The 72,089-nt window shown below is 35.4% G+C and overlaps 1 protein-coding gene across 1 annotated transcript; it reads right to left on the bottom strand.

The window, feature by feature from the left end:
- Nucleotides 1-13,701: 13,701 nt before the first annotated feature.
- LOC145126778 (protein FAR1-RELATED SEQUENCE 5-like) lies at nt 13,702-69,204 on the bottom strand. The gene is made up of 7 exons (XM_079062078.1): nt 68,727-69,204; nt 17,254-17,288; nt 16,728-16,830; nt 15,604-16,408; nt 15,232-15,490; nt 14,546-15,115; nt 13,702-14,322 (listed from the first exon to the last, which is right to left on the bottom strand). Exons 1-7 carry the CDS (start codon nt 69,202-69,204, stop codon nt 13,702-13,704), a joined length of 2,871 nt encoding a protein of 956 aa, XP_078918204.1.
- Between the last annotated feature and the right edge of the window lie 2,885 nt (nt 69,205-72,089).

Here is a 72,089-nt window from a genome sequence, read left to right as displayed (position 1 = left end):
TCCCATCCTTGATAGCTTGCAGATATTCAGGGCAGTTTCTTTCCAATGTCCTATCTTGTGGCAGTGGTGGCACTCTGCCTCCTTAAGGTTAGAGTTGGGTTTAGCAGAACCAACTTTGCTTCCACTAGAATAGGTACCATCTTGGGACTTTCCCTTGTGGTGGCTCTTTGAGGGAGCCTTCCTCTTCTTACCTTTCCCTTGCCCTATTGCCAAGACAGGGACAGCAGTAGGAGTTGGAGTTGATGCAACAGTTTTATCTTTGAGGTTGCTCTCAGCAGTCCTTAACAGTCCTTGAAGCTTGCTCTAGGTGACCTCCTCCTTATTCATGTGGTAGGTCATGCGGAACTGGCTATAGCAGGGAGGCAAGGAATGAAGGATGATGTCAATTGCCATCTCTTCATCAAAGTTCACATTCAACTTGAGCAGGCGATCGACATATCTCTGCATCTTTTGCAGATGAGCAGTAAGGGACTCTCCATTACCCATTTTGGTAGTGATCATCGAAGTGATGATCTCGTACCTTTCTTGCCTAGCGCTTTGGTGGTACCGGTCCAACAGATCCTGATGCATTTCATAGGGGTACATGTCCTCATAGGACTTCTGGAGTTCTGCAGTCATAGTCGCTAACATGATGCAATGGACTTTCATGGCATCACGCTCATGGGTCTCAAAGGCCGCGATCTCTTCAGCAGTAGCAGTGTTGAGGTTGATTTCCTTCAGCTTCTCATCAAGGACATACTCTTTGTCCTCGTAACGAGTGACCATGCGAATGTTGCGGATCCAATCATTGAAATTTGACCCGTCAAAGATCACTCTCCCACACAAGTTCATGAGTGAGAACGAGCCAGAGGAAGTTGAACCAGAAGTGTTGTTGTTGACGTTCTACATCTGAAAAGGAAAAAGAACAAAGTTTGATTAGAAATGAATCCCCAATTAAACACCCAAATGAGAAATTAGGGCTAGGAACCAACAACATTATTCACAAATTAGAAAAGGGATGTCGTAATCTAACAAGCAAATAATTTGAAGGTAAGTGAATGACGATTCACTAATTCTCCACCATGAAAAATGAAAAAGAGATTAAGTTTTAAATGTATTGAAAACTCCTAAATCTTTTGAGATTCATTGAACCTTTCAATGGCATGTTTAAATCTCGATATGCCCCTCTAGTTTGTGACTGGGATGCCGAGGATCACAAAGCGGGTGTGAATAACCATGCAAATATACATGGTTCCCTCATTGTTACAGTCACCTATTCGATGTGTCGGTTAACCACACACGCTCCATCGAACTATGACAAACAATGAGTCACCCTTTGCCACCTTTGCTTAGAACCCAATTAGTGTGCCAGTTAACCACACACGCTCCACTAACATCTTAGCAAGGGTACAAAGTGTAACTTCATGGAATTGCATCAATTCACTTTTGCCTAAAGTAACTAAGATTGGGAATTTTGTAAAAACATTTAGTTACTTTTATAATTCATTGTACTTATTAATGAGGAAAGGGTTGCCCTATCCTACCCGTTTGGCTAACGACCCTCCACCAATCAAGGAAACGGTGGGTGAGAGTGGACACCCATTAAACGGCCATTTTATAGGCCATAACCTTATACCCCCCTTATAGATCGGCTTCGTGAATGAGACCTACTAACGGTAAGACTAGCATTTAAGTTATACATATATATTAATCTTATAATATTATAAAGTATATGGTTGAATTTTAAACTTGTAAAATTCTAAGGTTTGAAATTTAAATAGTTCAAATTAACCTTTTAATCATAAAATTTAAATTTCAAAACTTGAGGACAAGTTTTTGACTTTTCAAAACACAAAGGATCAAATAGCAAATAATTTAAATTAAACAATTAATTTAATGATTATCTAAATTTGACCTAGTCAATTTTACTTGCAAGATAATTCAACAATTAATTCAAATAATCAAATATTATCAAATAAGGAATTTATTATTTAAACAATTGGTAATTATCTTTTGATATGGTAAGGATAATCATAAAACAGTAATAAAATTCGGATTTTATTAGTAAAAAACGATTTAGGTAATTATCCTTAAGCAAAACAGCAAGAAATCCCGAAAATCCCTCTGACAGACGCTCCGACTCGCCGAGTCCCCTTATGGACTCGTCGAGTTCATCCTACTCGTCGAGCCCACTATGGGACTCGCCGAGTCTGTCGGTCAAGGGGCAAAAATTTTGATTTTAAAGAATGGATGAAGACACAAATCATTAATACAATAGAAACCAATCATGGCTCTGATACCACTGATGTGTTTAAGCCAAAAGAACATCCTATGTGCTCATGCAAACCCTAATGCTTGGATCTAGGTTTCTCTAGTGTACGTGCATTCATCCAAGTCTTGCAAACCCTAGATCTAGTAGGTATAATTCCAAATTAACATTACAAAAAAGATCTAGATGATTACCTCTTCTTCAAAGCTTGAATCTTCTTGTCCTTGGAGCTTAGAGTCACAAATGTCACTCCTCTAATGGCTTACAAACACCACAAGCAAGAGGATGATATTGGAGAGAGGTTGGAGGCTCTAGAATTCGGCTCTTGCACTCTTAGGAATAGGGTTAGCCGATTTCTGAAGCCTAAGGGGTCTATTTATACTTGTGTTGCTAGGGTTTTTGGTAAAACCCTAATTGGATAGCTTAGGCCTTAAGCAGTCCAAAGAATCTTCCAGAATAAGGCCATGAACGAAATTAGATGGGCTCCCACTCTATTTTCGTCCACCCCTTAATCCCAAAGTATTCTCAGCCCAAATCAACTAATGATATGATTTCTCTTTTAATATATTATTCATATAACATATTAATAAATCATAATAACCTATTTATTCATAAATCATCCTATCATGTTGCTTTAGTGAAGGCAACCCAAAAGGACCATGCACAACCGGGTCAAGTACTTACCAAATATAGTTACGGGCTTAGACACTAATCTAACAATATATAGTCTTCAGTAGCCGACTTAAATCACGGCGAGATTTCAAATTTTAGCATTTATCTTTAGAATCTTCAACTTCTTTATAATATTCTTTATGTAAATTTCTCGTTGTCTTCCTTAGCTCTTAATCCATGAAAATATTGCTCTTTTGTTTCCCTTTTTATATTCTATTTAATCACATGGTCACTTTTAGCTGCAAACCATAAATATATAACATTTAGATACCTTTTGTCTTATTTTACCCTTAAAAAAATTCAAAAAAATATATGAAATGTCCCTTAAAATATATACAATTTTGGACATCTCAATGGTATTTAAAAATTGTCATAAGTGCATTGCTTATTTCAATACATGATTAAAAATCCTAATACACAGGTGTATTTTTATTAACCAAACCATGATCAATGTATCTAAAATACATTTTTTTTAACAAATCAAGTATATTAAAAAGAAAAAGAACATGTATAAAGAAGGGAACAACGATACAAAATCAAAGTTTAGAACTAGGAACACCAAACTATTATACACTTGACAAACCTAAGTACATATACAAATCTATATACAAATATGTAGGAGCGACCATCAGATAGAAACTTATAATAATGTAATATTAGCATTGAAATTTTTTGTTGTTGTAGAACATGACACCATCCACCTAGTGCAAAGCCTCAAGAAAAGAAAGTAAGATGATATAACCATCACATCCCCTAAAAGGGAACCAACCAAAAAAATACATATTACATGAAGTTTAAGAAAAAAAATATATTTATTTGCTAAGTCTAATTTATAACAATGAATTACATATGATCACTAAGTATAAAATGTATTACCCTCATTAGTTATTTGAACAAATTGTTCATGCTAGATTTTCTACTATAAACAACAAAATGAGAAGTTCCACAACACACAAAGCTCTTACAACTAATCACGAAACATAAGTATAATTATATGCACAAAAAATAACAACACAATTTTTTTTTGTCTAATATAGCATCTTACTTTCATTTCTTGCTCTTATTATCTTTTTAAATTCAATTTAAAATATTTATAATTAAAATCTTATACTTTGAAATTACAATGCTATAATTTGATGACCTTTAAAAGTATAATACATATGTAAGACAAAATAAAAAACACTTTGTTATTTATGTATTTTTCCACGGACATACACATAGAGACACACATGCATACATTACATTTTGAAAAGACTACCCAATTATAGCTTTGTATTGTCAAAGTATAATGCTTTATTATATTAAAAAATTAAATAAAATGTAAGAACAAGAAATGAAAATAAGATGATATGGAAAACATCCTAACCGTTACACCCATGCACACAATATTACTTTAATATGATTGTCTAGGTATGAAATAACAACATATTTTCTTTTCTTTGTTTAATATAGCATCTTACTCTCATTTCTTATGTTTATTATTATTCTTTTTATCTTTTTCTTATTATAGCAGTGTGTGTATATATATATATATATATATATATATATATATATATATATATATATATATATATATATATATATATATAAAAGTTGGCTAATTGAGTGGTGCAGTTGTGGTGAATAGTTTTCATACGTTTGAATGGATTGTGGAATGTGATTAGGTCCATTTCAGTTAAAAGAAAAGTGTGTTGTTGGTTTGGTTATAAATAAAAGTAAATTGTTGTTTTAGGTTAAAACAAAAGATTGTTCTAATTTTTTATTTTAATACGATGTTAAGGAATAAATAAATACAAAATAAAAATACAATTTTAAAATGTTTATGTATGGAAACATCTTCCTTTTCTTTCACCACACCATAGGCGGATCAAGTAATCCCGATTGATATTGTCATAAGTCTATTTCCTATTTTAGGTTTTGCGATTTCATAAGTACTAAACTGATTTTTAAAATTGTATTTAAAATTATACTTAAAAATGTTAATTATTGCATATTTGAGTAAATAATTTTAAAAGTTTTTATAATTACATTGTAAATTTCTAAGTTTTAAAATTTTTAGGAATCATTGGCTTGTGTAAAGCATATCAACCATATATGTTGGCCAATTGTTCATAAAAAATTTTAAAACATAGAAATTTGCAATGTAGTTATAACAAGTTTAAAGATTATTTATTCAAATATGCAATATAATTATGACATTTTTAAATATAATTTCAAATACAGCTTTAAAAATCACTTGAATCTATTAAAATAAACACTTTTAAACTAATAATATAGTTTTAAATTTAGGGAAATCTCAAGAAAAGTCCTAAAATTTTACCCTAATTTACGAAAAAGTCCCAAACTAAATTTTGTTTACGGAAAAGCATGAATTACCGGTAAAAATGACGATTTGACCATTTTTTTTCCGGTTTACCGGTTTTATTACTTACATGATTCACTAAAGTCCTCTTATTTTACCCTAATTTGCGAACCCAACTAATAATAGAATGACTCCTATATTTGTATGTGTTCATGTGTATCTGTATGTGTGATTTTATGTATAGATGTATTTTTATGTGTGTGTCAAAAAATAAAGTGTGTTATGAATTCTATTTTTTTCCACACATAGATAAAGATATATAGCCGAAGTAATTTATTTGTTATAAATTGCTTTTTTTTTAATAAAATAAAGTAAGTGCATTGCTACTATTAGTTAAATATTGCTACTAAAATTATCACTTCTCTCGATATCCTTTCATTTCTATTGGGTGCTAACTCAAATACATTTTTTCCATATCCAAATAATGCAATCCATAAAATAGATGGTCATTAAAAAATTTGACTTTTTATAAAGTTAACCTATAAATGAAGGGAATGAATCAGACACATATAATTTGTATCATTCATTGTAGTCTTTCACAACAAGGTCAATTTGCATGGAACTCCAACGCTTCCCTCCAAGTTCTTTCTTAATGGTAAAAACCAACTCACAAAGCCGCATTCCTTCATCTCCGAGTTAACTAACTACCAGATCAAGACCACCCTATTTTTTTATTAGGGTTTTCATATATATATATATATATATATATATATATATATATATATATATATATATATATATATATATGAGGGTTCAATTGAGAAAAAAAAAAGGTTGAGAATGGGGGAGCCATTCTCAGCCAATCATTTAATGAGCTTAAAAAACGCACGGTGACAAACTTGTAAATAATCCAAATATATTAATGAGCGGTGGCAAATTTGTAAATAATCCAAAAACATTAAACCGTCAGGGCACTTGAGTAATTTGATAACACGTCAAATCTCGACAGAAAAGCACCATTTCCCTCTTCGATACACCATAACACGAAAACCATTTGCAGAAGAATCGATAAGAAGAAAACCATTTGCAGAAGCATCAAATAACATAAACGAAGAAAAATTTCTTCCGATGAAAACATGAACGAGACCATTTCCTTACTCTTGACAATGAAAGGTAACCATCGGCGGTTTTTCTCGAGTTTTTAACGACTTCGAATCATTTCTAAAATTATCACTTGATTACTTGAAATTTCTCGTAATCTTCGATAATTATTAGTTGATTTAGAACTAAAAACATTGTTTTCACATTGTTCATTCTTCAAAAAAGGTTGTTTACTTCAATTTTTTATGATACTCGTTCATTCTCGTAACCCTCCTTCGTTATTACTTTATTTACTTGAAATTTTTGTAAGAATCATCCATTATTAGTTGATATATAAATGATTTTACATCATCTCTTCATTTTTCATCTTTATTCAAAACTATTCTGTCAAAATACAAACGTTACTTCACATTTCGCTTATGTTTTCCTAATATTAACTACTTACCCTTACAGAAACAACACCAACATTGAAGAAAACATATAAACGAAAAACAAGAACAAATCAAAAAGGTAAATAAAATATGTTTTTTTTTACTTCTGAACACAAGCAAAACTAATATTCATTCGTGAATATGTATGTTATATTTACATATGAATAGAACATAACTTGTTGTCATACATACATTATTCAAATATGAATACAACAAGAATGACTTATATATGTTCTATTCACATATGAATATAACAAAACATATTCATATGAGAATAAAAAAATATGAATACATATGTTTTATTCAAATATTCATTCGTGAATAGGTATGTTATATTCACATATGAATATAACATAACTTGCTGCCATACATACATTATTCAAATGTGAATACAACAAGAATGACTTATATATGTTCTATTCATATATGAATATAACAAAACATATTCATATGAGAATAAAAAAATATGAATACATGTTTTATTCAAATATTCATTCGTGAATATGTATGTTATATTCACATATGAATAAAACATAACTTGCTGCCATACATACATTATTCAAATGTGAATATAACAAAACATATTCATATGAGAATAAAAAAATATGAATACATATGTTTTATTCAAATATTCATTCGTGAATATGTATGTTATATTCACATATGAATAGAACATAACTTGCTGCCATACATACATTATTCAAATGTGAATACAACAAGAATGACTTATATATGTTCTATTCACATATGAATATAACAAAACATATTCATATGATAATAAAAAAATATGAATACATATGTTTTATTCAAATATTCATTCGTGAATATGTATGTTATATTCATATATGAATAGAACATAACTTGCTGCCATACATACATTATTCAAATGTGAATACTACAAGAATGACTGATATATGTTTTATTCACATATGAATATAACAAAACATATTCATATGAGAATAAAAAAATATGAATACATATGTTTTATTCAAATATTCATTCGTCAATATGTATGTTATATTCACATATGAATAGAACATAACTTGCTGCCATACATACATTATTCAAATGTCAATATAACAAAACATATTCATATGAGAATAAAAAAATATGAATACATATGTTTTATTCAAATATTCATTCGTGAATATGTATGTTATATTCACATATGAATAGAACATAACTTGCTGCCATACATACATTATTCAAATGTGAATACAACAAGAATGACTTATATATGTTCTATTCACATATTAATATAACAAAACATATTCATATGGGAATAAAAAGATATGAATACATATGTTTTATTCAAGTATTCATTCGTGAATATCAAATTCATTTATCTTCTACTTACTATTGAATGAAGGTAAGAACACTAACATTTCCGATAAAGATTCACCAACAATGAGAGAAACAAGATCAATGCAGAAAAATCAAAAAGGTATAAAATACATATCATATCTTATAAATGAATATTCTATATTCATTTATGAATATAATATATTTTCTTTGTAAAATGTATTTCAAATTTATTTATCTTCTACTCACTCTTTCATGAAGGTAAGAAGATTTGTATTTCTGATAAAGACCCCACAACTATGATAGAAACAGATTTGAAGAGGAAAAATGTGAAAGGTACAAAATTCCTATCATATCTAATATATTCATATATGAATAAAATTGTATATATTAGTTATATTTTTGTAATAAATAAATATTAATAAATCAACGAGCATATATCATATTCATATATCAGTAACTTATTCAAATATTATATGTTTTCATTTCCCAGATAAAAAAGAAACAAAAGTACCAAAGAAAATAAAGCATCAAAGCAGAAAAAGTCCATCAAAAAGGAAAACTCCTGAAAAACAACAACTACAAGATTCAGACTCTGATTTTGAAAGTAGTCATCCATCGAAGAAGGCAAAAAAAAGGAGTCACCAATCAAAAAAGACAAAAAAATACCAATGGTAAAAGAATTTTACTCAATGAAAAACAGATGTTCACCAGAGGCATTACTATCTATAATCCTTGGGATGAGCAAAGAACAAAAAGAATTTGTAAGATCTATAGGCTTTGGAGCTTTGTTAAAAATGAAAATCACAGATATACCACTGAAGCTGGGATTTTATGTTCTTCAAAAATTTGATTATGAGAGAATGGTGATAGATATTGAAGGAAAGGAACTGAAAGTAACAACAGAGTCTGTTCATGACATGTTGGGCATACCAATTGGTGGAACCAAACTTACACAACTGGATCAATGGCCTAAGGATGATACAAGTTATGATGAATGGAAGCAACAATTTAAAAAAGATTCAATCATCCGAGTGAGTGCAATAAAAAATGTTATTGTTTCTACCACACAAGCTGATTTCAATTTCAAATTGAACTTCTTAGTTCTTTTTGTCAACACGTTTTGCGAGTTAACATCAATGGGAAGATACAACCTGTTTCCCTTGAGTTATATTTCAAGAAAAACAGATATCAGCAACATAGATTGGTGCAGCTATGTTTTGGACTGTCTTGTCAGAACAAAAAACTCATACATACCATACTCAGATACCAGCTTCTTTGTTGGACCTTCAGCTTTCTTGGTGGTAAGTTATTATAATGTTTATACTCAATTTTTAATAATATTGATTATTCATAAACTAATAGCAAATATTCATATATGAATAAGAAAAATATATTTGTTTACACGTAATGCTTTACATTACTTATTCATATATGAATAAGTAAAAAATAATATTACTTGTTCATATATGAATATCAATTAGTTATCATTTATGTGCAGTTGTTCTATGCTGATAACATCCACTCAGAAGCTTTAACAGTAACACGTAAACGTCCAACAATTTGTTATTGGAGTTCAGAGAAGATTAGATATCCAGAGACATTTGAACAATAAAAAGGTAGATTTGGACTTGGAGAATTAAACGAAGAATTTGTTAATGAACAAGATGAAGGAGATACAGATCTCGAAGACAGTGATTCTGATAAAGATGAAGATCATTCTGTTGAGGTAATTAGTTTGAACATGTTAATAATATATGATTACATTAAATTCTACTCATACTTCTTTTTATTACATAGGCATATGAATCAAAAATATCTAAAATGCTTAATAGTTTCGAGAGGATGAAGGAAAAGTTGAATTCAAAGCTCAATGATGCGATAACAAAGTTCCCTGAAAAGGAAAGTTTTAGGATTTTCGAAGAAAAGATGACAAATATAATTGGTGAAGAAAAAACAGAAGGCACAACTATTTTTGAATTTCCAAGTAATCAAACTGGATTTGAAGGAATCAATTTGACACCAATAATCTGTCAAAAAACAAATGATCAAAAAGAAAATGAAGATAAATAGGGAAATGGTGAAGAAGACAATGATAATGATAGAAGTCAACCAGAAGAAGATTATTTGCTTGATTCAAATGAAGCAGAGAATGAAAGAATAAAGAATTATGGAGATAATAATCAAAAAGAAGGTGAAACTGAAGTAAAAGAGAAAGATGGAAAGAACAATCAAAATGACAATGATGAAGAGAAAAAAACTGATGATAATGAAGAAACAAATAATCATGAAGAGACTATTCAACAAACTGAAAATGAAAATTTGTTGGATAAAGTTGTTGACAACATTGTGGACAATGTCCTTGGAATTGGAATTTCAAGTTTAAATAGTCAAGAAGATGAAATCTGGAATCACTCTGAAATGAAAACTATTTTCGATAATATTGATATAGGTAAATTTTGTCTTACTTTTATTTTAAAAAAATATATAAAAATATTAATACACAATAACAATTTTGTTTATTAAATTTTGACCAGGGTCACCAATAAGTACAGGTAAAACTAATAGTCTTGCAGAAAAGGAAAAATCAGAAGGTGTACATGAACAAGGAACAAAAGTTGAAAAAACAAAGGGAGATGATACAGGTAAATGAATGATTTAAAATATATTACAATATTTATATTGATTTTTTTAATAACATTGTTTATTCATAAGTGAATAATACACTATATAAATGAATAAAAAATAAAAAATATTTATATATGATGTATATGTTTCAGGCAAGAAAAACTCTGAAGATAGAAATAAAGGAGGAACAAAAGCTAAGAACACGAAAGATGGAGGTGAAGATAAACATACAGAAACTGAGAAAGGAAATGCAGAAGATAAAGGTAAATAGTTGAATCACTAATAAATGAATATAATAAGTTTTATTATTCACAAATAAATAACGCAATATAAAAAAATAAAATTTTAATAATTCTTATTCATAAATAATGATATGCATTACTTATTCATAAATGAATACATTACTTATTCACATATGAATTACTTAATCAAAGTTCTTTATCTTTTGAGGAAAGAAAAAGTCAGAAAATGAAAACAAGAAAGGAGAAAAAGCTGACAAGACAAAAGGAAATAAAGGAGGTAACAATTTGGATAAACATTTCAAAATATAAACTCAAATATTATAATTAACTTACAACTATTTATATGATAAATCTCCTGGCATGCAGATACTCATCCAAGCTTTAGTCTAGGTCTCAGTCAAGATTCAGATCAAACTTCAAGTAAAAAATCTAATGAATCTTCACCAAAAAACCACTTACAAAGAAACAAATCAAAGACGACCATCAGAAGGTTGTTATCAGATTAGCAAAGAAAAATGTTCTTAATCCAAATCCAATCTCTGTATCAATTCCTACTAAAGTAGGACCATCAAAGCATGATCTGGATCAACCAAGAGAGAAGAAGCTTGCTGATGCTTTCAAATCATCTTTCAAATGCAGAATAACAGACACAAAACCCAAACTGACACATCAGGAGAGTATTGTCTGTAAATGGTTGTTCAACTTACAAGGCAATACATCGTAAGTAACTTTATTTTATATACATTCATATATGATTATTATATAGATAATAATCTATGACATTTTGATTATATATTTGCAGAGATGTGGTTGTCCAGACAAAATATGGTCAGATAACAGAAAGAGCAGTTATGGAAAGTCTATATGCAAACACAGAGATTTTTGGAGAAGTTTTAGACACTTGGTCTAATTTACTTAACCACCAAGAACTGGATAGGGATTTTGGAAAATTACCATACAGACTCTTCTTGAAAGTTGGAGTTTTTGTAAGTTTATGTTCTAACCTTAATTCCTTCCTTATTGATAAATGAATACACCAATATGATGTATTCATTTATGAATATTATATTTTTTACAACTGAAATTCAAATATGATTATACAAATATGATGTATTCTTTAACATAATTATATATATTCAACTGAAATTCACATATGATTATATTGGTTACAGACTGCTTATCTAACTTCAACATTGTCTGATGAAAGAAAGTATGAAAAATTCAGGGAGAACTTTCATGACAGTACCAATGGGTACAAAAAAATCTTGAACATAAAAGATATTGACATGGTATGTTAATTAAAGTTGTTTTTTATATATATTTTATCAACAAAATACTTACCATTATATACATAAAAACAGGTATTCTTTCCAGTTGTTAGAAGTGCTCACATTTTTGTGATTGTCTTCAACTTAAAGAAACCATCAATTGAAATTCTAGACAATAGTGCAGTTGAGGGGGATTATGAAGGGAAATACGGAGTAATATTGAAACCTTTGGTATGTACTCAATTCACAACAACATAAAAGAACCAAATTATTACATATCTAACTTTTATTTTATTTAATGATCAGAAAAATTTGTTTGTGAGATACTTTAAAGAAATAAACCATCCAAGAGCAAATGCAATCTCAAAAGAAAGTATCAAACCCCAACGACTTGAAATGTCATGGAGAACAGTTAAAAACAAAGTTGATTGTGGGGTCTTTGCAATGAGACATATGGAGACCTTTATGGGACAACCACTCTCAAAGTGGAAACCAGGTCTTCATAAAGAAAGTGCAATTCAGCAAACTACTTTAGAGAAGCTCAGGCAAAGATATGCACACATAATGCTAACTTCTGAAATTAACATGTTGAAGGCTAAGGTGTTGGATCTTGCTAAAAAATATCAAAAAGTTGAATTCAAAGTGCGTACTGATCATGCATACAAGGCTATGCAAACAATTCAAAAAAGGTTAAAGGAATATTGATGATTGCTTGTGAAGATGAAAGAATGTTGAAGTGTGATGCTATAGAACAGTTTGTGTTGAAGATGAATGGATTTGAAGTACATGTAAGATGATTCTGCGAAACAAGTTTTAAATGGTTTGTTAAATGTTATTGAACATCGTTTTAATATTTTGTGAAATGCTTATGAACAGCTTTTATTATCTTGTGTTGAATGATTATGTAATAGAAACAACTTCTCTTATTTCTGTCAGTTTTTTATATTTAAATATTTTCAAAGTATATTTATGTTTATTCATAAATGAATACGAATATGATATATTCATTTATGATTAAATTATGAGTAATATGTCAGTATAACAAAGTTCATATATGAATATAACAAATTTCAGATATGAAAATAACTAACTTATTAGTAGAAACAAGTTTGCTTATTTATGTCATTTTTTTATATTCAAATATTTTCAAACTTTATTTTTATTTATTCATAAATGAATACGAATATGATATATTCATTTATGAATAAGTTCAAAGTAATATGTTAGTATAACAAAGTTCAGATATTAACATAAAAAAGTTCAGATATGAATATTACTTATTTATTAGTATAACAAATTTCACATATTTGTATTCATTTATGAATAATTTACAATATCAATATAACTTATTTTATAGTAATTTAAAAAACAAATATCGACATATCAATTTACCATATCAATATAAATGTGTATTATTCATAAATGAATATTATTGTTTATTGTTTTTATCTGCATATATTCATAAATGAATAAAACCAAAAAACATAAAAAAAAAACTAAAAAATCCCTAACTGTCTTTTGCTGATTTAGCAGCTCCAACTCTTTCTGGACAAGTACGTAAATTGTGTGGAACTCGTTTTCCACATCCTGAACACATTCTATGTTCTTTTTTAGAATTTTTATATGCTACTTCACCTGCAGTTGGAATTCTTTTCTTGATTCTAGAACCTTTATTGCTTTGAACTTCAGGAACATGAATATTATTCTCTTCTGGAATAGGAATAGTAACACCCAAAAGCTTGCATACGACTTCACCATCTGTCTTGATTTTCAATCCAGGAGAAATATAATCACTCTCAAATTCCTTCAACAACATTTGTTGTTTCTCGGCAAACAAAGCCAATCTCTTTTTGTCATCTCTTACAATATCCAAACATGATTCAAAACTATAATATGAATCATTGACTAGCTTTACATTCTCACAATCACCTGAATCAGATTGAACAGAACTAAAACGATAATTTCTTGATATCACATCCTTTCTCCATCTCTTCAAAATGTACCTTTCAGGAATTTCTTTAACACCACATCTCATCATTATTGTAAAAGCATGTCTGCATAAAACACCCATACGCTTAAAATGATCACAACTGCAATTTATTTCTTTCTCTTCAGCTTTTATTTCAACCTGATACAAAAATAAAATTTACACATTTACATTCATATAAGAATACTCATATCAACACTCATATATTCATATATTCATATAATATTCATATATTAATATATTGATATTGACATTCATATATGAATATTGATATTCATATATGAATATTGATATTCATATATGAATATTCTCATATTCATATATAAATATTATTACATTTTTCATAAAAAACTAGTAAAATTACCTTAAATTCATTTTTAAAATCACTTTTACTATTGTTGTGCTGCACAATGTAAACTTCCCAACCATCTTCAATACCAACATATGAGTATGTACAGAAAAAACATGCTTTATATATTTCTTTTTGCACCTCAAAAACTAATGTACTTGTATAAACCTTTGATGCTTGCAGTTCTATTTCTCGAGGTGTTTGCATTTTATATGATGCTTTCTTTGATGTCTTATCAAGCTCTCGTTGAGTATTCCTTTGCTTTTGAATGGCAGTGTCGTAATTCATCATGAAATTCAAAAGTAAGTTCCCACTTTCTGAGTATGTATTAAAGAATGAATTCATACTCTCTGACCTCGATGTAGTCTTCATCAAACCACACATTGGAATATCACTAAAATATCCAGGTATCCATGAATCACGTATTGTAAACATGTCTTTAAACCATCTTGTGTCTTCAAGATTGAATTCCTTCATAAGCAAACCCCACTTCACCTCAAAAACATCAGGTTTCATATTAATGTCCCAAACAAGCTTCGAAAATCTTTTTCTAAAGTCTGTGTTCGTAAATAAATCATCTGATATCTGTATTAAAATAAAAATATTCATAAATGAATCAATAATAATAAGTAAAATAACAATCAATATTCATAAATGAATATACTAATAAGTAATATATTTGAAATATATTAAAATAATACCTTTTTCTTCAACTTTTTCATTATATGCCACATACATAATCGGTGCTTTGAATTACGAAACACATTCTCAACAGCTTGTTTTATTGCAGCATCTTGATCGGTTAAAACAAGTGTTGGTTCTTTCCAATGAGTTTTAAGAAATGCTTTAAGCAACCAAGAGTAAGACTCAATGCTTTCATTGCTTAGCAACCCAGATCCAATAGTAACCGATTTTTTATGATGGTCAATAGCAGTAAACGGAACAAAAACCATTTGATACCTAACACACACAAAAAAATGTTCATTAAAGTCAATTTTTGATGTATTAATAAGTGAATATAAAAATATTCATATATCAATAAGCTATAAACAAAACTAGATAAAATAACTTACTTGTTTGTTCGGAAAGTCGCATCAAACGAGATAACATCACCAAATTCAGCATAATATGTCTTCTCCATTTCATCAGCCCAAAACATACAGTCCAAAACATCATCTTGACAATTAAACTCAAATGAGTAATTTGGATAGTGAGCTCGACGGTCATTCATTGTGTTTACTATCATTTGGGCATGTTTATAACCAATAACCCTGTTGATATCTCTCCTTAAATTTTTATAGTCAACTACTTTGGGCTTTACAAACTCATACCCACCTCTCAAACTTGCCCTCAACTTATGAGCCATAGTTGGAACTATTTTTGATGTGGAAGCACGCACAATAAACTCTTTTTCTGAATATGACATTTGTCTCGCTTTTTTTAAATCGCTTCTCTTCTCAAGTGGATGGTTGTGAAGTTCATCAAACTGAAAAACTTTATAATCTGGAGTTCCATACACAAATTCAAATATAATCTTTGCTTGACAACCAATAGCTCTTGAATTTGAATTTCGTTTCCTCCTAACACCACTTGTACCTAATGTGTCACAAGATTTCTTTTTCTGTTTACCACCACGATTACATATAACATGTTTCTTCTTTATAATCTTGTTATCAAACCTTGACTGTGTGCTCAGTCTAACATCAAAACCACCAATTTCAGCATACTCAGAATACATTTTGATAGCCAACTTTAATGATTTGAAGATTAAACCCTTAAATGGAATAAGTTGAACAGGTACATCTGGCTTATAGACATGTTCTCCAATTATATCATCACAATATTGCGCATCATGTACTGAACTTGAAGATTCACCACCTAAAATAATAATGCATGAATAAAACAATAATATATATGAATACATGAAACTCATATAAATAAAACAAAAAACATTCATATATGAATAAAACATTCATATACGAATACATAAAATTCATGAGGATTCAAAATATATAAAATAAAACATAACTTATTCATATATGAATAAAACGAAAAAAATAATAAATTCGAAATTACAATTATCACACGTTTATTCATATATGAATAAGACAACAATTTATTCATATTAACATATTCATATGTAAATAAATGATAATCAACAAAATTAAAAACAACAAAATAATTCAATAACTGATACCTTCAAAAAATGAGTTCTCAACATCTTCTTCTTCACTCTCACTCATAAAAGAATACAAATCACCATCAATAACACTAGAATTCGACATAATATACCAACTGATCTATATAAATAAACAAAAACAATCTTAATATCGAATATATCTCACAAAAAAAGTCGTAAAGATGAAAACCTGGTTAATTTCGAATATATCTCACCTCAACGTACAAAATATTTGAAAGAAACTTAAATCATATATGATCAGATGATGTAATTAAGCAATCTCTCTCAGTATAGAGCGTAAAAACTACAACGATATATCCGATTAAAAATTAAATCAGCTCCGATTTGAAATAAATATCTCAAACTACTTAACAAAAATCCGATGAAATAACTCCAATACATATTCGAAACTTGATAATCTTGATAATGAACTCCGATGAAACAACTCCAAAACGAAGATAATAAGCGTAATTCCAAACAAATTATAAAAAGCAATAATCTTGATAATGAACTCCGATCTATCCGATTCAAACGATATACATACCTGATCAAATCGGAAACTGAATACGAAGTAGAAAACTGAAACACAGATGCGAAACTTCACGATTAATGGAATGAATACGTATAATTGCTAACGAGTTATATAAAGAAAATAATCTTGATAATGAATTCCTCATATCCGATTCAAACGAGCTAAAGATATCATCAAATTGGAAACTGATAACAACGAACAGGTAAGTTCTATGTAAAAAAGTTGCTAATTTACAAAGATACCCTTAATGAAAATGGACACGCGCATTTTTTTTAATTTGAACATGTTAGATAAATGATTGGCTGAGAATGATTCCCCCATTCTCAACCTTTTTTATTTTCTCAATTGAACTTACCTCTCTCTATATATATATATATATATATATATATATATATATATATATATATATATATATATATATATATATATATATATATATATATATATATAATGCCTTTATAAGACTATATGTAGTCTTCTCATTGATAATGTTGTAAGATACATCCTTAGCCAATGATAATCTTACCACACGTACTGATACAATAGATTCCAATCCTTCTACTTCATCTCTTCAAGTTTCTTTTATGCCAAGGATTTGTGTAACCTATTCTGAAAAGGGTAATATTTGATCTGTATTCTTCAAAATTCGAAATCATGACCTTCAAATGGGTTGATCTTAACATCCTCATCTTCAACCTTAACTCTGTTACCAATTTTGATGGTTTAAGCATATCAAAAAAGGAAATAATTTCAAACAAAAAGTAAAATATTCAAACAAAAAAGAAGAACACAACCAAATTATGTGGTAAAAGCGATCAGAGTGATCGGTTACAGCCATCAGCGACGACGAGAAAAAGATGTTATTGATTCTATTGAATGGATTTTTTAATACATACGGTCAAAGGGGATCATCCACACACACACACACTCACACTCACACTCACACACACACACACACACAGACACACACACATATGTATATATATATATACACACACACACACACACACTTAATAACCGATTTAAATATTTATATTTTGACTCTTTTTGTTAGAAAAAGATATCAAATGGTTAAATGAGTAGTTTCTGGGAGGATATTGGAATGGGAGACTTGTTGTTTTAATTATGGTTCCGAATATTTGTTAATTGGAATAAAAAAATTAATCAAGTAAACTCATTTCTTCTTATTCATGCATGACATGATTTCTTGCATAGACGCCTAAGAGGGGAAGGGATAAATATGGATAACAATGATGCTGACTGTACCGAGGATCACTTTATCCATCCCCAATCATATCCACATCTCCCCCATACGTATCGATGAATAAAAATTTATCACCATCTACATCTGCATCGGAGAATGGAGATCCAATCAAGGAACCAAATATTTTCCTAGTTATAGAGTTACAACTTTTACGTTGATAGAAAATAAAACTCGTCTAATTACTTCAACATAAGTTTATTAATTTTACAACCATGATTTAAAATAACGTAGATATCCTGATACCAGAATTCAAAATCAAGACTCTATTTTTTACCAACTACAATGAGAAATATGGAAAGATCCATAATGCCAGAAAAAAATCATAACATATGGTTACAAAGATATGGAACTCTATTTTCCAACGCAAGAAATAGTTATTCATTTGGAGATTTCTAGATGACGTTATGCTTGTTTTTCTTACAAATTATTGGGTTGACAGATTTATCTGAATGTTAAACCAAATTTAGTGAGAAATCTAGGACTAACCAGAAAATCAAAACTTATGTATAGTATATGGTTTAAAAGATGTGGAAGTATTCGATGCAAGAAATGGTGAATCATTTGGATATTTCTTGAAGACGGTATACTTGTTTTTCTACATGTAACAACCTGAATTTTCCTTCCATCATCGGGTGCAGGGTTCCATTAAGTTTTACTCTTAACTAACCTTTTCTTGATTTAAAGTTAGATTTTAGGAGTATAAGGGCCTAGGAGTCATTTTATGATACTTTGAGGGCCAAATGAGGAATTTGTGGAGTATTTAAATGTACCTAACCGTAGTATCTGGGTTTGCAACCCTATTCGCAGCTAACAATTCCTAGAAAGAGCGCATGCGAGTGTGTGCATCATTCTAGGGTTTTGGTGATTGGTCAAGTGAAGGTGGTGGATTCTTGAAGTTTTGAAGCATCATTGGTGTAGTGTCAGGGTCATTTCTTCTTCTCATCTTGTTCTCGGAGTTTCTCATGAATTTCTAGAAGGTATGTTGATGTTCCTTCGAGTTATTTTTTTGTTCATGTGATGTATACTTAAGAGATAACCATGAATTGTGCAAAATACATGTTGTAGAGTGCAAAATCCATCATGTTTATATAGTGATGTATTATATAATAATTAAATGAGTAAAATTATACATAATAATATGGAATGGGAAATGGCCATTTGTATATAACTATAATTAATTAATAATACGGGGGAATATTTATAGAGGGGCAAGGGTAGTGTTGGCTGTACGAGGAAAGCGAAGTAGTGTTGGCTCTAAGAGGAAAGCCAGATAGTGTTGTCTTAATGAGGAAATCTGATTAGTATTGACTCAACAAGGAAAGTCAAATAATGTTGGGTCTATGAGGAAAGCCATTCAAATGGTTTTTCTAGACGACCAATTTGACACATGGTTCACCAAGGATGGGTGAAATAGAGTGATTTTGGCTCTACGAGTAATGTCACGTGCAAACATCATGTTTGAGTGGGATGTATAATGATGGAAATACCACTATTACCACTCTCGAACGACAGTGCATTGTGCTTGTACATGCATTATCTGAGTAGCAGACATTACAAATCACAGACAATGTTACAGGTGAGAGTTGCACCCTACATAGTGCATTGGACTGAGTCGGTCACGTTTGTAGTAAAAGGGGTTGTTCCTTTTGGGGTTAATGATGTAGGGATCCATATATGATGAAATATTGTTACTATTAATTACAACAACGAATGAGGATAACTAATTACAATGATAAAATATTAATAATAGTAAACATGACGAGGAGCGAGGATAAGTAATTATAAAGATGAAATATTAATAATAGTAATTACACGAGGAATGAGGCCAAGTAATTACAATGATGAAATATTAATAATAGTAATTAAGACGAGGGGTGCTGATTACAAATATGAAATATTATTAATAGTGATTACAATAAGGAATGATGACAAGTAATTAAAACAATAATAATAATGATAATAAAAAATATTATTAAAAATACTAAAACGATGTTAAGTGACGCTGATGATAATTAATATTTAATAATTATTATAAGGATGATATTATTATGAATGTTATGATATTATGATTGGCTCACTAAATAGTTATTAATACATGTTTCTTGTTGTTTTCCATGTTTGTCTTGTATTGGTTTAGGTTGCTTGATAGTGTGGCTTAGTGAGGTTAGGATCCTTTTGGGTAGTTTATTATTTTATTTAGCTGATACCACTTGGGCTTGTCATGGTGGTCACTTTGGTATTTTGAATTGTTAAACTTTAACGGTTTCCAATTGGGGTTGTTTTTGAAAGTGAGGTAACATTGGCGATTGTTTTTGAAATTTTTGATTAAAGACTTCTGTTGCATGTTTTCTATGAAATGGTACTTTAGAAAAAGAAAACTTTTATGGTGAAAATCACAACGTTACATTACAAGTTGTCACGTGGACTGATTCATATGAATTTTAAACTTATGTCAATGAAAAATATGGAATAATCCATGTAGATAAATTTTAATTATGTATCATATATGGTTGGAGAGATATGGAAATCTAGTTTCCAGCACAAAAAAACATTGAGTCATTTGATGTCACACCTCCGACCAACGGAGGAAACACCAGGGTAACGACGTAATTAATGGATTACAGACAAAGCATACATTGAATAGTATTCAAATAATAATATATTACACTACCAAATAATTTTGTCTTACATCATTACAACCGTAGTTAACATTAAAAGTATAAAATAAGGAATCCATAATATTCGGGGATGAAATGTCAGCTCTTTAGTTACCTGAGAATACATGTATTAGAGATACGTCAACAAAAAATGTTAGTGAGTTCTACATGTTTTGACATTGTGTACTTTTATGACCAAAAATGTATTTTATATAAATATATTTAAATATCAATTATATAAAATAAAGATACTTTATCAACTAAAAAGTATAAAATAAATTGTTCATACCCTTGTCATCTCATGCAAGTAAAAATCGTCTTGAAGGATTTACTAAGTATTATTCAAATTAATCCATTAACCGACACTTATCCATTTGAGAAAAAACATTCCCACTACATAAAATCTTATTTCAACTCATATGAGTATACAAACCATGTATAAGTACTATTTCAATTCTATATGTGCATTGAAACAAATTTTGGGGTCTATAATGATCCTATAACCGAACTATGGTGTAAAACTCGGTTTCGAAACGCTTCATTATTCGGGGTCGTGGCCCGATTATTAGTTATCATAAGGCTTCGGGCCTTAGGGGAAGAGACAATTAGACCCTTTTTGGATAAGGGTTTTATAGATTAGGTGATCCGAGAGTTCGATTATGTTTCGGGGCCCAAGGGTATAACTGTCACTTGGCAGGTCGGGCCTTTATGAATTTTGGGGTTTAATTTTGGGAAGTTTTTAGGAAAAGAAGATTTAATAGAATGGTAGAGCTTCTTATTACCTTTCCATGGATATAAAGAATGTCGGAAATGGAGTTGGATCGAAGGAGTTACGGCCATTTGAAGTTAAGAGGGTTTGGGACTTAGGCTAGTACGCAAGGCGTAGTGGAAGGATTGATCACGGGTAACCTTTGAGTACATCGGGCGTACTTTGGAGGACGCACGGCGTACTCCCTACAGTTAGAAACCCTAATTTTTAGGGTCTTACCCCTAGTTAAGCTTCTTTTGTCCCTTGAGCCTTTCCTCTTAACAGCCTTCATACCTTCTAAACCCTAATCTTGACTCTTTAGCCACCTTTTTGGTGTTTTTGAGCTCTTGGAAGGAATCTTGGTGTCTTCTTGTGCATTTTGAAGAGATTAAAGGTTATTGAAGAATCATCACTTGGAGTGGAGCTTGGAGATCCATAATTGACACCTCTTTTGCAATCCATTGAAGGTAAAAAGCTCTTGTCTTGACATCTCTTTGAGTAAGATCTAGTTTGGGGTGATTTATGTCATATTTTGGTCTCTTTGGTTTTTCCTTATGAGAAAGAGTTGTTCCAGGAGTTTGGTCACTAGATCTGGACGTTTTAGGGGTCCCAAATGTATAAAAATATAATCTTGATGGTTGATAGTTACCATGCATGTGTATTTGCCTCTTTTGTTGAAGTGGTGAAGCTAGGGATTGTATTTCGGACCCATTGAGACATGCAAAAGCTCAAAGTTAATGACTTTATGGATTAAGTCACGTATTGGGGCAAGTTCTAAGCGTTAGATGTTTTGGCTTAAAGGTTTAAGACTTTTCTAGATGGATTAAGAGTTGGCAGCATACACGGGGTGTACCTCCTGGCACACAGTACGTACTGGGTCAAAACCCTCATGAGTTGGTCAAAATCCGCAATACGCTGGGCGTGCCAACTGATTACGCAGGGCGTACTCAGTCTTTTTGGACTTCCTTGACTTGTTGACTTTTTGACCTTTGACCAGAAGTTTGACCAGAGTTGTCCGATGGATATTTTGGTGCCTTTTAGGAAATTGAGCTTTCTTGGATTAGGCCCATGATGGGTTTTATGCCCAATTTGTAAATTGGGCAATATTGGGCTTTTGTTGCGATTGGTTTGGGTTTCGGATTTTGGGCCAGAGAGGAAAGGGTAAAATGGACTTTTACCCTGAGTATTGGGCAAACGGGCTAGGTTTCCAGTTATGGGTTGAGAACCAATTATTTATTTGGTGTCATTTGATGTTGTTAGCATGGGGATTTTCCGGATTGGCAGTCTGAGCTTTTATCTGTGATATTCAACAGCTTGAGGTGAGTTTTCTCACTATATCCATGGGTCGAAGGCACCAATGACAACCCATTTCTTGTTATGTGGAATGATTGTCGTCTTTGTGATAATTGAATGAAAGACCATGGGGTGGATCATGACACTTGTGTGTAAGACCGGGATTTGGCCCTCGGTATCGCAAGGAAAGACCATGGGGGTAGCCCATGGCACTCGTATGTAAGACCAGGATGTGGCCCTCGGCATTGCAAGAAACGACCATGGGGGTAGCCCATGACACTTGTATGTTTTCGTATGTGGTATTTTGGGGAACTCACTAAGCTTTGTGCTTACAGTTTATTGTTTATGGTTTCAAGTACTTCTGGTACGAAAGGGAAGGGCCCGACATGACTACACTGCATCCATTCATGTTTCCGCAATGTGATGATTTTTGGGATTTTACTCTAATGATTTTTTATTATAAATTACTTTTGAATGTTTTAATGAAAGATAATTGGTGTTTTGGTTTAAATTAAAAATGAAATTTTTACCGTTGATTTTCGGGATGTTACAAGTTGGTATCGGAGCCTTGGGTTGAGGGATTCGGGCACACTCTCGGGTGTGTCTGAACTCAAACTGAAGGTTTGGTAAATTTTTCATAAAATAATTCTTTTAAGAAGTTTCTAATAAAAGAAAGGGGTGTGATGCGTGCAATCGGCCGAGCTCAAGTAAGTGATTCCCAGAATACCCATACATGTTTGTTATGATTATATGTTATGAGAATTGCATGCTAGGATAAGGCTAGGGATACTTTCAGGAATTCCATGATAGATTGGCCTGATATGTGATACCTTGTAGCCTAGGATGAATTGGATGCTAAGCTAGATTGGGAATATTTATTGGTAATAGTAATTGCTAAGTCTATGTTTTAAATATTGTATACGGTTAGGATCATATAGCCCTAGAATGATTGATTTGGCCTTATTTCATGTTCCTCGTTTGGTTGTAGTCCTAGGGTAGAGTCTTTTATTCGACAGACTATTTGATCCTGTATTGTGTATAATTTGCATGCATAAGGCAAACGAAAGTGAGAGTGGAAGTTCCTAGCATGAGTTGTAGTATGTGAGTTTGAATGTTCTTTGGTTATTCTATGGATTGGAGTGCTATTGCACAAATGTTGTTTGCTTTGTGCTTTGTGGAACTCTTAAGTGATGTGAGTTAGCTATTAAGTGAATATGTTAAGTCACATGTAACAAAGGTTGAATAATCTCAGAGTGATGGATTTGACCCCATTGCGCAACTCTCATTTGAGTCTAACCGTTGTAGGGATGAGTTTTTTACTCGAAGGATTATCTAAGCTTTGTTACATGTGATTGTATTCATAAGGTGGTTAACTAACATTATGGGGAGTTCTTCAACAACAGATGGTGGGGTGAGGTTGGAAACCTAGGAAGCCTAGGAAGTGCTTTGGTGGGTTTAGTTGCGTTGTTTAGTGAGCACTTGGTGTATCAGTTTGACAAGGTGACTTGGAGGATTCGAGATGACTCTTGAGGAAAGTATGGATAGTGTGGAAGGTAGTATCAAGCCCGTACTACTGAAAGCAAAGGATCTATACTCGAATCGAGGGGAATCAGGGAGAGTCTAAGAATCTTGTTGGATGAGGATTCTTGGGTACGTTCTAATCATTTGTGTGATTGTTGTCAGAATGGTGACGAGCACGCATGGAGAAGGTTCAGGTTTTGGTTCAGGCTCGGGTGATGAGCCAATTGGTGGGAGGACTACCAGGGTTCCGAGTTCGCGCTGGATTGAGGAGATGGAAGGTGTCTTCCATACTAGTCCCTATCCCAAAGAAGCCAAGGTTCGGTTTGCCTTGGATCTTTTGCATCATGCAACAAGGAGTTGTTGGGAATTGATTGCATAATCTATTATGCTTACTGAGTTGGAGACTATTTCATAGGACGACTTCGTGACCTGGTTTAGGATAGAGGTTGAGCCAGCTATCGTGATGCATCCATTGGCGAGGGAGTTTGGGGGTGTCAGGCTGCAAGACCCTGAATGAGGTGATTGCTGGAGCCCGTGAATAGGAAATTGATCTAGAAGACCTCGGGAAGTGTAAGACAGAGCAGGTTCAGACCGCAGTGGGCGATGCGAAGAGGCCCACGACTTAGGATTCACTTTTGGGAGGCCATCAGGGTCGGGGCCGTTGTGCCAAGTGTGTGAGTACCTATAAGAGAGGATGTCGGGAGACAGGTCGAGGATGTTTTAATTGTGGGCATATGGGTCATTTTAGTTGGGATTTCCCTCGAGAATCGGTTTCGATATGTTTTCACTGCAACCAAGTGGGCCACAAGAAAGTAGATTGTCCGGAGTTGATGAGAGGAGCAGTGAGGACACCTGCTCCAGCCACTCTGAGGATTATTGATGGTCGCGAGCACATGATGGAGGCTTCTCTGGTGAGAAGCCAAGCATTGCAGCCCCAGGCCGAGGGGATCCGAGTTCCATTAGTTGACATCGCAGGTACGTGTTGTATTCACTTCCTTCATGCTCTTATCAATAGTGCTTATGATTATATGTTTGTGTGTGAGATGCTATATGGATGTATCTAAGTTTCCGTGTGGGATTATATTTTCTTCATGATGGTCTAGACATCTTATCTTGAGAATCTTCATATGCCGTTTTTCATACTGAGATTCGTGTTTAGGGGAATGTCGGGGTGAGCCAGATTTGGATTGCAATGTGGGAGGCATTGGTTATCGTTGGGACTAGTATGAAGTGAGAAAAGATCAGTAGTTGATTCGGTCTTTAGTCGTTTTGGCAAGGATTCAAGAAATTCGCCAGGTGGACGCGTCGGGTTCGGATGCAGGGTATGTAGGGGTTCCTCATGTGTTCGAAGAAATAAGGAATGGGTTGAACGTGGGCGTAAGGACAGAAGTTTCCAAGACTCATACTTTTGTATCGTGGTCAGTTGCAAGTCCGCATGGGAAATACCCTGAGTACAAGTAGGTCGTGGAATCAGTTGGCTACCCTGAGTTGACATTTGTAGTGTTATTCTTCATTATCCGATAAGACGTCGAGGGCTTGTAGGGAGTCAGTGGGAAGTGTTTGGGATTATGGAGCTCGTTGAGATTTCGTGAAGTATTCGTCTAGTTTTGGGAAGATGTGTGATCTCTAGGATTGGCTAGTAATGGAATGTTAGTTCTTGTAAGCTCAGGTTGGCGACAGTTTGAATTGTATGGTTGCGAGATGGATTGGAAACCCATCAAATCTTGAGGATTGGAAGGGTGCGGTCGAATCCAAGTGGGGGAGAATTGTTGGACCAAGGTGCCGCACGAGGAAGGATATTCATATTTCATCACACATCAGTGGTGGCGCATGGTGACAAAGTGGACGGATACATGTTGAGGGTTGGAGCCTCTCTGCTTGTTTTTGGTTAGGCTAAGGTTTTGAAGTTCGAAGCATGACTCGAACACCCGATTGAGGTATAGTCAAGTGCGAATTCGACTCAGGTTGATTATGGTCGGTATCGTAGATGAGCATTATGACCATAGGCGGTGGCCATGGCAGGATTGGAGTGTTGTAAGTCTGTGGGGTGGACCGTAGCATTCACTTGGTTCTCGAGCATCCGTGAGGGCATGGTAAATCTATGATCGGACCGTAGGTCCTCTAAGTGGGATTAGACCATGGTGAGGCAGGCCGTGAAACTTTGGAAATGCCACAAAATTCATGAAATTAAGGAAGGTTGTGGGTCGCATGAGGCTGGTTGTGATATAAGGGTACAGCTGGGCATGTAGCCTTAATGTATAACAAGTGAATTTAGTTGCGTCAGGTTGGATGGGTGGTTAGGTACGGTTGGATCAAATGAGCTGTGGAGCCATGATGGTAAGCGAGCTTGGATAGCTCTTGTCAGATAAGACCCTTGTTTAGAAGTCATGTGGTGCGATGATGTGAGGTTGTTAGCCTCAGCAACCGGTTGGAAATCTGGTATCTGGTCAATTGGTAGATAAGTTAAGACTAGGGAGGTATTGTCTGCATCTGGGAAAGTAACTGGGGGGCACTAAGATGAGCCTGAGGTGGTGTTAGTGATATGGGACTCGTGTATGGAGTCGCTTCTTATTCAATGAACATGTTAAGTCACTTGCAGTTTGGATTAAATAATCTCAGAGTAACTGATTTGACCCTACTGCACAGCTCTCGTTGGAGTCTAACCGTTGCAGGGATGAGTCTTCTACTCGAAGGATTATCTAATACTTATGTCAGGTAAAAGTGTTCTGCAGCAATGAATGGTCAGTGACTCGGTTCCCAATGGAAGCAAATATATAATCAAGGGTTGGAAATGTTATGATTACTTTGGAATACAAAATGTAGTTGACTTGACAATGACTCGTAGTGGGCTGTATGTCAGGGAGTCAGACAGGGTCTTAGAATTTCGGATTTCGGACAAGGTGGTAATGATTATTCATCAGGGATTAACTCTAGTGTTGAAGAGATCCGTTTGTCACAAGAAAGTGAGAGCCCTGCTAAGGCCTGGTTCAGTCAAAATATGGACTGTTGTCGTATGTGGGGGTCGTTCACTTAGAATGTATCAGAGTTGTGGATGGGTTGTTGAAGCTATCTGGTGTGGCTGGGTGATAGTAAGGAGTGATTTCGAGGACAAAATCTAATTTAAGGGAGGGAGAGTTGTAACACCCGATTTCGAATCGCTTCATTATTCGGGGCCGTGGCCCGATTATCAATTATCATAAGGCTTCAGGCCTGAGGGGAAGAGAGAATTAGACCCTTTTTGGATGAGGGTTTTATAGATTAGGTGATCCGAGAGTTCGATTGTGTTTCGGGGCCCAAGGGTATAACTGTGATTTGACAGTTCGGGAAGTTTTCAGGCAAAGGAGAGTTAATAGAATGGTAGAGCCTCTCATTATCTTTTTCGTGGATATAATGAACGTCGGAAACGGTGTTGGATTGAAGGAGTTATGGTCATTTGAAGTTAATAGGGTTTGGGAGTTAGGCTAGTACGCAACGCGTAGTGGAAGGATTGATCGCGGGTAACCTTTGAGTACGTCGGACGTACTCTGGAGTACGCAGGGAGAACGCCATACAGCTAGGAACCATAATTTTTAGGGTCTTACCCCTATTTAAGCCTCTTCTGTCCCTTGAGCCTTGCCTCTTAACAACCTTCATACCTCCTAAACCCTAATCTTTAGGGGTGAGCAAATGTGGGTACCCGGCCAAAATGATAGTAACCGGAACCGGAACCGGAACCACCGATTCTTAAAATACTGGAACCGAAACCGGAAACGCCTACGTCGGTTCTTTAGATTTAGGAACTGGTTGGAAACGGTTCCAACACCTGGTACCCGGTTTAAAAAAACTTCTAAAAGTTTCTCAATATAATCATGATTATAATACACATATTTTAACAGTTTGAACATTTTATTCGAAAAAAATGGTTTAAACCCGCCTCTTTTAGACATAAACTTGTTTAAACCGGTTGAAATTATAAACACTCCTTGGCAGCCCACAAAGGTAGGCTGACCTAAGAAAACTATCAAGACTTTTCCCTTCTAATTGATTAACAAGCATTCCATTTTATAAGGAGTTGTATTCCTCTTTTTTCCTTCCGACGAACGATGTGGGATAGGAGGATTGAAATCAAGTTTTCTTTATGACTTCATCGCCTACATTTTTTTCATTTACAATTGCATTACATATAATTTTGCTTAAATATATAAGTGGCTGACTATTAATTATTTTGTAGTATCCACTGTGCTTCATATAAACAAACGTAAGTGGTTGAAAACCTTAATTGATTCTTGTCTCAATGTGGAGATTTAAATCTCAAGATTTATATAATTGGATTACATGAAATTCATTTTAATATCAAAGCTCCATTGGGAAAATTAGGTAAAAAATGATAGCTTTAATTCACTCCAATTCCAAAGAAAACATAATATTAAATCTGAAGTTTTCAAACGTGATGTGTGTATATATATATATATATATATATATATATATATATATATATATACATATGTGTGTGTGTATACACACACACACGAATCGGTTCTGGCGGGTACCCAGCAGGTAACGGTTCCGAAAAAATGAGAACAGGAACTGGAACCGCTTAAGCCGGATCCGGTTCCAGAATCGACAGTTATGAGGCGGTTCCGGTTCTGAGAGTGGGTACCCTGTTCCGCTGCTCACCCCTACTAATCTTGACCCATTAGCCACCTTCTTGGTGTTTTTGAGCTCTTGGGAGGAATCTTGGTGTCTTCTTGTGCATTTTGAAGAGATTAAAGGTTATTGAAGAATCATCACTTGGAGTGGAGCTTGGAGATCCAGAATTGACACTCCTTTTGCAATCAATTGAAGGTAAAAAGCTCTTGTCTTGAAATATCTTCGAGTAAGATCTAGTTTGGAGTGATTTATGGAATATTTTGGTCTCTTTGGTTAGTCCTTATGAGAAAGACTTGCTCCAGGAGTTTGGTCACTAGATCTGGACGTTTTAGGGGTCCCAAATGCATAAAAATATAATCTTGATGGTTGATAGTTACCATGCATGTGTATTTGGCTCTTTTGTTGAAGTGGTGAAGTTAGGACTTGGATTTGGGACCATTTAGACATGCAAAAGCTCAAAGTTAATGACTTTATGGATTAAGTCACGTATTGGGGCAACTTCTGAGCATTGGATGTTTTGGCTTAAAGGTTTAAGACTTGTCTTGATGGACTAAGAGTTGGCAGCTTACGCGGGGTGTACCTCCTGGTACGCAGCGCGTACTGGGTCAACACCCCCGTGAGTTGGTCGAAATCCGGAGTACATTGGGCGTACCAACTGAGTACGCAGGACGTACTCAGTCAGTTTGGACTTCCTTGACTTGTTGACTTTTTGACCTTTAACCTTTGACCAGAGTTGACCGATGGATATTTTGGTGCCTTTTAGGAAATTGGGCCTTTTTGGATTAGGCCCATGATGAGTTTTGGGCCCAATTTCAAAATTTGGCCATATTGGGATTTTGTTGCTATTGGTTTGGGTTTCGGATTTTGGGCCTAGTGGGGAAAGGGTAAAATGGACTTTTACCCTGAGTATTGGGCAAACGGGCTAGGTTTCCAGCTATGGGTTGAGAACCAATTATTTATTTGTTGTTATTTGATGTTGTTAGCACGGGGATTTTCCGGATAGTCCGAGCTTTTCTCTGTTATATTCACCAGCTTGAGGTGAGTTTTCTCACTATATCCATGGGTCGAAGGCACAAATGGCGACCCATTTCTTGTTATGTAGAATGTTTGTTTTCTTTGTGATAATTGTATGAAAGACCATGAGGGTAGCCCATGACACTTGTATGTAAGACCGGTATTTGGCCCTAGGGATCGCAAGGAAAGACCATGGAGGTAGCCCATGGCACTCGTATGTATGACCAGTATTTTTGGCCCTCGACGTTGCAAGAAAAGACAATGGGGGTAGCCCATGGAACTTGTATGTTTTGGTGTGTGTTATTTTGGGGAACTCACTAAGCTTTGTGCTTACAATTTATTGTTTATGGTTTCAGGTACTTCTGGAACGAAAGGGAAGGGCCCGGCGTGTCTGCACTGCATCCACCCATGTTTCTAAAATGTGATGATTTTTTAGGATTTTACAATGATGACTGTTTACTATAAATTACTTTTGAATGTTTGAATGAATGATAATTGGTGTTTTGGTTTAAATTAAAAATGAAATTTTTACCGTTGATTTTCGGGATGTTACATATGGGTATGGAAACCTCTAAAATAGCACTGAAAATGATACGTGTTGTGAACATCACCGACGTTTCTTCGAAGTCGTGAAATAATAAGAGGTTGAACATTTCTGTCTGTTTCAACTCATCATACGTAGGTTGTACCTAGCAACGGATTTTTTATGCAAGTATTATGTAAATATGTTAGTCAATTGTGATGTAAATATGATTTGTGTTATAAAACTGATTTCTGATGCATTTTCAGGTTGTACCTTTGTAATGTACGTCAACAATTTTTTTTCTCTTGGAAAAGTCCGTCCGAGAGACTTTAATCCCTAACAATAGTCAAGAAAAATGAATACTCCAAAAAAAATCTAAAATCACAAATGATCTCCCATATTCACAGATGGACTGGTCCATCTGCAAACGTACTACTTCCCAGTGCACGAAACTTGTATGTTCGTAGATGAGAAGGCAATCCATCTCCTATTTTAGTGTTCATTTTTGTAATCTTGAGTTTTTTGGTTATTTTCTACAAAAGGATTAGGAAAAACAGCTATTTTTGTAATTTTCTTATATATATATATATATATATATATATATATATATATATATATATATATATATACACACACACACAGAGAGAGAGAGAGAGAGAGAAAGAGAGAACCAGGTTCTTTTGAGAACCAAAAGATTTGTGAGAACTTGCGAACTCATAATCAACTCATCATTTTTCAACACCAAAAACACCAATCTTCTCAAAATGGTGCGTTTAAGCCATATCTAGGCTCAAAAAAGATTTAACTATTATTATTATTATTATTATTATTATTATTATTATTATTATTATTATTATTATTGGTTTTTTGGATGACTACTGATGAGCACAATTAGCAGTTGTACGGACTGCTGATGAGCACAATCAGCAGTCATATGGACTGTTGATTGCTCATCAACAGTCCATATGGACTGTTGATTGTTCACATCTGCAGTCCATATTTCTGCTGATTGTGCATACATGCAAATTTCGAAAATAAAAAAAAAATTTGTCAAATCTTTTTTTTAGCCTAGATATGGCTTAGACGCACAATTTGGAGAGGATTGATGTTTTCGGTGTTGAAAAATGATGAGTTGATTATGAGTTCGCAAGTTCATACGTTTTTTTTAGTTCTCACAATAACTCAACTGTATATATATATATATATATATATATATATATATATATATATATATATATATATATATATATATGTATATATATATATATATATATATATATATATATATATATAGAGAGAGAGAGAGAGAGAGAGAGAGACAGAGAGAGAGTCAAGATCAAATAAGAAGGAAAATTTTGGTAAGAAGATAAGAAGTTTTTTTCTATATATTTTTTTAGCGAACAAACAAAATGAATCATTAGATGATTCAAAAGAAAGATAATTCACAAAAAAAATTCCAAAAAAACATTTTCATGATTCATTTTTAAGTAAATTAACAAAAAAGTACATTTTATGACAATTTTAGTGAATAACAATAAAATCATTGTATGAATAAATCATCGAGTTGTTTTTTTGAGAATTTTTTTGTGAATCATGTTATCTAGTGAATAACAATAAAAAGTACCTTTCAATCTCCCACTTGCGCAAGACTCATATTAGACTGATATAGACAGTGGTGAACGTCTAGCAACATTTCACTGCCCCCAACAACATACGACTTTGTATCATTCTATCAACGCCCAATTTCCAAAAAGCTCAATGCTACAATTGGTGTATAACTTAAGTTTATCAGTTATCCATTTGCTACAGACATATGTTGAACATGAGATACGTGTAACATCCCAAAATTTGAGACTAAAAATTCCATTTTTGATATAACGATTCATAAAATAATTTATAGAAAACATCATCAAGTTATTTCATTTCCTAAAAACCATAGATCATATGTATCAAAAACCTGTCATAACATAGTAACAATGTCAGAGTACAAATCCCAGAAATCTCATATGCGGAAAATCGTGTATGTGATGCACTACAGTCACGCCGGCCACTTCCCCTTTGAAGAAGAGGTACCTGAAACAAAAATTGTAAACCGTAAGCACGAAGCTTAATGAGTTCCCCCATCATACCACATACCATACAATAAGCATACTGCCAGGTATATCTGGGTGCCCGACCTATCCTACAGAGCGTAACGGGGTGCTCAACCTACCCCACTGACAGGCATACCGGGGTGCCTGACCTACCCCATGTGAGGCATATCTGTGTGTCCGACCTACCCTCCGGTGTTTCTCAACCGGTTACGGGGACTATTTCACCCCTACAACTACCACATACTAACATAACACAAACATACTGTCAGGCATACCGGGGTGCCCGACCTACCCTTTTGGTCCTTTCGACCGAATACAGGGACTATTCCCCTACTACCACTATCACATAACATCACACCATACTAGCACATAAGACATAACAGATAGTGACATACCAGCCAATTATCACAAAGACAATCATCTAACAAACAACTACTACTACTAGTGGGCCGACATTGTGGCCTTAGACCCACTTCTGCTAGAAGGTAACTCACCTCAATGTCGTGAAGTAGTTGAACTGTCCTCGGCTCATGTATCAACTTCTCTCAAACTCCTACACATAATTATCTCCTTTAATTACTCTTTCATACTCGTAACCCTTCCAAGGGTCAACTCTAGTCAATAGTCAAAGTCAAAGTCAACATCCTTGTCAAAGTCAACATCCTGGTTGACTCAACTCACCGAGTTGGTCCATCAACTCGTCGAGTTCCATAATCCATAAAACCCTGAAATCCCGATCCTACTCGTCGAGTCCTTTCATGAACTCGTTGAGTTCATCCTTAAAACATAATCGAGACCTTTTACCTACAACTCGATGAGTCCTTCCTTGCAGTCGTCGAGTTCCTCAATCTTCATAACCCAAACCATGGCCAACTCGCTGAGTCATCTTCAAGACTCAACGAGTTTACTTAGTAACAGAAAAGATTTGGTGGACCATGACCCAACTCGCCGATTCGTATGAACGACTCGTCAAGTCCCCCAAAGTCCAAATCTATCCGGTTATTTTTTTAATCGAGCTTAATGCATCCAAAACGTAGATATGGCCTCCTAGGGTCGATATAACACGTAAAGTTACAAACTTTACGTTCATGCATCGGTTATTTAGCTCAAAAAGCCCTAAAAAGTGCTTCATATGATGCATGGGACTCCCATGGCCATAAAGTTGGCACCTTTATGCCATGGAGTCCCTCAAAGACTCTGGATCTGAAGTTATTATCCCAAAACATGTTTGCATCCATGAATGGTTCCATAATATGCTCCAAATGGCCCTAAACTACCCCATGAAGAGATCTAATAAACGAATAGTCAAGGTATAGACTTTATACCTCAAATGAACTGGAAATGGAGCACAAACTCTGGATATACTTGTTTCCTCTTGAACCCCCAAGCTTCCTCTTCCTTCTCAAGTTTCAAAATCACCAAGAACACACAACAATAACTCAAGAACACTCACAATGGGTTAGGGTTTCATGACTAAGGTGTGGAGGTGATAGAGGCTGTAGTTGAGGCCAGATAAAGTGCTTAAATATGGTGCAAACCCTAAAAATTAGGGTTTCACTCTGGAAGACCTACTCTTCGAGTCGAGGCTTCTTGACTCATCGAGTAGACTTCAAGTTCCGCGTCCAAGAAGATATCCCATTCCTACTCGATGAATTTGGGGCCTCCAACTCGTCGAGTCCCTTTTCAAAAACGAATAATTCTTTGTAAAATACATACCAGGAACCGAGAGTTACAAATCTGCCCCACTTATTTTAGACTTCGTCCTCAAAGTCTGCTGCTGCATCAAGAAAAAGCTCGGGGTAGTGCTCCCTCATCTCGTCATCCGGCTCCCAAGTCCATTCTGAGCCCTTGCGGTGCTGCCATTGCACCTTCACCAACTCGACCTTCTTGTTCCTCAGATCCTCCGTATTCCTATCGAGGATGGCTACCGGCCGTTGGATATAGTTCAGGCTGTCGTCCACCTGAATATCCTCTAGGGGCACCACCGCAGAGTCATAAACCAAGCAATTCCGCAGCTGGGAGACATGAAAGGTGTTGTGGATATGACTAAGCTCGACTGGTAGATCCAGCCGATATGCCACCTTGCCCACCCGGGCTGCAACCCTGAAAGGACCAATGTACCTGGGGCCCAACTTGCCCCGCTTCCTGAACCGAATGACACTTTTCCAAGGTGACACATTCAGGAAGACCATATCCCCGACCTGGTTCTCCAGGTCCGATCGGCGTTTGTCAGCGTAGCTCTTCTGCCGACTCTGAGCAGTCTGAAGCCTGCTCCTGACCTGCTGGATCCTCTCTGTCATCTTGAGTACCACTTTGGTACTCCCCATGACCCTATGACCAACTTCACCCCAACATATCGGGGTTCTGCACTTCCTCCCATATAACATCTCGAAGGGAGGGCGGTCGATACTCGCGTGGTATCTATTATTGTAGGAAAACTCTGCCAAGGGAAGGTAGGTATCCAAGCTACCACCAAAGTCAAGAACGTATGCCCGCAGTATGTCCTCCAAGGTCTGGATGGTCCGCTCACTCTGACCATCCGTTTGCGGGTGAAAAGTCATGCTAAAATGCAGACGAGTACCCAACTCGTCATGAAATTTCTTCCAGAATCTGGAAGTAAATCGCCCCTCTCGGTTGGAAATCAAGGAAATTGGCACTCCGTGTCGAGCTACTACCTCTCTGATGTAGATGTCGGCCAGATTCTCGGCCAGTATGCTCTCCTGGATCGGTATGAAATGAGCACTCTTGGTCAACCGATCCACGATGACCCAAATCGAATCCAACCCTCGTGCGGTCCTGGGAAGCTTTGTGATTAATTCCATAGTAATTACTTCTCATTTCCACATAGGGATATCGAATGGTTGCGTCTTTCCATGAGGCCTCTGGTGCTCGGGCTTGACCTTCCTGCAGGTCAAGAACCTCTCAACGTACCATGCTACATCCCGCTTCATAGAGGGCCACCAGTAATTAGGACGAAGATCTCTGTACATCTTCGTCGCCCTGGGATGGATAGAAAACCTGGATTTGTGCGCCTCCTCCATCAAAACCTGGCGCACGCCTCCATGATACAGAACCCACATTCTCCGATGGAGTGTCAACAACCCGCAACTATCATAGTCGAAGAAGGAAACCTGACCCACTATACGTTCACTCTTCCGATGTTCCTCCTTTATAGCCTCCTGCTGGGCCTCTCATATCTTCTCCAAAAGCGGAGTGACTATCGTCATCCTCAAGAAAATATCTCTGATCGGGGCTGCTTTGCGGCTAAGCGCATCGGCCACAACATTGGCCTTCCCTGGGTGGTAGAGGATCTCACAGTCGTAATCCTTCACCACATCTAGCCACCGACGTTGCCTAATGTTCAGATTTGGCTGATCCATGAGGTACCTCAAACTCTTGTGATCCGTGTAAATGGTACAGCGGACCCCATAGCGGTAATGTCGCCAAATCTTGAGGGCGAAGACAACCGCCCCCAAATCCAGATCGTGCGTCGGGAAGTTCACCTCGTGAGGCTTTAGCTGCCTCGAGGCGTAGGCGATGACGTGCCCCCTCTGTATTAAGATTGCGCCTAAGCCTGAAATGGACGCATCGCACTACACTAGAAAATCCTCCGGGCCCTCTGGCAGGGCTAAGATTAGCGCCTCGCACAACCTCTGCCTCAGTGTCTCGAACGATGTCTGCTGCTCAGGCCCCAACGAAATACAACGGCCTTCTTCGTCAGCCGGGTCAAGGGTACTGCTATTTTGGAGAAGTCCTGAATGAATCTCCGGTAATATCTAGCTAACCCGAGGAAACTCCGAATCTCAGATGGAGACTTCGGAACCTCTCATCTCATCACGGACTCCACTTTGGCTGGGTCAACCAAAATCTCGTTCTGGTTGAAAAGGTGCCCCAGAAACTGCACCTTGTGCAACCAAAACTCGCACTTGGAGAACTTGGCATAAAAGCTCTCCCTCCTCAGGGTATCCAACACCTCCCGCAAGTGCTCCTCATGCTGCTCATGCGTATTAGAGTACACCAAGATGTCATCTATAAATACTATCACTGAACGATCCAACATTGGTCTGCATACGCGGTTCATGAGGTCCATGAACATGGCAGGATCATTGGTGAGCCCGAAGGGCATCACCACAAACTCGTAGTGGCCATAGCGATTCTGGAGAGCAGTCTTCTGAACATCCTCATCTCTTACTCGCATTTGGTGGTAGCCTGAACGCAAATCTATCTTGGAAAACCAAGATGCCTCCTGTAGCTGATCGAAGAGATCATCAATCCTCGGGAGTGGGTAACGGTTCTTCACCGTTACCTTGTTCAGCTCCCGGTAATCTATACACATCCGATACGACCCGTCCTTCTTCTTCACAAACAGGATCGGGGCTCCCCAAGGCGAACTGCTCGGCCTGATAAATCCTTGTCTAACAACTCCTGCAGCTATGTAGACACCTCCTGCATCACAGGAGGAGCCAACCAATATGGTGCCTTGGTTATCGGAGACGCACCAGGGACTAGGTCGATCCTGAACTCCACCTGCCTCTCCGGAGGTACCCCAGGCAGCTCCTCTGGAAATACGTCCGGGTACTCTCACACCACTGGTACATCACTCATAGTCGCCTTACCTGCCTCCCGGGTATCCATAACGTAGGCGACATACCCTGCGCAACCCTACTGAAGGTAGCGCCTAGCCCTCACTGCCGAATACATAGCTGGTCCACACTGCAGCCTCTGGCCCTAAATCACCAGATCTCCCCCACTTGGGGTCCTGATACGTACTAGCTGCTGTGTGCAGTCGATCACCACCCCATTAGGGCTCAGCCAATCCATGCCAATGATAAACTTGTTCCCACATAACGGAATGGGAACCAAATCTACAAGGTAACGCTCATCATGCAACCTCAAAACGCAATCTCTGAAAACCTCTGATGTCCGGACAGATCGTTCGTCAACAATTTCGACCTCTAAAGGACAATCTATCATGCCTAGAGACTCAGAAAACCTCTTGCTAATGGTAAGAGAGACAAATGATCGGGTAGCCCCCGAGTCAATTAACACCTGAACTGGGATGACGTTCACATGGAACGATCCTAAATATAACACATAAACACAACACATAAATATCATAACTGACATGTAATAAGAGTTAGGGAGAAGAAAACATACCCGTCACCACATCCGGTGCGGCACGTACCTCCTCGGCGGTCAACTAGAAGGCTCGGATCCTCACCACTGGAGTATCTGTCTTACCCTGTCGGCCATCTGTGATCCGCAGGGTCGCTGGAGCTGGCACCGCCACTGGCGCTGCTGCTGTCAATCTCCGGCAGTTGGCCTTTTTATGGCCCTTGTGATTGCAATGAAAGCAAATCAGGTCTGATGTCTGAAAGGTGTGAGTAGGGGCAGTACAGTCCTTTCCAAAGTGCCCAGTCTTGCCGTACTTATAGCAGCCTGATGACCCTAGCCTACAAACCCCCTCATGTGGCTTGCCGCACTTTCCACAACGGCTCCAGCCCTGATGGCCCTTCTGTTGGGTTTTGAGCATTCTAACACTCCTATGGTGTACATGCAACCCTATAAACCTTGGATCTATGTTTTCTCTATTATACATGCAAATATTAACTATTCCAAGGTTTCATCCTAACTAGCATATTATGAAGCACCTATACTACAAAGTTCTAGTTAGATGACATACCTTTTGATGTAGCTTGATGTCTTCAAGCTTTAAGAGCTTAGCCCCAATAGTGTGGAAGCCTCAAATGGAATCACAAATCACCAAAACACCTTGGAAGAACTTGAGAGAATATGTATGCACACTAAAATCGGCCCACACTTATTTTCACACACTTGTGTCAATTTTGTGAGCCAAGGACCCCTTTATATATTATGGAGGATTAGGGTTACATCCATGTAAACCCTAATACCCATGACCTTTCATTTACATAGGATCCATGGATTAAAAGCTCCATGGACCATCCATGAAAGCTTAGCCCAACCTAAATGAACTTGGCCCATTCCATATATATAAGAGTCCATATTTAATTAGTTCTTTTTGATCACTTAATTAGTTCTAAACTAATTCTTGATCAATACTAATTAAATAATATGATTCCATATTAATATACTAGAACTTATAATATATTAATATAAATCAGAAATATACTATTCTCAAAAGACTTTCCATATAAATTGTGCCGGTGACGTGCAACCCAAATGGACCATGTCGGGTCGGGTCAAGTACATACCAAATATAGTTATGGACTTAGACATTAATCCAACAGTCTCCCACTTGGATAAGTCTAAAACTATTATTGAGTATGACTTCAAAACCTAACTGGCAATCGTAGCTCTTAAAGCCGCTGTCGAACTCTGACCTTGTCAATGACTTGTCCATTAGATAAGGGATCATATATTCCTCCATTCTAGATATCATATGGACTGAGACATGGATTATAATCATTCTCTCTGTCCATTTGTTGTTTCCCAATTTTCGATTTATGATGACTGACTGATTGAACAAATCAAATCAGGCCTGGCTTGGCCAAGCACTCACATGTGTCATCGCTAAATTATCGAGGGGCCCACATATATCGCTTTTATCCCGAAGGTAAAAGGAATGGATAAACTTCGACTCATATGGCTTGTTCTACTACTTGTTGAATCATACACAAAGGCACGTTTTATAACATCGAGTTACCAAATGCGTTTTCGTGCAATCAATGTATAACCAACTCATAGTAACAACTCATATCTTTAGGTTTGAAGAATATAAGATATTATCGTCTCATGATCACTCGTGATAAAATCCATGAAGTGATTCTAATGAGCGCGGGGTGAATCCAATACTCAGAACTTATGAGCACTCATGAGTGTTGTAGCACCACTTTGTCCACCAACTTGGACCTCTACAAACCAACCCATGACAGTCTTGATTCATATCTACTTCCAACATATGACCGACTGTGGATGGTTTGAATAACTTAATCATTCAGGAAGAGCGACTTAGTTATTCTGGAAGTCAAAACATGCAAAGTGAAACACAAGAATAAATGAATCAAATATGGTATCAAACCCTATGAATATAAATAAACACTTTTATTTATCACCATACTGATTACTCATTATTCATTGTTTCGGTTTTATCAACTTTATATTTGAATTAAAAACACTAGTTGTCCCATGCTCCAAGCATGTACACTATGTTTTTCTTAAACAATAGCTTTGCCATACACCAAGTATGCACTCTATGTTTGTCTATGATCCTTACTTTGTGAAATAAACCAATTGAACATAATTTCAATGATTCTAATTTCACACTCCCAAATCCTTATCGAAAAATGTGAGAATTTCAAATTCCTATCATTTATCGAAATCTGTTTAGATTTTAAACTTATATGCACTGACCCTCCTGTAATGAATATGTACAAAGTCACAAAGACTTGTCAACAATCATTATAAGGTATTCCAATGGAGATCAACTCCATGGAAACTAAGTCTCATATTCAAAGTACATTGCTTTGGACATGCTTCTTGCATTAAGTTTTCTAATCTTACACAGATAACTTCCACCTATGGAGACAACTCCATATTCTCATTTTGACTATCACTTCTGAATAAGAGATGCCTCTTTTCAGAATATGTCAATATGGTCCTTCCAAAATTAGCACTATACTTCCAACTGTCCCTGGGCAACCAATCTTTGGTAAACCTCAGATTGTCCTCGACAATTGCTTAATCATTTTAGTCATATCCAATTCTAGACCTTTTCCCTTCTTAATGCCTCTGGGCATTTGGAAACATTTAGAAATGACAAATATTATAGCACATGCAATCGATCCTGTACCCAAAGCAAATGGTACACGATTCATGATGTCTCACATAAAGACATGATTCTAGACCAGTCTTTTGCTACAATATTTTTATTTGCCATGTTTTCAAAATTTGACTATGAAGAGGGATGCCGTAATCATAATCGAATTTTGAGAACGCAATATATAGAATTTCCTTTAAATTGAACCAATCCAACATGAAATTCATATATATATATATATATATATATATATATATATATATATATATATATATATATATATATATATATATATATATATATATATATTCTTGACTAAAGATGATTAAGGTCTCAATCTAAGCCTTTAGAACTGAAATGAAGTATATCCTCTCCCTTAATTATAGCAAAACAACTTTTTGAATCCCTGCAGCCTCACGAATTGAAACTTTTGTTTTCTATAATTAACATTGCTAACTTGCAACACTAAGAATAATTATCATGCTCCCACTAACATGATGATTATTAGCATAACACTTATGCTCCCACTAGCTTTGACATGTACTTAGAAATCAGCTGGACTTCTAGAAATCAATACTTTATTGACTTTCTTACCAAAGTTCAGATTTCTGATACGAGATGCTTTGATAAAACTTTATCAAAATCATACACCTTTCCTTAGATAGCATGCATGTGTGTCTAAACAATTTCAGAACTATGAAAAGGGATGCCGTAATCATAGTCTCAATTGTTTAGACCTTTTGCCATCTGCTTCAAATCTACTTGGTGGAAGTGTTTCCTCACCATCATTTTCATGAATCGGAGAGAAACCTTATGACCCTTAGATTTTATGGTGTATGTGTTCTTATCCATGTGAATCGTCAAAACCATAGTCACAAGACAAGGATAATGACAAATCCAAACTCATATGGACTGAACTTATGCAATCTTAACTTCTTGCCACCTGGCAGTACAGGGCCTGCCATTGCTTCCAAGTTGTTATGCAACCAATTGAGAACTTTCAGAACTCCTATGCAAAGCCAACTTTAACTGGAATGGGCACAGAATACGTCAACACGATAGGTTATAAACCTCAAGTCGTGTGCTAGTGAAGAACCTCAGGTTTTATTCTTGATTAGTTCTTGAAATTCTTTTTAGGATCTTTAAGACTCCAACTATCCTCTTGACATATAAGACTATCTTGCCAAATATTCAAGAGATAGTGCGGATTCTTTATCAAGACAAACACTTCACACAATTGGCCTTAGTTGGTCTTTGTTTTATCCAAAACATCACAACTTACCAATTTCAAATGTACAGGAGTAGGACACTTTTACTCTTACATTTGACAAGTGTTTTAAACCTTTCTTTAAGATATGTCACTCAAGTTACAATCTTGGAGTATGACTCTAAGAATTGTTTTGGAACGAAGTATGACTCATCTTCCTGATCTAACCATTTCAACAATTCATGACTCCTCTTCTTAGTCATAAGAATGCACTAAGATGACCTTTAGAGGACTAATTGTGATATGATTTCTAAATCATTAAGATGATCACAAACATGATACTAAAGTACTCTCCCATCTTTTCAGATTTGAGAAACTTTTATCTTTCTGCCTAATTTGATTCTTCCCATTCGTTCTGCCATACATTGAGACTTTTCCAATGTTTCAGAATTATACTTAAACTTGTAAGTATAACCATATTTACTAAACTTTAGTAAATCAAATAGTCTTAACGAGCTTTGTGGTGGACATGACCAGTGCACAAGAATGTGTACTCGATCCCTTTAGTCCTTCACTTGACTCACACATCCATGTGAACAAGTAATTAGTCTTGATTTTCCAATGCTTGAAAGTTCTCATTCATCATACTATTCAACTTGCATGATTCCAAGTTTCGGTCCAATTCAAACTTGGGCGATGAGGAACTTTCTTGATTTGGTAAATTTAGACACTACCACAAATGAAAGAATCAAATCCATTTTCCAATATTGTTGTCAGTGGAATCATATAAGCAACAATTTTCCACAAATGCCATTGTAAGGATACTTCAAATAAATAAAATTAAACAATTTTCTTTTATTTTAAAACTTCGCGGAAAAACTTATCCTTACAATCCACATGGAAAATTGTTGTTATCTATTCCTTAGCAATATATCATAACTTCTTAAGCAACTGCTCAAAATTCTGATGCGATCGAAATCCACCTTCGCGATCAGAATCAGCATATACTTCCTTTAAGATTTCTCTCTATTCTTTGATTCTTAAAACATCAACATGTGACCCAGTCACATCATGTAATGTGGATCTCAGAATAGAACTTAACAGAGTTAGATAATGGGCTCTACCTGATGTAGAGTCAAACTTATTGACTTTAACATCCTTAGGTAAATTTGGCAGCTTTGCAATCAACGCCCCTTCCTTTGGCAAAATAAACATATGGACCCTTTGGTAATGGGACTATCTCAGACTTAGCCTTTCTCTTTACCATTTGGTCAACCGGGTTGACTATGGCCAATCCCTTTCCATTGGGAAGAGAATGCTTTTTCTGGATTTCCAGTGTCACCATTGTCACTGTTCATAAAGTTTTTGGGAAGTTGATCTTCTAATCAAATTTGCTTTACTATCGTTCCAAATCATTGCTGATTCAGCAGCACCAAGCAAATAGATATGATCATTAAGGTTCATGTCATAGTCTATTTCATAGTAGTCCCAAAGGAACTCACTATGTGGCTTAGAAAGTGATTGAACATCCAACTTTCTCAAGACTTTGACACCCAACTCTCCCGGCTTGTCAATATGTGACTTCATCTCTAAGATGTGATCACACATAGACCTTGCTTGCCATTAGGGCTTGAGTGACCTTGAACTTGTGGGTTAGGGAGAATAATTGGAGGAGGTGGAAGAAGAGAAGTATGACTTCCATGAGCCAAACTCGGGAAGTCATATTCATTAGGAAAGCTTGGTTTGGGAAGATCATTGTTGTCTAAACCAGACATCAACAATGGGAGAAATTCACGTAAAGTTGATTTAAGTCCTTAATATAACACCCAATATGATATATTAAGGCTAGGACCCAACAAACTATTTTATAACTTGGAAGAGGGATGCCGTAATCCAAGTTATAAAATATTTGAAGGTAGGTGAATGACGATTCACCAATTTCCACCAAGATAAACGAAATGTATTATTAGGTTTTAATTGGTTTTGAAACTCCTAGATTCTTTTGAGATTCATTGAACTTTTCAATGGCATGTTTCAATCTCGAGTGTGCCCTTCAGGTTTTGTGACTGAGATGCCGAGGATCACAAAACAAGGTGTGAAGTAACCATGCAAATATACTTGGTACCCTTAATATTTACCCCTCAATCGATGTGCCGGTTAACCACACACGCTCCAACAATACTATGATAAACATTAAGTTACCCTTTGCCTACCTTGTTAAGTCCAGGTTAGTGTGCCAGTTAACCACACACGCTCCACTAACAGCTTAAACAAAGTGCAAAGTGTAATTTCATGGATTAGCACCTTATTCACATTTTCCTAAGTAACTAAGATTGGGAATTTATAAGTGTTTAGTTACTTAGTATTTATCATTATACTTATAATGAAGGGAGAATTATAGTCCTTGTCCTACCTGTTCGGCTAACGACCCTCCACCAGTCAAGGAAGCGGTGGGTGAGAGTGGACACCCATTAAACTGCCATTTTATAGGCAGTAACCTTATACCCCCCTTATAGATCGGCTTCGTGAATGAGGCCTACTAATGGTAAGACGACTTGCTCTTATACATATAATATATTAAACTTTTAATATTATAATAGTATAAGGGTGTATTTTAGACATTTAAAATACTTGGTGGTTTAATCTATTAATTAAACTGTACTCTTAATTTAATTAAATTTAAACCATGTCATTATGGAATTATTAATTCTCTTTTAATTAAACACTTTAATTATCTATTAATAAAGTCCATAAGAGTTAATTGAATTATTCAATAAAACATCATAATTCCAATTATTAAACTCAAAATTAAAACCATTTAATTAATTGTTTAAGTTATGAACCCAAGAGTCTTAGAATTCAATTCTTTTTTTTTCCATAAAAAACTTTTTTCCAATTCCAAAACTTGAGGGCAAGTTTTGTAACTCTTGAAAACCTTTGGATTCCATAACTTATGGAATTAATGGTGTTTTATGATGAAACTTTCCATGTTCCATAACTTAAGAACAAGTTATGGAATTCTTTAAAACATTAACACCAAGTTTTGTAACTCCATAAAAACTTTGAATCAAAATTTTTTTTATTAAAAAAAACTTTCATATCCATAACTTATGGAAGTTTCAAAACTCTTAAAATCACAACTTTTAAAAAAAACTTTTGAGCTCCAAAATTTTATGACAAAATATGTAACTCCTTAAAACATTTAGATCAAACTTTTAAAACTAATAAAATAATCATATCATTGTATCTTTTACTAAATTTGACCTAATTCAACTCATATAACAAATGATTTAAATTTTACAAATAATTCGTTTTTCACAAAACAAGTAATTATCTTAAAATTTGACAAACGTCATGTTTTTTTTTTCCTTTTTTTTCAACTTGAAAAAAAACATTTGCATCAATATAACAGAAAACAACCCATGGCTCTGATACCACTGTTGGGTTTTGAGCATTCTAACACTCCTATGGTGTACATGCAACCCTATAAACCTTGGATCTATGTTTTCTCTATTATACATGCAAATATTAACTATTCCAAGGTTTCATCCTAACTAGCATATTATGAAGCACCTATACTACAAAGTTCTAGTTAGATGACATACCTTTTGATGTAGCTTGATGTCTTCAAGCTTTAAGAGCTTAGCCCCAATAGTGTGGAAGCCTCAAATGGAATCACAAATCACCAAAACACCTTGGAAGAACTTGAGAGAATATGTATGCACACTAAAATCGGCCCACTCTTATTTTCACACACTTGTGTCAATTTTGTGAGCCAAGGACCCCTTTATATATTATGGAGGATTAGGGTTACATCCATGTAAACCCTAATACCCATGACCTTTCATTTACATAGGATCCATGGATTAAAAGCTCCATGGACCATCCATGAAAGCTTAGCCCAACCTAAATGAACTTGGCCCATTCCATATATATAAGAGTCCATATTTAATTAGTTCTTTTTGATCACTTAATTAGTTCTAAACTAATTCTTGATCAATACTAATTAAATAATATGATTCCATATTAATATATTAGAACTTATAATATATTAATATAAATCATAAATATACTATTCTCAAAAGACTATCCATATAAATTGTGCCGGTGAAGTGCAACCCAAATGGACCATGTCGGGTCGGGTCAAGTACATACCAAATATAGTTATGGACTTAGACATTAATCCAACACCTTCGACCTAAAGTCGAACCCCTTGGGTTTCTTCCCCGAAACCCCAGTAACCTGCCCAGCCTCCGCTTTCCTCTTTCTGATGTTCTCTCTATCAATGTACCTCTCCCTCTCTCTCGTAATCATGTCATCCAATGTCGGGCATGCCGAGTAGCTGACATGCTTCCGAATGTCAACTCTCAACATGTCGTGGTAGCGGGTCTTCCACATCTCCTCACCCCCCGCGTACTGAGGCACCAGTAATGTCCTCTCCCTGAACTTGGCGGTAATCTCCGCCACCGACTCAGTCGTCTGCCTCATATCCATAAACTCCCTGGCCAGCTCCTGAAGCTCCACAGTCGGCGCAAACTCAGCCTAAACCTGGTCACAAAGCCCGACCAGTTCATAGCCTCAATGACTGGGGCTCCCGACGAATCACTGACTGCCTCCCACCAATCTTGAGCTCGGTTCCTCAAACGTCCTATAGCATACCGAACCTTCAACCCCTCAGGGCAGAAGCTCGTCAACTGAGCAGACTCCATGTCTGCAATCTACCTCCTGGCCATGATGGGGTCCTTCACCCTGTGGAAGTATGGCGCACCACATCCCCTGAAATCCTTGACGGGGAGTGTGCGTGTCCCTAACTGGTTGACTCAACTCGCTGAGTTGGTCTATCAACTCGTCGAGTTCCATAATCCATAAAACCCTGAAATCCCGATCCTACTTGTCGAGTCCTTTCATGAACTCGTCGAGTTCATCCTTAAAACATAATCGGGACCATTTACCCACAACTCGCCGAGTCCCTCCTTGTACTCGCCGAGTTCCTCAATCTTCATAACCCAAACCATGGCCAAGTCGCTGAGTCATCTTCTAGACTCAACGGGTTTACTCAGTAACAGAAAAGGTTGGGGGGACCGCGACTCAACTCGCCGATTCGTATGAACGACTCGTCACATCCCCCCCAAAGTCGAAATCTATCCAATTGATTTTAATCAGGCATAATGCATCCAAAACGTAGATATGGGCTCCTAGGGTCAATATAACACGTAAAGTTACAAACTTTACATTCATGCATGGGTTATTTAGCTCAAAAATCCCTAAAAAGTGTTTCATATGATGCATGGGACTCCCATAGCCATAAAGTTGGCACCTTTATGTCACGGAGTCCCTCAAAGACCCTGGATATGAAGTTATTATCCCAAAACATGCTTGCATCCATGAATGGTTCCATAATATGCTCCAAATGGCCCTAAACTACCCCATGAAGAGATCTAGTAAACGAATAGTCAAGGTATAGACTTTATACCTCAAATAAACTGGAAATGGAGCACAAAATCTGAATCTACTTGTTTCCTCTTGAACGCCCAAGCTTCCTCTTCCTTCTCAAGCTTCAAAATCACCAAGAACACACAACAATGGCTCAAGAATACTCACAATGGGTTTAGGTTTCGTAACTAAGGTCTGGAGGTGATGGAGGTTATAGTTGAGGCCAGATAAAGTGTTTAAATAGGGTGCAAACCCTAAAAATTAGGGTTTCACTTTGTTAGACCTACTCGTGGAGTCGAGGCTTCTTGACTCGTCGAGTAGACATCAAGTCCCGCGTCCAAGAAGATATCACATTCCTACTCGACGAGTTTGGGGCCTCTAACTCGTTGAGTCCCTTTTCAAAAACGAATAATTCTTTGTAAAATACATACCAGGAACCGGGCGTTACAATACAGATTGCGATCAATCTCATTAGTCGTTCAACTTTTGGTTAGGTGCCTTAGATGTCTAACTCTCAACACATAAGAGGAACACATTCCATCTTGATTACATAAGCCTCTTGCATAGTTCACACCATACCTGGAAATGGCTTTTATAATTGCCTGATTAAGGAACAACATTTGACCATATCAAAGCATAGTACTCCCTACACTTAAGTCCCACTATGTATCTCAGGTGTTAAGGATAGAAAGATAGTACCTTTTAATCAAGTATCATTCATGATAGCGATCCATGAAATGATATTGATGCGGGTCAGTTCAATACTAGTTCTCTGACAAGTAACTATGAATCTTGGTTACAACCACTTTCCAACTTTCATCTAGTGAGAGTCAACCAATCCAATTCATATTAGTCTTACTTTATAAATGCTCCCACAATTATAACCTACTACGAACTTTTAGAATAATAACATTATTAATGGATTAAACATGTTAATATAGAACACAAATATTAATGTGATGACTATATCCCAATATATCATAACATTGTCTAATAGTTGTTGTTATAATGTTCCAATATCTAAATACTAAATCCAAATCCAAATCCCATTTCTAGAATAATAAAGTCTTATAGCTGAAGTGTGACCATTCATACTTCTCTCAAAAGAATGACTTTATCAATAGATCTGACAAAATTTAATTTGTGTGAATTATGTGAATTATCAATAGATCTCCACACTTAAGTTTACTATAAGTATAGTTATATATCTTAGAGAATATGATTGGTGTTCTTTCGTGACATAGAGTCTCTTAGCTTGATTAAGTATACTCTCGAAGTCACAAATATTTCTATGTGATCCTTGAATGGTAGAAATCAACATAGTTTTTCAATGATCCCATTCATCCAATCATATTTGAATTCAACTTCTAAAGTAGTGTATTCTTATTTTGTAGTAGATTGTGTCATTATGTTTTGCTTGGACCTCATTTCAACAAGACTTACCCTTCATTCCATAATGAAGTCAAAATCCAATTATAATTCATAATTATTTATATCTATTTAGAAATTAACATTTTGTGTAGCTCTTTCCATAAAGATTCTTTCTAAACTGATTGTCTCATATACATTCTCTTAGTTCTTCTAAAGTACTCTTAGAATGCTCTCTTAGTCATCCAGTGACTTAACCATGTATTCAATTAGTATCCTATGACATGCTTACAACATGATCAAATACCATGTCCTATGTATAATATGGCGTAAATGATGAATTCATTTGCCAAGCAAATAGAATATAAATCATTTCATCTAGTTTAAACCAATGAGCTATGTACTTTTGAGGCTAGATCAAAATGGTGCCATATGACAATGCCAAGAATTCTCCAAAAGAATCTTGTATCTTGATCCCTTTCAAGATATTGCCAACATATTATAAGGATATGAAACTTTTAACATTCATTTTATCTATCCCTTATAGATTTTACATTCCAAGAATGTATCTTCTCCTTCCTAAGTCTTTCATTTTCGAAATACTTTCCGAGTCAAGGTGAAACCGACCTTGCTTAGTCAGAATGTGATTTCAAATGATTAAGTATGTCTTATTGATACAAGATTAGGAATTTCACTATGCTCACACTAGTTCTTAGTAAACACACATGTTCTACCCATTTTGATATAAAAACACACCTTGTGGTTTTATATGAAATGATGATTGCAATATTGAGATGTTTGCTTTATGTCCACAAGTGGATCTCAAGATCTACACATTTTGTAAGGATAACATGGATTAAGAAAATCTCCAGGTTAATCTATATAGATATCTTCTAGTAGATGTCTATTAAGAAAAGCGGTCTTTCTTGAAATCTATTTACTATATCTCGTATTAATAATATGAATTTATAGCAAATAATATCCTTGTTGATCTAATCACATCTACATGTGAAAAAGGTTTGATCACAGTCATTTTCATGAGTATGATGAGGACCATAGTCAATGACATGAGTATGAGAAAATCCTTCATAACTAAGTGAATCTTTATTCATCTATCTCGATAAATAAGACTTGCATTGATCATAAGACTTGTGGTAAGTTGATTTTCAAATCATGTCTAACTGGATATTTGACCATACTTTTCTCATTCATGTGATCAAGCAGATTCTTCCATAAATACATTTCATCCAAACTTTTTGGATGTATTTGAACCAATCATTGAACTCTTATTACTATACTAGTTTCATAAATTTCAAGACTAAGTTTTTTCCTTTCAAACAAGAAGAAATTTTATATATCAAAACATTTTTCACATAAAACAAGTCATAACAATCTCATGAAACATTATACGAGTAATTTCAATCACTAGACCATAGATATAAAACAAGAGAATGTAAATTGATTCCTAATCCTATGTATAGTACTTCTATTTAGTCACTACACATTGTTGTAAATTTAAATACTAAATCATGAGTCCAGTACTCATGGGAAAGAAGTAATACTTTTATGGTATTATCCAACCATGCTATACACTTTGGTTTATAGCTTTTCAACCTATTAAGACATTTTGGGAACCTATGTTTTCTTTGTTGGGTTTTACTCAAAAACCGGTTTCCAAAAACACTAAAAATGGACAATGGAAGTCTAACATTATGAATAAACTTAATTCTCTTTTTAACCCACCAGGGATCATTTTGAAAAGCATGGAAGGATTAACACAACCATAGAAAAAAAAAGAGCTACAACCTTTGAATACTTTGATCCTCTTGGGAGGTTGGAAGTTGATGAAGAATGTAGACTAGAACTCCACCTTAGCTAGAGACACCAATCGTTCTTCAACATGATAAGATGCTAGTTTTGATTATTGTAACAAAAAAACACTCTTAATATTTAAGTCAAAACCCAAGTAATGAATTAAAGAGAGTTTGCAAGTATCATCTTCTTATTGCAATATCTTAACACTTTAAGAGAGATAAGATGAATGAAGAAGCTACCTACCATTTTTGGGTCTCTAAAAGGACAAAAAAATTCAAGCATTCTTCCTTTTTTTATATAGAAACATAAACTCATAAAGGCTTTCAAGACCCATACTTATTTATGACATGAATGTGTGACTTAATTAAGACGTATGGGAGTACTCTACATCAAAGAATAACAAGCAACCATCACATCCCCTCCTTTGAGGGATGTCCACGGTTTTACAAGCAAGAGAGAGGGTATAAGTGTTTAACACTCTTCCATTTATTTTATAAAAGTCTATCCTAGATATTTTATAAAAAGTAAAGACCTTTTAGTTTATATAACACATATGACTTTTATAAATCAAATCTAATGATTTTATTTGATACTTTTTATTGAAATATATTATTTTCATAAAATAATTATTTTCGAATTAATTACAAGAAATATACATAAATATAAATATTTATCGAGGATCAAATTCTTATAAATAATATATTTACATCAAGTTATTGCTAGTATTATCTAGCAATATCATCATATAATCTTTCTTGGGCATAAAGATCTTTCAATCTCCTAGTTGCACAAGAAACATCATAGATTGATAAAGACAGTGGTGAACATCTAGCAACATTTCACTGCCCCTAGTAATATATGACTTTGTTCCATGCTATCAACATCCAATTCCCAATAGCTTAAATCTATAATTGATGTATAAGGTGACCATATTAGTTATCTCTTTGTTGTAGATATCCTCTTGAACGTGAGACTTGGATCGCAATCAATATCATTTTGTGTTCAACTTTGGGTAATGCAAATTAGATGTCTAGCTCTCAACACATAAGAGGAAGAAATCCCATCTGGAGTACATAAGCCTCTTGAATAGTTTAGACTATACCTGATAATGGCTTTTATAACTACTCGATTAAGGATCAACGTTTGACCACATCAAAGCATACAATTCCCTACACTTAAGTCCCACTTTGTATCTTAGGTATTAAGGATACACAGATATTACATTTTAATCAAGAATTACTCATGATAGTGATCCATGAGATGATCTAGATGCGGGTCCATCCAATACTAGTTCTCTGACATGTACCTATGAATATTGGTTTCAACCCATTGCCTACTTTCATATAATGAGAGTCAACCAATCCAATTCATATTAGTCTTACTTCATAATTGCTCCCACATTTATAACTGACTATGAACCATTAGAATAATAAGATTATTCATGTATTAAACATGTTAATATAGAACACAAAAAGTATTATTATGAAGATCACATCCTAAAATATCAAAACATTATATAATAATGGTTGTCACAAATATCCAATATCCAAATACTAAATCCAAATCAAATCCCATTTTTAGAATAACAAGGTCTTATAGATGAAGTGTGACCATTCATAATTAAGCTTAAAGGAAAGACTTTATTAATGGGCCTTGACTAAATTTAATTTGTGTGAATTTTGTGAATACTATCTTCTCCATATTTAACTGTATTCTAAGTATAGTTAAATATCCTCGAGACTATTATTTGTGTTCTGATGTGATTTAGAGTCTCTTCGCTTGATTAAATATACTCTTAAAGTCACAAAAGATTTATATGTTATCCTTGAATGGTAGAACTCAACATAGTTTTTCTATGAACTCATTCATTTAATGATATTTGATTTTATCTTCTAAAGTAGCAGCTTATTCTTATTTTGTAGTAGATTGTGCTATCATGTTTTTCTTGGACCTTATCCCAACAAAACCTACTCTTCATTCCATAATAAAATCATAATCTAATTATAATTCACAATTATATCTAACTCTTTTAAAGTTGGCATCTTGTGTAGCTCTTTACACGAAGATATGCTTCTAAACTGATTTTCTCATATATATTATCTTAGTTCTTCTTAAGTACTCTTAGAATGTCCTCATAGTCATCTAGTGACTTACCCGTGTATTCAATTGATATCTTATGATATGTTCATAGCATAATCATATACCTAGTCTTGTACACAATTACCATAAATGATGGATTCATTTTCCAAGAAATTAGAAAGTAAATCATTTTATCTAGCAAAAACTAATGTGTTAGGTCCTCTTGAGTGTAGCTTAAAATAATGTCATGTGGCCATGAGAAGAATCCTCCAAAGGAATCTTGTATGTTGATCTCTTTAAAGATATCGACAATATATGAAAAAGATTTTAAAACTTTAACATTCATCTTTATCTATCTCTGTAGATTTTACATTCTGAGAATGTATCTTGTCTTTCCTAAGTCTTTCATCTTAGAAACACTTTACAAGTCAAGGCGAAAGAGCCTTGCATAGTCATAATGTAGTTTCTCATGATTAAGTATGTCTCATTCATACAAGATTAGGAATATCACTATTGCTCCCACTATTTCTTAGTACACACATGTTTTCTTCATTTTGATATAAAAGCATACCTTGTGTTTTAATATTAAAATGTCGATTCCGAACTTTGAGATGTTTTCTTTTATATATATATATATATATATATATATATATATATATATATATATATATATATATATATATATATATATATATATATATATATATATATATCCACAAATGGATCTTAAGGCCTACACATTTTATCAGGATAACCTGGATTAATAAAACCTCCATGCTAAGTTATATACACATTTTCAAGTAGGTGTCTAATAAGAAAAGTGGCTTTTCTTGAAATCTATTTTCCATATATCATAATCAGAATATGTAGTTATGGTAAATAATGACTTTGTTGATCTAATCATAGCTACTTGAGAAAAGGATTGATCATAGTCATTGACATGAATGTGATTAAAGCCTTTAACAATAAGTCTTTCTAAATGTGTATAGATCTTCATGTTTGTATTATTTATAAAACAACTACTTAGTCCTTATAGCCTTGCTATATGGAAGAAGATTAATTAAGTCCATACTTGATTATTAGACATGGATTACATCTTAATGTTCATGATCTAAGTCATTTATCATATTTAATATCTGATATAGCATTTTGGTAGTTGATGGATTTTCTAGAAACCATCAATAAGAACTCATCAATTTGATATTCCAAATTTCTCATGTTATGGATGATTTCAACCATATATGCGAATAGTTTGTGTTTATGAATAGTTATTATTCATTTTTAACAATTCCTTGTTGAAACTAGTGCCAACTGTCGCTACATCAGCTTATGGTTCTTGAGCTACTTCAAGCTCCATGTGCCTCCACTTGTTTTGTCATTAGTAGCTTGCTTTTTGACAATTCAACTTTCAAAATAATAAGAGAAATTATTCTTGGTGGGTTTGTGTAAATATTCTAAGCAACTTTTAGAGTATTATACAAATATGTATTTAGTAGATTTTGGGTTAATAAGTTTTAGTTTAACATAGGTTTCAAATGCTCAAAACATTAAGTAAGATAAGGATCGAGCCTTTGCATACTAAATCTTATAAAATGTTCTATCTACTCATTAGTTGGTGTTTGTATTCGAATTACAAGTGATAGAGATTAAATCATAATCCCAAAAGTGAAGGAAGATAATTTCCACCGTTTAGAAAGTAAATCATATCAAGTGAGGCTTAATTCATCCATTACTGTCACTAAGGCTTTATGCAGTTCTATTGGTTTGTATCTCAACTTTATACTTCAAAACTTCAACAAAGGTTTCACAATTATCTTTTAACATGTAAAAAATAATTACAATGACTTTAGTTGTTAAATAAAGTTGATTAAGTTTCATGTACAAAATCTAGACATTCATTAGAAAGGAATGTCATACATCAGAGTGTATAGTCCTTAATAATTATGTTGTGTACAATATAGTGAGAACATCATTAGCAATATTTAATATATAAATAAGATTCACATATGCCAAATAAACTACATTATTTGCTTTTAAAACTCCATTTCTTGAAGTTGGAATATGTTTAAATTTGAGTCAAATCAAGTTTGAGTAAAAAATGTTTGCATATAGAACTTGTTTATTTAGAAAACTTTGATATTTACTATATAATTATCTTAAGAGATCTAGTTCTCAAACACAATTTAATAATTAAAGAATATTAAGGTAACCATTATGAAAAACGTTTAAGTAAATAATCAGTCATTTAATAAATTAATCGAGACATCTATTTAGACAAGTTAAATTAAAACATACATTGTTCCAATAGAAATATTGTTTTATAATACAATTAATTTATGTTCTAATCATAAATAATAAACTAAACTCCGAGAGTGAAGTTCCAACTTGCTTGTGCTCACTCTTCTTGAATATTTTCGAGCCATTTAACAATATCATATTAACATTAAGTACCAAGTAATTGAGTGGTATATGAAATTTATAAGTTTTATCTAGTAGATACCTAAAGTACTAGTCTCTCCAGATTTTCTTTTCAGATAAGAGGGACAGTTCCCCTTCTAGTGTTCTGTTTCTCCACAGAAGAAACAAGATCCATATCTATGGACCCTTATGGATTTTTGGGTCTAAAGGTGTCCTTTCCATGAAATAATGGGTCTCTTAGATCACACAAGATGATTATTTTTAGCCTTTCATTATTCCATTGTTTGAACTGGCTTAAAACAAATATCATTGTATTGTCGGAATATCTACTTATCATGTAGGAACAACATATATACATCTACGTTATCCAAGACTTCATGGCAATCCGGAATAATTGTTCCCGGTATGATGTTAGAAACATCTACATCAACACAATGATGCATCCACTAGGTTTCATGTTCAGGTCTTCTGCTCAAAGCAAGTGGTTTAGGAATAGGGCGTTTCACAATGTTATTATTTCAGCAAGTGAAAGATGATGCATGGTAAAGAGATTGGATTTTGTTTTTATCTACAAAATTCATTTAGTTTTTTCCATATTTAAATCTTCAATAGCTAATAACCTTAAGTTTCTAAAAACATTAAATTATCAAAATCTAGGATCCAAGTTGCAAAAAAAATAAATGGTTAGGTGACCTTTATATCATTCATTTGAATTTAACTAGGTAGATATCGAGTACCAATTATATTCTACTATATAGTTCCTAGAGCTATGTGATCGCTAATAGCAAAGTTTGATAGACATGTTTGATCTCGTATCAGCCTCAGCTCTCTATTTTTTATGTGACCTTTATCACAACAGATTTTCGATCAAATCATCCAGTTTGACGAACTTGTGTAATCGACTTATAACTTGTTTACAGAAATTGAGAATACACCACGGTCATCAAAAGATAATACATAGTGGTTAGGTGCCCTTTATCCCACTAGTGTAGGCCCTTTAGGATCATATATTGTCTATCAATATCATCTTATAATGTTTCTTGGGCATAAAGAACTTTCATTGTTAGTACTGTTCCTTACGGTGGATTAATATTGACTTAATAAAATGTGTTTCAGTGTTATCCTTCCTTTTCTCCCTGGCATTGGGGTTGGACTTATGTATTATAACTTTAATCGACCTTTACCCTTGGGCAATTGACTTTCTTCTTCTTGACCCTTCTCAAGTTGCTAATATCCAAATTAGAGTGAACTGATTGTATGTACTTGTTATATAATTAATCAAATACACATAGTCAACTCCCAACCTAATTGAATTTCATTTCACTTCAATCAATCAATTAACGATGTACACTTGACATTTACTTCTTCATACAACTTAAAATGCAATAGTTGGAGAAACCACAAGAGACACCTTATCTAGTTCATATTTATTCTTTTCATACATGAGAGCTATTCTTAAGTCACGAATTTAGTTAAGATCAAATGGCCCTAATTTGCTATCCTTTCAAAGGTTTTTATAGCAGTGAAAATTTGTAGTGGAAGTTTGTAAACATCAATCAATAAAAGTTACACTTTTAAATAGTTTGAAATATTCCTTAAAAAATTAATTACCCAATTCAAAATTATCTTGTTGAGGCTAAGACATATATTTCGCTCCATGATGTGAATAGGATTGCAATAATAACATCGAGAAGTTATTTGTGTAAGCAAATTGTTTAAAGTTTCAGTCTTAATGAAACTCCTAGATCTATCGAGATTTATTGATTTATGTAAATGGCATGTTTATCTCTTCCACACTCATCCAAATTCATGATATGGTTGTCGTTGATCATGAACTTAGATGGTAAATCAACCATGCAAAAACCCCCACGATCCCTGACCCAAGTTATGCTTGTGTTATTGCAAGCATCACATCACCTCAACTATAATCCAATTGACGCATTGGCTTCAGGCACATCCCCAAGTCAACGAATTGTAAAGAAGCATGTGTTTTTCACGACAACTACGATCCTTTTAACCTTTAAAATTCATTTTATAAAATTCATTTTTATAATTGCTAAATTTTCTTTATTTTAGTTCAAATATTTTAACTTTCCCTTTTGAAATAATTTATTTTAAGATTATGTTATAACTTCTATTAAAGCTTCTTTTTATTTTTAACTTTTAATAATATTAAGTTTCATGTTCTAATTCACAATTAAAGCAAACATACATAAAAAAACAAGAGAATAACGATACCACCGGCCTCGATCTTATGTGTCACCCATATGATCAATCAAATCTAAGACAAGTGAAATTAAGGACATATTAAAATCTCTCAATTCATCACCTACCAACTCTTGATGCTAGCTTAAACTCCACGAGACTCTAAAACTCCAAGATCCCCAGCTTGTGTCTTCGTTCTTCATTACATAAAGTTTTCCTATTCTAATACAATTTTCGTAACTAAACTATTACGTGACAATGTGAGAGGGAAATTTTCTTATTACATAATAGAAATAAATGACATGAAGGTCATAAAGATCAAAATGATGGGTTTTATACATAAGAACAATCCTATGTGCTTATACAAACTCTAATGCTTGGATCTAGGTTTCTCTATTGTACATGCAATGAATCCAAGACTTACAAACCCTAATCTAGCATACATAATTTCGAAATTAACATATAACATCAGATCTAGATGTTTACCTCTTCAATGGAAGCTTGAATCTTCTTTCTTGTAGCTTAGAGTCACAATTGTAACTCCTCTAATGGCTTACAAACACCACAAGCAAGAAGGAAATTATGAGAGAGGAGGGAGGATGCTTAATTTCGGCCTAGGGTTTCTCTTGGAAAGCAAGTCGCCGAAAATTGAAGGCTAGGGGTCTTATTTATACTGTAGGCTGCTAGGGTTTCAGTCTAAACCCTAATGGACAACTTATTCACCAAGCAGCCCAAGGAACCTTCTGGAACAAGGCCTTGGACGAAAATATGATGATCCTTCATCATAATTTCGTTCCCCCTTAGTCCATTAGGTTTCTCAGCCCAAAACTCAACTATCACACATTTGACAGTTTATGCCCCTTTATTTAATTAATCTCTTTTAGTCACCAAATTAATTCCTAATTAATTTATGACTAATACTAATTAAATAAATATGATTTCTCCTTTAATATATTACTCTTATAATATATTAATAAACCATAATATCCTCTCTCTTTCTTTAAATTACCTTGTCAAGTTGCTTTGGTGAAGGCAACCCAAAAGGACCACGCGCAACCGGGTCAAGTACATACCAAATATAGTTACGGGGTTAGACACTAATCCAACAGTCTCCCACTTGGATAAGTCTAGTAACTATATCTCACATATGACTTCAGGATCCGGTTAGCAATCGTAGCTCTTATACGCTTCTGTCAACTCTGATCAAAAATCCTGTCCTTCAGATAAGGGATCGTATAATCCTCTGTTCTAGATATCATGCTGACAATACTTGTTGTCTAGCATTTTGTTTCTCGATCTCTGATTTATTCAACATAGAATTTAGTTGAACACATCAACTTCATCCTGACCAGGCCCGGCACATAAGTCAAACTAAATCATCGAGTGGCCAAGATATCGCTTTTATTCTCATAGAATAAAATGTACAGAAAAACTTCGACTTATATGCTTTTATCATTTACTAGCTAAGTCACACACAATAATGTGTTTTATAACATCAAGTTACTGATGCGTTTTCGCATTATCAATGTATAATCAACTAGCAAACAACAACCATATCTCTAGGTTTAAAGATTATATGATATTATCATCTTGCGATCACTTGTTATAACTTTCATGAAGTGATACTAGCAAGTGCGGGTTTATTCCAATGCTCAAAACATATTTCATAAGCACTCATAAACTTTGTAGCAAACTTTTGCTATGTCGAAAACCTTTTAGACAATCCACAAACAAATTCATGACAATCTTCTTTCATATCTACTTCCAACATATGAGCGATTGTGGACCGTTCGAACAATCTTATTATTCAGGAAGTCAAAACATGCAAAATCGAAACAATAGATAAATAATCAACACAAGATAGTAACTTTCTTATAAATAACACACCTTTATTTAATCATCAAATGTTGAATACAAAATTATCCATTACAAGTTTCCTACCTATCTAATCCAAACTAATATCGTCCTTTAGCCCAACGCTCTTAGCGTGCTTCAAATGCTTGACCCTACTCAGTCCCTTCGTAAGGGGATCTGTTGGGTTATCTTCCGACGATACCCTCTTCACAACGAGGAGTCCCTCTTCTACCCGATGTCTAATAAAATGGTATTTCCTGTCGATATGTCGAGATCTGCCATGATCCCTTGGTTCCTTGGTCATGGCAACCGCTCCTTCATTATCACAGAAAATTTCCATGGGCTCCTTTATGGATGGCACAACTCCAAGGTCTCCAATGAAGTTCTTCAACCATATAGCCTCCTTTGACGCCTCGCTTGCCGCAATGTACTCTGATTCGCAAGTTGAATCAGCTACGGTCTCTTGCTTGGAACTTTTCCAAGTCACTGCTCCTCCGTTCAGGGTAAAGACCCAGCCCGACTGCGATCGGTAATTATCCCGACCGTCTGAAAACTAGCGTCACTGTACCCTCGCACCCTTAAGTCATCACTCCCACCGAGGACTAGAAACCATTCCTTGGTCCTTGGTAGGTACTTAAGAATATTCTTGACAGCAATCCAATGTGCTCTACCAGGGTTCCCTTGATATCTGCTGACCATGCTCAAAGCGAAGGCCACATCAGGGCGAGTACAGGTCATAACGTACATAATCGAGCCAACTGCGGAACCGAAAGGTACTCGGCTCATATCAGCTATCTCTGCCTCTGTACTCGGGCTCCGAGTCTTACTCAGTTTGGTATTGCATTGAATTGGCAACTCCCCTTTCTTGGAATTTTCCATACTAAAACGCTTTAGTACCTTTTCCAAGTATGTATCTTGACTGAGTCCTATCAGTCTCTTACTTCTGTTTCTCACTATCCTTATTCCCAGAATATATGCAGCTTCTCCGAGGTCCTTCATAGCGAAACACTTCCCAAGCCAGGACTTGACCTCCTGCAAGGTTGGGATATCGTTTCCTATGAGTAGTATGTCATCGACATACAATACGAGGAAGCTCACTATACTCCCACTGGCCTTGACATACACACATGACTCATCTTCACTTCACAGAAAACCAAACTCTTTGACCTTCTCGTCAAAACAAAGATTCCATCTGCGAGATGCTTTCTTTTAATCCATAAATGGATTTCTCAAGCTTGCACACTCTATTGGGATGCTTCGCATCGACAAAACCCTATGGCTGATTTCTCAAGCTTGCCAACTTCCCATTAAGGAAAGCAGTTTTAACGTCCATCTGCCATATTTCATAGTCATGAAACACAACTATTGCTAGCATTACCCTAGTAGACTTTATCTTAGCAACTGGCGAGAAGGTCTCATCATAGTCAACTCCAGGAGTTTGAGTAAAGCCCTTCGCGACCAATCACGCTTTATAAGTGTGCACTTTCCCATCCATGTCTGTCTTCTTCTTGAAGATTCATTTGCACCCGACTGTCTTATGACCTGGTGCATTATCAACCAAATTCCAAACTTGGTTGTCATACATGGACTGAATCTCGCTGTCCATTGCCTCTTTCCATTTAGCAGATTCCGGGCCTACCATGGCTTCCTTGTAGCTATTAGGTTCATCCAGATTTATTAGGGTATTATCACTAATAAACGTATCCCCGCCAGTAGTAATATGGAAACCATAAAACTGGGGTGGAACAATAACTCTACTCGAACGTCTAAGAGGTAAGGACTGGTCAATTGGTTCAACAGGAGTTTCCTCCTCAAGTTGAACGCCAGTGTCAGAGGTTCCTTCATCTCCTGACTCTTGAAGCTCTTCAAGGTCAATCTGACTCCCACTGTCTCCTTGACTTATGAGTTCTCTTTCTCTGAAAACCCCTCTCCTAGCAACAAAGACAACATTTTCACTTGGTCTATAGAAGATATAGCCAAAAGACTTCTGTGGATAGCCAATGAAATAACACTTCTCACTATGAGGTTCTAGGTTGTCGTGAGTCTCTCTTCTTACGAAAGCTTCACAACCCCAAACCTTGATATGTGCTAACGAGGGAGCTTTCCCTGTCCACATCTCGTGAGGTGTTTTGGCAACCTTCTTGGTGGGAACTAAGTTAAGGATATGGGAGGCAGTCTCTAAGGCATACCCCCAGAATGAGATTTATAACGAAGCACAAATCATCATAGAATGAACCATGTCCAACAAGGTTCGATTACGTCTCTCAGCCACACCATTCAATTGTGGCGTTCTAGGAGGCGTCAATTGCGAAACTATTCCGCATTCTTTTAGATAGTCGTGAAACTCAAGACTTAGGTACTCTCCCCCTCGATCAGATCAAAGCATCTTGATTTTCCTTCCCAACTGATTCTCTACTTCATTCTTAAACTCTTTGAACTTTTCAAAGGTTTCTGACTTTTGCTTGATTAAGTAGATATATCCATATCTGCTATAATCATCTGTAAAAGTCACGTAGAAGCGACAAGCATCCCTTGTGGTGGATCTAAAGGGTCCACATACATCAGTATGTATGACATCCAATACACCCTCACCCCTTTCACATGTGCCAGTAAAGGGTGACTTGGTCATCTTCCCAAGTAAACAAGATTCACACACGTCATCGTCCCTAAGGTCGAATGACTCGAAGACTCCATCCTTTTGGAGTTGGGCTATGTGTTTCTTGTTAACATGGCCAAGGCGACAATGCCACAAGCATGCTTTGTCCAAACTATTGGACGAATCAATATTCAAGAAATCATTTCCTAAATTATCTACAATCAACACAGATTCATAAATCCCGTTACAAGGTAATGCATTGAAATAAAAACACCATTCAAATAAACATTAATAGAACCATTGCCATTATCAAATGAATATCTGAAACCTTGTCTATATAATCCATGAAAAGAAATGATGTTCCTTGCCATATCTGGCGAATAGCAACAATTATTTAAATCTAGTCCTAACCCATTACTCAACACTAAAGAATAAACTCCGATCTTGGTTACTGGTGACGAACTCTTGTTTCCCATGACCAAGTTTATTCTCCCATGCTCCACTTCCCTACTTTTTCTTAGCCCCTGCAAATCAGAACAAATGTGGAAACCACATCCAGTATCAAGGACCCATGAAGTAGCAAGTGATGAGTTATTAGATTTAATTGAGTACATACCTGCAAAGGTGGGCTTTATCTTCCCATCCTTAATATCTTGCAGATATTTAGGGCAGCTTCATTTCCAGTGGCCCTTCTGGTGGCAGTAGAAGCACTCTGCTTGCTTGGGGTCAGAAGAGGGCTTAACAGAACCTGCTTTGGTCCTACTAGAAGAGGAACCATCTTGGGTCTTACCCTTTTGGTGGCTCTTAGAAGGAGCCTTCCTCTTTTTACCCTTTCCTTGGCCAATTGCCAACATAGGAGCAGCTACAGTAGAGGATGATGCAATAGATTTGTCCTTGAGGTTGCTCTCAGCAATCCTCAGGAGCCCTTGAAGTTTACTCAGGGTGACCTCTTCCTTGTTCATATGGTAGGTCATTCTGAACTGGTTGTAGCAAGAAGGCAAGGAGTGGAGGATGATATCGATAGCCAAATCCTCATCAAACTTAACATTATGTTTGAGAAGACGATCAACATACCTTTGCATCCTTTGCAAATGGGCGGTTAGAGATTCTCCACTCCCCATCCTAGCGGTGATCATGTTGGTAATGATCTCATAGCGCTCTTGCCTCGCACTTTGGTGGTACCTGTCCAACAAATCTTGGTGCATCTCATATAGATAAATGTCCTCATAGGACTTTTGGAGTTCGAGGTTCATGGTGGCCAGCATGATGCAATGAACTTTCGTAGCATCACGCTCGTGGGTCTCAAAGGCAGCCATTTCTTCAGGAGTAGCAACTTTTGGGTTGATCTTTTCCAGTTTCTCATCGAGGACATATTCTTTATCCTCGTAGCGAGTTATCATGTGAATGTATCTCATCCACTCGTTGAAATTCGACCCATCAAATGTCACCTTTTGACATAAGTTCATCAGCGAGAATGACTCATAAGCGTTGTTGTTTGCGTTTGCGTTAGACATCTGAAATAGAAAGGAACAAAGTTTGATTAGAAATGAATACCCAATAAAACACCCAAATGAGAAATTAGGGCTAGGATCCAACAACATTATTTACAACTTAGAAAAGGGATGCCGTAATCTAAAAGTAAATAATTTGAAGGTAAGTGAATGACGATTCTCTAATTTTCACCATGAAAAACGAAAAGAGATTAAGTTTTAAATGTATTTGAAAATTCCTAGATTTCTTTTGAGATTCATTGAACATTTCAATGGCATGTTTAAATCTCGATATGCATTTCAAATTTGCGACTGGGATGCCGAGGATCGCAAACAAGTTGTGAATAACCATGCGAATCAACATGGTGCACTCAATGTCTCTATCACCTAATCAATGTGCTGGTTATCCACGCACGCTCCATTGATCTATGATAAACATCGAGCCACCCTTCGCCACCAATGTCAATCCCAAATTAGTGTGCCGGTTAGCCACGCACGCTCCACTAACGTTTGACAAGGGTACAAAGTGTAATTCCATGGAATAGCATCAATTTTCACATTTTACCCTAAAGTAACTAAGATTGGGAATTTGAAAAACATTGTAGTTACTTTGCAATATTCATTATACTTATAATGAGGAATTAAGTGCCCTATCCTATCCGTTCGGCTAACGACCCTCCACCAGTCAAGCAAGCGGTGAGTATGAGTGTACACCCATTAAGCGCCATTTTATAGGCAGCAACCTTATACCCACCTTATAGACTGGCTTCGTGAATGAGGCCTACTAGCGATAAGACTAGCTTATTCTTATACATATATATTTATTAATCTTGTAATAATATAATAGTATAGTGTTGAATTTTAAACTTGTAAAATTCTAAGGGTTTGAAATTTAAATCATTCAAAATTAAACTTTTAATCACAAAAATTAAATTTCAAAACTTGAGGACAAGTTTTGAACTTTTCAAAACACAAGGGATCAAATAACAAATAATATAAATCAAACAATTAATTTAGTGATTATCTATATTTGACCTAATTCAATTTCTTGTAAGATAAGTTATCCAATTAATTCAAATAATCAATTTTAATCATATAAGGAATTTATTATCTAATTTGGTAAATATCTTTTGTTTTTGGCAAGGATAGTCTCACAAAATCATTAAAATTTGAATTTTACCAGTAAAAACAGATTAGGTAACTATTCCATAGCAAAAACAGCAAGAAATCCTGATATTGCCTCTGTCTGACGATCCGACTCGCCGAGTCACTCATGGACTCGCCGAGTTGGGCTGACTCGCCGAGTCCATGAAGTGACTCGCCGAGTCCAGTCGAACAGAAGCCAGAAAAATGATTTTTAGCATGTTAAACACACAAAGCATCCATACAACAGAAACCAATCAAGGCTCTGATACCACTGATGGGTTTTATACATAAGAACAATCTTATGTGCTCATACAAACCCTAATGCTTGGATCTAGGTTTCTCTATTGTACATGCAATGAATCCAAGACTTACAAACCCTAATCTAGCATACATAATCTCGAAATTAACATATAACATCAGATCTAGATGTTTACCTCTTCAATGGAAGCTTGAATCTTCTTTCTTGGAGCTTAGAGTCACAATTATAACTCCTCTAATGGCTTACAAACACCACAAGCAAGAAGGCAACTATGAGAGAGGAGGGAGGATGCTTAATTTCGGCCTAGGGTTTCTCTTGGAAAGCAAGTCGCCGAAAATTGAAGGCTAGGGGTCTTATTTATACTGTAGGCTGCTAGGGTTTCAGTCTAAACCCTAATGGACAACTTATTCACCAAGCAGCCCAAGGAACCTTCTGGAACAAGGCCTTGGACGAAAATATGATGATCCTTCATCATAATTTCTTTCCCCCTTAGTCCATTAGGTTTCCCAGCCCAAAACTCAACTATCACACATTTGACAGTTTATTCCCCTTTATTTAATTAATCTCTTTTAGTCACCAAATTAATTCCTAATTAATTTATGACTAATACTAATTAAATAAATATGATTTCTCCTGTAATATATTATTCTTATAATATATTAATAAACCATAATATCCTCTCTCTTTCTTTAAATTACCTTGTCAAGTTGCTTTGGTGAAGGCAACCCAAAAGGACCATGCACAACCGGGTCAAGTACATACCAAATATAGTTACGCGCTTAGACACTAATCCAACACAAAACACAACCATTTAAAAAACACATAGGTCAATCCATGGCTCGGTGTATCGGATACATAAAATTCAAAACAAACAATTATTTCGAACTTATATTTCAACATTTATATTAAATAAATAACCATAAAGTTGAAAGCAAGTTGAAATAAAATTGTTTTCATGATCTCACATGCAAGAGATCATCTAAATAACAATGTCTAAGTATGACTTTTAATAATTAGAATTAAATAATTTAAACTAACAAACAACGTGATAATCATTTTTTGTAAAAACATCAAATTTTCATGAAACTTTATTAATTTGATTTAGATGCATGTCGAATACTGGGTGGAAACAGTTTCTACTAAAACCTAATGTCGATTTTCAGTTGTAAAAAGGTTTATTAAAAAAATTAAAACCATAGTGGCTTGATCCAATAAATTCGCTTTCATGTAAACAGGTTAACACAAAAAAATTGGAAAACAGAGTGTTAAAGATCTGAACAAGTGTCTCTAATACCATAGTTGGGTTATGGGGATACAAACCAATCCATAGAGCCACATTAGAAGCAATAAAAATAAACACCATAACTCAAAAAAGGATCAAAAGTTCAAACAATCTTAAGAAACTAAACAATATAAAAAGAGATAAAGAACTTATACCGTGGTAGTCCTTTGTAACCTGCATGCGTTTGAAAGAGAGAGAATGTTGCAAGTCCAAACCAGCATGCCTCTTTCATAGATGCGCCTAACACAGAGATCCTTGCAAAGCATGGCAATTCTCTACTCTTTCTTTCATACCTTGTAGATGAGTAAACTCGCTTGGGTAGACAAACTGTGTAAACCTGATCGGGTTTACGGACCTTGTAAACCAAATCAACTTAACGAACCTTTTAAACCTAAGTGGGTTGCTATGAGTAGAGAGGGGAAGAGAGGGGGAAGACAGCTATGGGATTCCCTTAGGGGTCCAAGGCCAAATTTTCCACTCCTATATATAGGAGTGACATTAGGGTTTCATTAAAACAATTGTTTGTTCACTAAGCAACTATCTTTCACTTTAAAACCTTAAGGATTTACAAGTTTCTATTCATTTACTAATGACTAATAAATTTAAAAACTAAATCCTCATTATTTCTCTTTTATCAAATATTGCTTAAAATTTTCTTCTGTGTAACCCTAATGGACCTTAACATAAATAGTATATTACCAATTGTTGTGAATATGTGTATTATTTCGAACAATAAGCTCCCAATTCCCAAACCTTTATAAGCTTTCACAACAACAAAAATCTCTATTTAACCTTACATTTTTGTATCACACATATCTCCACCTCGAAAGTAACCACATCCCAAACACTCCAACATGTTGATAATCATGTTTTGAGTTTTAAAATGGACACAAAAAAAATTTCAAGGTTACCAAGAACTAATTTCAATAAGGTAGTTTTACCTACCACTGAAAGTATCTGTTGGGTCAAAAATATGGTTTATACTTTGATTTTCTAAGCATTTATTGTTTTTATTATTTGGGCCGAAAATAGTATAGGATTAATTGTAGCTTGGACCGAAAACCCATGTGTTTTCGGTCTAGCATTGGATTATTTGTATTTTGGGCTTGGCCTTAGGTCCATATATATATAGGGTGAGGAGTGCATGTAAGGGAAGAGCCAAGGAGCTTAAGTGTGTGTATTCTAAGGTGTGAGAGAAACTAGAGAGAGAAGAGAGTGTGTGTGAACTATGTGTATAGAGCATCAATCATTTCATTGAATACATCATAGATTCATCTTCTTCTTCTTCTCCTTCTATTCTATTAGATCTGAAATCATACGTTTGATTGGGATTCCGCACCATCAAACGGATCTGATTGATACACAAGCAGATTTGGGGACTTTCAAGTAAGGTCCTTGATGGAAGGATCTTCACCAATGATCAATCAAGCAAATGAAAACAAAGAAGAAATCGAGTAGAAGATGAAATGAAATTGAGCTTGCATACGATTAACACATGAAACCGTCTGATACAACTCAATGGACCGAAAACTAGCAGTGAACAACTGTGGATCAACAACATACTACTGACAACCTGACAGCCTATATATACCCATGAGGACCGAAAACAGGTTTCGGTCAGCATACCGAAAGCCTGTTTTCGGTCACTTCCAACCGAGAACACTGACCTAGACCGAAAACATCAACTACACACAAAAGACTCCAAAATACAATGACAAATGCCCTAACTCATCTATATACTGTTGCCTAGCCCAAACCAAATATATTGGCCCTTCAATCTCCCCCTTGGTTTGGTGCTAGCATGAATTCAGTCTTTGTCAACCACCAGCACGTCTGACTTTCCCATGGCTCCATTCCACATCTCCTTTTGAATAATATCAGCAACCATCGAAGTGTACTCCTTAGCAGCAGACTCAAAAAGGTCTTCAGCCACCTTGATCTGATGATGAGAAAGCTCATGTATATCCCACTTTCTAAACTGTAGCAGATCCCTCTTGTCAAACAAACAAATACATCCATGTTCAAGTTTGATGACAACGGAAGCTGTAATTTCATCAAACACCCAGTATTGCATGGATTTTAGAGATCCATCTGGATGGTTCTGAAGGATAGGAATCTGCTTTACTTGATTAGTAGCAGGCCACATCACAGACCGAAGAGGCTGATTGGTTTGGGGATCAATGACACTTGGGTATATCTTGATGATAGACTCTGCAGTCTTCATTGAGGGAAAGCCCTTTGCCACTTGATTTTCCAAAAATAACTTGAACTGTGTCGCCTTGGGTTCATTTGATGGATTTGCAAAAGGGGCTTTAGACAACTCAGTGAGATCAACCCTGGTCCAAGAGTTGAAATCGTGAGCATCTGTATACAATTCGGTATTGCCACTCTTCCTTCTTACGATCCACATTTTCAGAGAGTCATGGAATCCCCATGAGATGATCCCTAACCTATCACCATAAACGTCTCTGAAGCGATTTTCTCCAAGATCTATAAAGGTGATGTTTGGTTGATCCCCGGGAGTATTCTGATCCGAGCTCTTCTTGAACAAAAATTGACCCTTTTCAGTAGACTTGGCTAGTTTAGCACGTTTTAACGCCACGACATTTAGAGCCTGCGCTGGTTCTTTGTCAAAACGATTGACAATCGTGGTTGTTCTTGTAGGAGGAGGAACCATGGGAGCGTCTTGATTGGGAAGATAGACCCTTGGCTCATCGACAGATGATTTGAATTTTTCACCAAATTCTTCTTCTAACTTCTTCTTCAAGTCATAATAGCTGGCGGTCAACAAACCAAAATGCGTATGAAGATCGGTGATCTGCTTTGTCTTCAGAGCTTTAGCTTCAAGAAGATCAGCAACTTGAATATTTAGCTTGACGTTCTCAGTTTGAAGGTCTGCAACCTTAATATCAAGCTCGATATTTTTCTGGTTCAGCACACCAATCTCCTTTCTCAGCTCAAGCACTGAGTCATCATCATCTCCAGATATACCTTCCTCAAAGGATATTCCTTTTCCGCGTGAGGAGTGAGTTGGACTTGATTGCTGGGCCAGATGAATGACTAGTCTCTCAGAGACAGCATCATGATAAGGCCTTGGAGGAGACGATCTCAGGCCAGCAGACGAACCACCAGCTTCATGGATAGAGCTGGGATTCTCTTGAATGGGTACAGATGAGGTAGGGGCAACTGTTGTAGATGGAGGAGTCTCTGTGTTTTGAGTTTGATCAGGAAAAATTATTCTCACCCTTGGATCAATTCTGCGTCTTTTCATTGGGGGCTGGGAGGTCAAGACTGTCTGGGTATCACTTGTAATTGGCTCGGATGTAGGAACCACATTATCAAGGGGAGGAATCCCTGATGATGTGTCCATATGAGTTGATGAATCAGCCGCTTGAACAGTAACCGGAGGCTCAACTTCTCGATCATCAGCTTTCTCCCTTATCTCCGGTGTTGGATTGGCACCATCATCGATATCTTTGAGGAAGTCATCGAGGTCTTCATTTGGCAAAGGGTGCTCAAGTCTAGTAAAATGCATCGAAACATCATCTCTGTCATAACCAGATAGATCAAGATTCTCATACTCATCCTCTCCTTCTCCTTCGGTCTCAGTAAATTCTTATGTAGTTCCCTCACTGAAGTTACTCTGAACCGCCACGTTTGTGAGATCATGCTCTTCAGCAACAATGGTGAACGGAGCAATAGTTTCTTCCTCATGGTCTGATGCATCGATAACATCGTCATTCACATTTGCATGTTCTGACAATGCTTGATCAGTTGATATTTGTTCAGACGACCCATGGGATTCTGAAGAGTCTGACAACTCAGTAAACTTTCCAAATTTCACGACAGGGTACTTCCCTTGGAACGTGATTTTCCCTTTACGGTTCTGCTTGATTAGGCTCATAGTGTTTGGTCCGAAAGCTTTCATGTCAAGAATTTCTCCTGTCTTGACCAGATCGGGAAATAGGTTGTTGATGAAGATTTGAATAAATCTTGGATAGAGCAGGAATTGATCCTTCGACTTCTTGTTAGCATTAGTAACCATCTCCTCCAAGATAAACCTTGAAAAGTTGAAGTCAATCCAGGCAGCCAATGCAACAATCGCCTGAGTATTTCTCGAGGATATTTCGTCTGAACCACCCTTTCTCCCATATATGCAGTTGACAAAAACGTGGGCTAGAAACCTCCAGTAATGAGGTAACAGCTTCTTCAGGGTTCGTGGAAAGACTCCTTCATATCCCATCTTCTCGAGATACTCATCAACAATTCTTAGATCGATGTCAGTCGGGTAAGCAGCTTTGTCATCAATCTTCAAGATATCTCTGATGAATTGCTCACAGATAACAACTTTACGTCCGCTGACAGAAGCTTCAATTTTCACTGATCCATTGTCTCCATTCTTGACACTTGCAGATCTCTAGAATTTATTGATCAGGTTCAGATAAATGATGGGGTTCCAGGTCAGTGCAGTTGAGATGCAGCATTCCCTTAGCATGTACATCATTGATTTGAACTCGTTGTATGCTACTAGAGGATCATCAAGAAGGATGGACACATTGTGACTTTCTGCAACTTTGAGACTTGCCATTTTATCTGCACAAAATTGGCCAAGTGAGAAAATATTTGATAATAACAAATTAAAAATTATTTTCTCAATTAATTTCATTTATTTTGGCCATTTAAAATATGTTTCATTCAAAAAAATTGGTTCTCGGTCAAGACAGTTAGACCGAAAGCTCATGGACCGAACAGAGTGTAGACCGAAAGCCATATGGGACCGAATACAGCTCAATCGAAAGCCGTCTGAGCCAGTTTGATAGAAAACGGCTCGGCTTGACCGAAAGCCGGTTAGCCGACGAACCGAAAACGGCTCGGCTTCGACCGAAAGCTGAGAAGGACCGAAAGCTCGCCGACAGTTCTTGTTTTCACGATTTGGCCACGATTTCACGGTCGATTCTCGGTAAAAATTACATGGGCATGGTCGGAATCTTCATACCTTCAAGAAAAACAAGTCGATTTGAAGAAATAACACAAAAAAATTTCGAGGGTTGAGAGGATTCTTGGAGCCTTTCGGTTAGAGAGAATGAAAAGAGGGAAGAAACTGATTTCGATGTCCCCATTCCCTTATATACCTGGTCCAAACCCGGTTCTTCACCCATGGGCTGACCCGATTTCAATTAGCATTTAAGCCCAAAACTAAAAAATTTTAAAAATAAATCATTTTGAGGATTAACTTCAAAATAAAATAAAATAAAATAAAATAAAATTTTCTAAATTTTACCAATCCTAAAAATTTAAAGAAAAAATAAAAATAATAAAATAAAAACATTTTCTAAAATTTATCAATCCTAAAAAATGAAAATAAAATCAAATCAAATAAAAATACCAAAATTTTTAATTCAAACTAATTTTAATCCTCTATCTTGAAATTGATAAATTTTTGTGATATGGGATCAAAGTTGTTAGACAATCATTTTCCATTTATCAGCACCTCTCCTTTCATGAATGGATCTGGTCGATCGCCGGTATTGTGATCCACTTAAGCACGAAAAATTGTGACAAAATTTAGGAATGCTATCAGTGACAGGACAAATTGATCCTAAGTTACTAGATAAAAATACCTAAGGACCATTTATCTGACGACAACCAAGGATATTGGTGTCCACCTAAATTGAGCAGCGAGATCTACAGCAATCTAGAATTGTTCAATTTTAGATGTACTAGAGCATGTTTCTTGCTTCCTGACATACCCCAATAATCAAGAACTTCCGAGATACTCCTTACTTTAGGTGAGCAGACGATTATTCATAGAGTGGATAGATTTAGATTGCATATGCTGTACACTCAGGTCGGATCTTTCAGTCACGCAGAGAGTGAAACATATGACTGACTAGAATTTCAGAGGGATTGAGAAGTAGAAGGTTGGATATGATGTGTACCAGGTCGGATTGTTAATCACGCAAAGGAGACAACATATGGCTAACAGATAGAAAGAATTGCATAGATAGAAGATGCAGAGAAATAGAGTTGCATATGCTGCATTCCAGGTCGGATCTTTCGATCACACAGAGGAGGCAACATATGACTAACAGTAGGAGAGAAAGAAAATAATTTCCTACAGACCTACTTTATCGGAATTCCCCAGTCGCTCCATCA

The sequence above is a fragment of the Lactuca virosa genome, chromosome 7, assembly GCF_052849685.1.
Source record: "Lactuca virosa cultivar CGN04683 chromosome 7, Lactuca_virosa_CGN04683_v6, whole genome shotgun sequence".
In the NCBI taxonomy this organism is placed as follows: Eukaryota; Viridiplantae; Streptophyta; class Magnoliopsida; order Asterales; family Asteraceae; genus Lactuca; species Lactuca virosa.
The sequence above is the reverse complement of the archived record's forward strand: the minus strand, read 5'-3'. Positions and strand labels throughout refer to the sequence as shown.

Coding starts and splice junctions, on each gene's coding strand:
- LOC145126778 (XM_079062078.1), bottom strand. CDS start 69,204: ATGAAAAGACGCAGAATTGATCCAAGGGTGAGAATAATTTTTCCTGAT. Junction 16,409..16,727: donor TGAGAACTCATTTTTTGAAG/GTATCAGTTATT, acceptor TTATTATTTTAG/GTGGTGAATCTTCAAGTTCA. Junction 15,491..15,603: donor GCGACTTTCCGAACAAACAA/GTAAGTTATTTT, acceptor TGTGTGTGTTAG/GTATCAAATGGTTTTTGTTC.